The sequence below is a fragment of the Macaca fascicularis genome, chromosome 3 (genome assembly GCF_037993035.2).
Source record: "Macaca fascicularis isolate 582-1 chromosome 3, T2T-MFA8v1.1".
NCBI classification, from domain to species: domain Eukaryota; kingdom Metazoa; phylum Chordata; class Mammalia; order Primates; family Cercopithecidae; genus Macaca; species Macaca fascicularis.
The window spans coordinates 169896026-169967477 of NC_088377.1; the positions used below are offsets into that span (position 1 = coordinate 169896026).

The window sequence follows — 71452 nt, forward strand, 5'->3', positions numbered from 1 at the left end:
GTAACTGTGTTTGGAGATAGGATCCTTAAGGAGGTGATTAAGGTTAAATGAGGTGGGACACTAATCCAATCTGACTGATGTCCTTATAAAAGAGGAAATGTGGACACACAGAAACACACTGGGGATGAGCGTGCATAGAGAAAAGGCCACAGGAGGACACAGTGAGAAGGTTATGTCTGCAAACCAAAGAGAGAGGCCTCACCAGAAACTAAGTCTGTGGGCACCTTGATCTTGGATTCTCAGCCTCAAAACTGTGGGGATGTAAATTTCTGTTGTTTAAGCCAGCCTGTCTATGGTATTCTGTTATGGCTGTCCTAGCTGGCTAATACCATCTGCAATCCAGATTGCTTAGTTCTGTTCTTGTCTGTTGATTGATCAGTTTTACAGGGTAATTGACCTTCCTCCACAATTCTTCAGGCTCTCCTAACCCTGCCTGAGATTCTCAATGTGCCCAGTCACCCAACTGTGATGCCAAGGGGTGGGGTCATGGAGACTGAGTCAGAACTTGGCAGGTTACCTTAGGGGGTGACAGTCAGATTGAACATGTGTAGAACTTGGCTCTGCCAGCATTTAGCTGCAGAATCATGAGCAAGCCTTTGTCCCCTTTATGCCTCAGTGTCCTCATCTGTAGAATGGAGGCAAAAATACTCTCCCTCACAGCATTATGGTGACGATAAAACAAGATCATGGAAGAATAAGCACATAGCACAGTGCTCAGTGAGCGCTCTCTTCTGAAGCGAAGCAGGCCTGGGGACAGCCTCACTTAGAGATGGCTCTGCTTGCCCTAGCACTGGGTGGGTGGAGGAGGCATGGGGGGATGGGGAGGGTGCCTGAGAGGGCAGGGTCTTTCCTCTCCAGGTGACCTGTAGTGTGGGGAACATGTCACCTCACTAGGACAGTTCCTCCTGGGACCAAGACCTTCCCCCTGTTGAATTTTTCTCCCTTTGGTTGTTCCCTCACAGAACATGCTCTTCTTGGAGAATATTGTGTGTCTTAAAAAATAAGATAATCAAGTAAAAGTTTCACAGAGAGCCTGGCTTTCAGCAGGCACTCAATACATGGTAATGATTTCTACATCTGCAGTTCCTAAAGCAGGTTTCACGCCACCCCCCAGGGCAGCTGTGACCACAGAATTGAGGCATAATTTGGACACTGTTGGTAGAAACAGCATTGGGTAACTTTATTAACCATTTTGGTTCAGCCTTACTAAGGAGGAGAGCTCCATTCGTGCCAAAGGCTTCTCCAAACCCTTCCCAAATAACCAGGATTCAATAGCCTGAACTCCCCCAAGAATGACTCCCTGCGAGAACACAGCACAACCCAGCAGCGTGACCCTTCCTGACTCTCCCATCCTCCTTACCACACGGGCTGATGGAGGACTTGGCTCTGTGGCTTTACGGAGCTCCAACTCTCTTCCCGCACTTGAGCAAGAGCACTTGGTGACCTAGTGAGACGGTGGGAGTGGACACCAGCCCTGACTCCTGGCAGGAGACTTCATACTTGCAGCATGTGCGTAAACTGTAGGAAACAGGGTGTGGCTCACAAGGGGTCTGAGCCCAGGAATGATGAACCCCATGATGCTGGGAGTTCGTCTCATCAAGTCAGCTCTGTGACATTTGGGCCATGAAGCTGTGGACCCAGGTCTCCAGGAACTTCTGCCTGCAATGATTGAAAGCTCCTTTGACACTTTTCTATTTTCCTATCCCCTGGGATCCTGCTGAGCAGGAGGCTCTGATAGAAGTCACTTTGTGTCTCTGTGTCACCTTCTGATTAAAAGTACTTTAAAAGTCATGTTCTGGGCCATGTACGGTGGCTCATGCCTGTAATCCCAGCACTTTGGGAGGTTGAGGCAGGTGGATCACCTGGGGTCAGGAGTTCGAGACCAGCCTGGCCAACATGACAAAACCCTGTCTCTACTAAAAATACCAAAAAAATTAGTCAGGCATGGTAGCGTGCATCTGTAATCCCAGCTACACAGGAGGTTGAAGCACGAGAATCACTTGAACTCTGGGGGTAGAGGCTGCAATGAGCCGAGATTGTGCCACTGCACTCCAGCCACGGTGACAGAGCAAGACTCTATCAAAAAAAAAAAAAAAAAAAAAGGAATCAAAAAGAAAAAAAAGTCATGTTCTGGAATGGCCTGCTTCATACGTACAAAAGAGCAGGGTTTGTAGAGTCAGGCAAAATAAAGGGTCAACTTGCAATCTAACCTTATCAGAGACCTGGTGGCTAAGGGACCTTTCTGCAGAGATTTGCAAGAACACACTCAGCAGAGAGCTGAGGCTCAGAAAGGAATTCAGGTAAGGAAAATCTTCTGCTGATTCAGAAAAAGGGCATTCACAAGTTTCTAACATTCTGGAAACATCACATGTTACTCTATTTACTCCCTACTTACTCCTTTCTATCTGCAGGGCACGCAGCAGGGTGGAGATAAAGATGCCCAGAAGAAAACAAAGCCTTCTTGGGGGAAGCTGTAAGAGGTCAGGAGGGAATTCTTTATTAGAAGGTGAAGATCGTGCAGGGCATGGAGGCTCATGCCTGTAATGCCAGCACTTTGGGAGGCCAAGGTGGGCAGATCAACTGAGGTAGGAGTTCGAGACCAGCCTGGCTAACATAGCAAAACCCCCTCTCTACTAAAAATAAAAAAATAGCTGGGCCTGGTGGTGTGCACCTGTAATCCCAGCTACTCAGGAAGCTGAGGCAGGAGAATCGCTTGAATCCGGAAGGTGGAGGTTGCAGTGAGCCGAGATGGCACCACTGCACTCCAGCCTAGGTGATAAGAGTGATACTCCATCTCAAAAAAAAGAAAGAAAGAAGTTGAATATCAAGGCTGGAGACCAGGACACTCTTGACAAATCTGACCAGATTTGATACACACCTAAGAAATGTAAGACTCAGAGTCTGTTAATTCTACATAAGCCTAAGGATTAAATCAAATAAAGAATGACAGCACAAGTAATGAGGATACTGGCTTATACCTAGGTGTTTGTATTTCTTTAGGTCTAACTCCAACTGTATATCCTATTTTAAATTAATATTTGTTATTCTTTGTTTTTTGTTATTTTAATAAAAAACTCTATTTAAATTTATTTAAAGAACAGTAGCCATATGTGGTGGCTCTTGCCTGTAATCCCAGCACTTTGGGAAGCTGAGGCAGGTGGATTGCTTGAACTCAGGAGTTTGAGGCCAGCCTGACTAACATGGTGGAACCGCATCTCTACAAAAATACAAAAATTAGCCAGGCGTGGTGGAACCCCCTGTAGTCTCAGCTACTTGGGAGGCTGAGGTGGGAAGACTCCTTGAGCCTGGGAGGTTGAGGCTACCATGAACCTTGATCACACCACTGCTCTTAAGCCAGGGCGACAGAGTGAGACACCATCTCAAAACAAAACAAAAAGAGAACACCAATGCCTTAGAAAACAATGCTTTCATTACTAATGCCATTGGGCAGCCAAGCAATTCAAACCTGCCTGACCCCACATGGCAGCTTATTTCAAGTACAGGCAAGGAGACTCAAAGGAAATAAACTGTGGGTTCTAGCGATGCCAACCTATAAGGTTCTTATAACTGTCGTAACGCTTGATCAATACTTATTAACAAACCACATTCTAGGAGGAACAAGTTTTAAAAGCCTGAAAATTGGACAGCCAATGTCCTAAAGCAGAATAAGTAGCAGTGAGAGAGAGACCAGACACAATGTGTCCCTGGGGTGATACTGAAAATGTCAGTAAATAGTTTAGCCTTCACATACAAAAAAGCACACCAAATTCTACAGTGAAAGGTGGAGGCATTATGTGCAGAGTCAAGTTAGACTCCTTGGAGGTTCCAAGAGCTCAGAGAAGACCCCTGGATTTCGGGGCAACTTGTTTGGTTAAAAAAAATGTAGAAAAGGAAACACTGAGGTCCCACAAAGAGATGAAAAACTACTCTTTTGGGGCAACTTTTATTTCTCATCAAATATCCATGTACCCACCCACTTTTCTGACCCTCTTCCATTAGTTAGGGGCCATGTGGCTGATAGAAGAGTGACTGATGCTGCTTCTGGGCTGATGTGTATAGGAGCTGGCACCTAACATGCCCACTCAGGGGCCACATGCCAAGGTGTCAGGGCAGGATGTGGAATAGAACTCCTCCTCCAAGCTGACTTGGGAGCATTGTGAAAGCATGCAAGAAGCCTGGGAGGTACAAGGCTTCTGAGATTTCAGAGGTAGTTTGCTCCTGCAGTTTGGCCTCACCAGATCTGGTGTGTACATACCTCATTCCTATGCCAATCTCAGTAGCCGGGCCAGGAGGCAAGAGAACCTCCGCCATTAACTCTTGTGTGACCTTGAGGAAGTCACTCTTCTCTGGGTGTCATTTTCCTCATGTGGAAATTCAGAGTTGGGACAGTTCTGCTCTGTCAGTCTCCAATTTTGTATTTTTGAAAATTTCCATCTAATAGTGTCTGAAAAGTTGCCAGTACTAATGTCTGTATATCCCTATTTCCTACCTAGACACCTCTCCATCCACCCATCTGTCTATGTTCATCCATCCATCCTCCCATCATCCATCCTTCCATCCATCCATCCTTCCATCCATCCATCCTTCCATCCATCCATCCTCCCATCATCCATCCTTCCATCCATCCATCCTCACCTCCATCCATCCTTCCATCCATCCTCCCATCCATCCATCCTCCCATTCATTCATCCTCCCGTCCATCCATCCTCCCATCTATCTATCCTTCCATCTATTCATCCATCCTCCCATTATCCATCCTTCCATCCATCCATCCTCCCATTCATCCATTCACCAATCCAACCATCCTTCCATCCATCCTCCCATCTATCCATCCTCCCATCCATCCATCCTTCCATCCATTCTTTCATCCTCCCATTATCCATCCTTCCATCTATCCATCCTTCCATTCATCCCTCCTTTCATCCATCCATCCTCCCACCCATTCATCCTTTCATTCATTCATCATCCTATTCATCCATCCTCCAACCCATCTCCATCCTCCCATCCATCCATCCTCCCATTCATTCATCCTCCCATCCATCTCCATCCTCCCATCCATCCATCCTCCCATCCATCTCCATCCTCCCATCCATCCATTCTCTCATCCATCCTTCCATCCATCCATCCTCCTATTATCCATCCTTCCAGCCATCCATCATCACATTCATCCATCCTTCCTTCCATCCATCCATCCTCCCATCCATCCATTCTTTCATCCATCCATCCTCCCATCCATCCATCCTTTCATCCATCCATCCTCCCACTTGTTCATCCTCCCATTCATCCATCCTCCTATTCATCCATCTTCCCATCCGTCTCCATCCTTGCATCCATCCACCCGTCCTTCCATCCATCTCCATCCTCCCATCCATCCATCCTTCTATCCATCCATCCTCCCATCCATCCATCTTTCTATCCATCCATCCTTCCATCCATCCACCCATTCCCCCATCCATCCATCCATCCATTCATCCTCTCATCCACCCATCCTCCTATCCATCCATCCTCCAATCCATGTATCTGCCCATCCACCTCCATCCTCCCATCCATCCATTGCTCCATTTTACTCCTGTTTCATTATGAAGGGAGCTGGGACAGCTGAAATAGTGTTTGGGACTCAGCAATTTGCCTCCCCTTCCCTACATCCCTTCCTGTGATTGTTAATTTTATATTAAACTGTCTGGGCCACAGTACCAGATAGTTGGTCAAACACTATCCTGGGTGTTTCTGTGAGGGTGTCTTGGATGAGATTAACATTTAAACCGGTGGGCTTTAAGTAAAAAAGATTACCCTCCACCATGTGGGGTGGGCTCCATCCAATTAGCTGAAGGCCTGATGACAACTGGCAACAGCAAAACATCCTCAGAGATACACACATGAGCAGAAATGCAGGAGCCTGCTCTGAATTCCCTAACATAAACATAAAAGGGCACATACCTCACATGCTTACAAACAGAAAAAATTCAAGGTGTTGCTCAGAATGTGCCAACACAAAGCAAATGCTGTCACAGCACCTGTACCTCAGCACTATCCCTCCCGCCCACACTCCCGATCTGCCCAGGGTCATCCAGTGCCTCTTGGCCAGTCAGCATCCCCTGCACCAACCCTGCCACCCTCATGGCCCCTTCCTGATGGTGCTTCTCTGATTGGTTGCAACATGGACACTCAGAGTTTGGGAAGAGGAAGCAGTGATTGTGTTGTGCTTTGCAACCCTTCCCCCTGCCCCCACTCCCCAATTCTTTTTTTCAGAGAACTTAGCAGTAAAGGCTAATTTATGAAGTCCCTAAAGATTTGAACTTTCTGCAGAACTGGCTGCAGTTTCCAGTGGGTTAGAGTCTACTTGGAGTAGAGCAGAAGCCATGAGCTGTGCTGCCGAGAGGAGGGAAGGAAGAAGCCACAGCCCAGGACCCACACCAGACCAGCATCCCCAACAGCCTTCCTTCCCTACAGAGAGCTCAAAGATGACACCGAGTGTTAGGTATGGGATGAAAGGGATGCAGGGTGTGGGATGAGATCTGGAAGAGCAGGAAGGGGGAGGGGTCAGGAGCTCTGTGGTTGGAGGGACCACCTCCGTTACTAACATCCCAGTCAAATTCAGAAACTACCCAAGCCGTGGAGGCTCCTAAAGGTGCTTGCTCCATGCTTGTACCATCCCAGTTCCCTCCCAGGGTTGCAAGATCAAATCCAGTTTAAGGCTACTCCTTGGATTTTCTCATGTTATGGGCTGACGCCCACTGCTGGGACCAAACATTCAATCCCCTCTCCATAAAGGCCAAAACTAAGTTCGGCAAGGATAAATTCACATTAAAAATAAGAGGTTTACAGCCAGGTGTGGTAGCTTACGCCTATAATCCCAGCACTTTGGATGACCAAAACAGGAGGATCTCTTGAGCTCAGGAGTTTGAGACCAGCCTAGTCAACACAGTGAGACTCCATCTCTACAAAAAATTTAAAAATTAGCTGATCATGGTGGCACGTGCCTGTGGTCCCAGCTACTTGGGAGGCTGAAGTAGGAGGATCACTTGAGCCCAGGAGGTCGAGGCTACAGTGAGCCAAGATCGTACCACTGCACTTCAGCCTGGGCAACAGAGCAAGACACTGTCTCTAAAACAAAGAAAGTAGAGGCTTTTTTTAAAAAATTATTTTTTAATTTTTTATTTTACTTTTTCCTTTGGAGATGGAGTCTCGCTCTATCGCCCAGGCTGCAGTGCAGTAGTATGATCTCGGTTCACTGCAACCTCTGCCTCCTGAGTTCAAGTGATTCTCCCCAGGCTCCCGAGTAGCTGGGACTACAGGCATGCACCACCACACCCGGCTAATTTTTGTATTTTTTAGTAGAGATGGAGTTTCACTATATTGACCAGGCTGGTCTTGAACTCCTGACCTCAAGTGATCCACCCTTTTCAGCCTCCCAAATGTTGGGATTACAGGCGTGAGCCACTGCACCCAGCCGCCAAAGTAGAGGTTTAATTTTCACTGTTGAAAATAACAGAAGAGCCGGGCACGGTGGCTCATGCTTGTAATCCCAGCACTTTGGGAGGTCAAGGTGGGTGGATTGCCTGAGGTCAGGAGTTCGAGACCAGTCTGGCCAACATGGTGAAACCCTGTCTCTACTGAAAATACAAAAACAATTAGCCAGGCATGGTGGCGTGCATCTGTAATTCCAGCTACTCAGAGGCTGAGGCAGGGGAATTGCTTGAACCAGGGAGGTGGAGGTTGCAGTGAGCCGAGATAGGGCCATTGCACTCCAGCCCGGGTGGCACAGCGAGACTCTGTCTCAAAAAAAAAAAAAAAAGAAAAAAGAAAAATAAAAAAAAGAAAAAAGAAAAAGAAAGAAGGAAAAGAAAATAACAGAAGAGACTGTCCCAGCCCATCTCACTTCCTTTTCCTAGAGCACTTACTTTTGGAAACCTGTTATTAGTAGTTCTTTCTCTGTCTCTTTTAAATGTATGTAAATCTTTTTAAAAGCTAAATAAGCCTCTTGCCAACTTTAGGACCCAGGTATGTCTTTCTCCAAGGACCTGGGAATCATCCCTTTGAAAGGTAATCACCAAGGAACATAGCTCCCCATCTTCTAGTCTCTGGAGAAGCATAGGAGCCTAACTTCAGCTCCAACTTGCAAAACTACCTCTTGCCATAAAGAAATAAGAAGTTTGTGCTGGGCGCGGTGGCTCAAGCCTGTAATCCTAGCACTTTGGGAGGCCGAGGCGGGCGGATCACAAGGTCAGGAGATCGAGACCACGGTGAAACACCGTCTCTACTAAAAATACAAAAAATTAGCCGGGCGCGGTGGTGGGCGCCTGTAGTCCCAGCTACTCAGGAGGCTGAGGCAGGAGAATGGCGTGAATCCGGGAGGCGGAGCTTGCAGTGAGCCGAGATCGCGCCACTGCACTCCAGCCTGGGGGACACAGCAAGACTCCGTCTCAAAAAAAAAAAAAAAAAGAAGTTTGTTTTTCCTCTGGATAAAGGCAAATTAATAACCAGGTGACTTTAGGATGAACTAAGTGTGACAAATAGAACTAGTCCCCTGAAAACTAGTTATTGTTTAACGTGAGAACACGTATGTAACAGATTAGAGCTGCTTGGCTAGACAAAAGATAAAACTCCTTTCTGTCTTTGCAATATCCTTGCAGATCGCCTGGCATGCGTGTCCCTTTCTGTTTGAATGCTTATGCAATAATACAACTGTTTTCTTTCTCTTCTACCTTTGTGAAGAGGTTTTCTGGGTTGAGAGAAGATTTTGTTTGTAATTTTCATTCCCCAGCAATTCTCGTGCTCTTCTAAAGAGAGGATACCCAGGCCTTTCAGGAGGAGGGAGGCTGAGGTGGCACCACCGACAGAGGAGGGAGGGAGGAGAAAGGAGGGGGCATGCAGGCCCTGCCAAGGTCAGACACTGCTGGTATAACGGAACCTGGGCATCATCCAGAAGAAACAGGTTCAATCCATCCTGGACAGTTACCCTGCTTCCCCAGCCCCCAGCCAGTCTTCCTGCCCGGGCTCTCCGCCCTGGTTTCGCCTGCCCTCCTTTATGCATCAACTGTTAAACTTCTTTTGTTTTTCCCTTCAGCAATTCTTGCCTGCTTTGCAGACAGAGGCTGTGTGTAATAGATGCACAGTAAGATTCCATCCTCTACCTGTCTGCCGAGTCCCCCTTGTTCCCACGGTGAACCTCATTCATCTGGACTCCATTCATGACATTTTTAAAAATCACTTTCCTAAACAAAGACTGAAGTGCATTTTGCTTTTTCTGCAAAGGAAGATGATGTCAAGTAAATTTATCAACAAACTTGCTGGGAGCCACTCAACTGACTTGAGATCAGGAATTGTTTTTGAGCATTCAATGACATCTTTGCATACTGGATTGTCAAGTATTGATTATTTTTCTCCTCCACCCTCACTCCCCACAGCTTAAATGGGACCCCAGGCTCTGCCCTAGTCAGGCGGGGGGCAAGTTGGTACCTAAGGGGAAGGCCTGAAGAAGCAATTTGGTGTAAGCCTTTGAACTCTAATTCTCAACACTGGCTGCATTTCAGAATCACCAGAGGAGCTTAAAAGTATATATGTGAATGTGCAAATCCCACCCCCAGCGTTTCTGTCTTAATTGAGGCGCGATGGTGCCCAGGGCAGCATCTGCCTTAACAGCTCCCGGGTGGGAGTTTCTATCACATCTGTCAGTCAGCGCTCCCTGTGAGTTCAGAAGCCTAGAGGTAAAGGCCTCTCAACCCTAGATGCTCATTATAGCACCGAGAGAGCTTTTTAAAAATATGAATGCTGGCCCAGCATGGTGGCTCATGCCTATAATCCCAGCACTTTGGGAGGCTGAAGTGAATGGATCCTTTGAGCCCAGGAGTTCAAGACTAGCCTGGGCAACATAGTAAAACTCCATCTCTACAAAAAATACAAAAAATTAGCTGAGGGTGGTGGCACGGGAGGCTGGGGTGGGAGGATCACCTGAGCCCAGGAGGTCGGGGCTGCAGTGAGCCATGATCAAGCCACTATAATTCAGCCTGGGCAACAGAACAAGACACTGTCTCAAAAAAAAAAAAAAAAAAAAAAATTGAATGCCTGTCACAACGCCCAGCAATTCTAGTTTATTTTATTGGGCTGAGCTGAGACCTGGGCACCAGGAGCCTCTAATGGGTAGCCAGAGTGAGACTCACTGGGACAGGGGAAAGAACCCTGACTTCTCAGTAAGACTGACTAAGCCTAGAGTCTGGGCTCTGCTGGGTGACTGTAAGCAGGTTGATTCACCTCTCTGAGCCTCAATTTTCTCATTTCCAACATTGGAGTGCTGCAACCCACCATGCAGGGTTGACTGCAGCTGGCGTCCTCCACCAGAATGGCCTCCATTAGCTCTCTCAGTAGTTTTCCTTATCAGAAAATGGACCTTTACCGTCAATAATTAACTACATTACCAATAAGAATTCAGTTCTTATCAATAGAAAGGTGCTGTTTTGGGTGATGTGAAAAAGAAGATGCCAGGGCCCGCCTGTCCTCCCAGTTTTTGACAAGTGTCAGGACAATGGCTCTTTTCCATCTCTCATAAAATCCTGTTTCAGGAGGCTGGCTCTTTTGAATCAAATTGTACTTAATTAAATCCTCCCTGAAACTCAGGGGAGTTTCACAGGAACTCTGCATATATTTACAGCCTTTGGCTAGGCATGGAGGTTTGTGCCTATAATCTCAGCACTTTAAGAGGCCAGGGTGAGAGCATTGCTTGAGCCCAGGAGTTCAAGACTAGCTGGGAAACATAGGGAGATCCCCCCGTCTCTATCAAAAATAAATAAACAAATAAATAAATAAACAAATAAATAAATAAATAGCTAAGCGTGGTGACATACACATATGGTCCCAGCTATTTGGGAGGCTGAGGTGGGAAGAGGGACAGAGCCTGGGAAGTCGAAGAGGCAGTGAGCTGTGATCTTGCCACTGCACTCCAGCCTGGGCGACAGAGACAGACCTCTTCTAAGAGAAAAACTGGCTGGGCGTGATGGCTTATGCCTGTAATCCCAACATTTTGGGAGGCCAAGGTGGGTGGATCACCTGAGGTTGGGAGTTCGAGACCAGCCTGGCCAGCATGGTGAAACCTTGTCTCTACTAAAAATACAAAAATTAGCCAGGCGTGGTGGCGGATGCCTGTAATTCCAGCTACCCGGGAGGCTGAGGGAGCAGAATCGCTTGAACCCAGGAGGTGGAGGTTGCAGTGAACCAATATCGTGCCATTGCACTCCAGCCTGGGTGACAAGAGCGAAACTCTACCTCAAAAAATAAATAAATAAATAAACCCCCAAAACCAAAGTTCTGCATGCTACATCTTATTGTAAATAATGCATTTTTTTAAAGAAATAATAACATTTATATTACAAAATAAATAGGCAAGTTAGCTCAGGTACTGAGCCTGGAACTTACTGTCAGATCATGTGGATTCCAGAGCATCTGTGTGTGTTTGGCTAACACCCCTCCCCCTTCCAGCCTCCATTTGCTCCACTAAATTTTAGACTGTGATTCTGAAAAGTGGGGTTGAAAATCCTGTTGCTGCTATGAAGACTGTGCATTTCTATAGCTCATTCCTAATGTCATCGTCAGCAGGCAGAAGATGCAGTTTCACAGCCCTTCAGGGTGTGACTGAGAGGCTTTCTCCAAGTGTGCCCTTTCATTAAACTTTCTGAACTGCTATTGGTTCTGCACTCAGCAAGGTGCAGAAAGGGATAAAGACAAAACAGACATGGATTCTGCCTGCCTGCCCTCAAGTAGATTGAGGTTTGGAAGTTCAGACAGGTCATGCATGTAACCAACTCTAACACACAGTAGAGAAGAGGTCTGGCTGGGAGTCGGGGCAGGCTTGCTAGAGGAGGGAGTATTTTAACTGTGCGTCGAGGAGGATCAGAGTGTGGGTAATGGGGCAGGTGATGCCCTTCTCCTAATGTCAAAGATGCCAAGGCCCAGGATGTAAGGAGGCAGGAGGCAGTTCCCGGAGATCTTGGATTATTTTTAGGAGAGGTGAAATAGCTGGTCAACAGGTATGCATGTTTTAAGGTCTTTGCTGCACATTGCCTAAGTGTCCTCCAGAAAGGATGCTCCAATGTACACTTAGCCAGGCATTAAGATGCCTGGAGCCTTGGTCTGAAAATGCAGAAAGAAGAGATGCAGGGGCTGTGAGATGGAGTGGAGTTGTCCTGTTAGCTCAACAAGTATTTTTCATCCCCTGTCTTTCATCATGCTGTCTGCGTGGTGTACAGAGATGAAGAATGGACACATTCCTGCCCTCAGGGAGCTCAGCCTACTGGCAGAGATAGACCACAGCCCAAAAGTGTGGGCAAATCTAGGGCTCCCTTGAAAGTTTTAGGAAGGCGTTGTTTGTTTTGAGAAAGGGTCTCCCTCTGTCGCCCAGGCTAGAGTGCAATGGCAAGATCACAGCTCACTGCAGCCTCAAAGTCCCAGGGTCAAGCAATCCTCCCACTTCAGCCTCCCAAGTAGCTAGAACCATAAGCTCATGCCACCATACCCAGCTATTTTTTTTTTAAAGACCAGGTCTCACTGTGTTGTCCAAGCTGGTCTCAAACTCCTGGGCTCAATCAATCCTCCCACCTCAGCCTCGCAAAGTCCTGGGATTGCAGGTGTGAGTCATCGAGCCTGGCTGACAAGCAGGTTTTTGAGCTGAAAGGAGTTTGTCCTTTCTGGAGTCTCCCTCTTTGAGGCACCTCATTCACCTCAGTGGAATTATTCACAGGGTTTCACCAGTAATCCTTGGGTTCCCTGACTCCCCAAAAGGCATCTAAGCTTCCTGGCTTTGCATTGGCTGACTGTACTCCCTCCCACATTCTTTGTCCCAGCTATTTAACTTCAGCACTGGAGGAATCGCCAAGGTGCTTGAAGAGTTCTGCCCAGCCTCCTGGAAGGCTGTGCCTTCTCAGGTCATCGAGCAAGGAAGCCATCCCTGAGAGTCTCATCCGAGAGCCCTTGCAGTGGGCATCCAAGGCCGTAAAAATTTGCATGCCTGTGAACCCAGCTTTCAGAAACGATCTTAAGGAAATAAGCATGAGTATTTGCAGAGATTTATCTACAAGATTGTGTGTGAGAACCTTATTTATAAAAGGGAAAAAATCATTGAAGATTATCTAAATTTTCAATCATAGAGTTTGGCTAAATAATTTATGGCATATTCACACAATGCAGGAATTGTAAATTACATCATGAAAGAATATTTAATGACATGAAAAGAAACTTAAAGCATTTGCAAAATAGTGTGTACTACATGATCCTATTTCTGATAGAAAAAATATATATACAAATGTAGAGACATAAGGGAGAGAGAAAAGTCATATATCAAAAATATAAAATATTTATGATTTCAGGGTAGTGGATTAATAAGAAATTTTAATTCTCTTCTCTGGATGTTTTCTGTGATGTTCATTATTTGTTTAATCAGAATTAAAAAAATACTCTATTTTTTGAAAATGACATCTCCTGGCACAGGACAAGGATTCCCATCTGAGGCACATGCGGGTAGGAGGTGGGTGCTGGGTGCCGGGGAGCTGCACTGCTTAGGCCAGGAGAGTTGCCCTGAGCTCCCGGCTGCTGGGACACACTTCTCAGCCATGCCCTCCTCTGCAAAGTGCCATACAGCTGCCTCGACCCTGGGCAAACAAATCCTCTGACTCCTCAGCTCCATTACAGGCCATAATGGGACAAACCAGGCCTCAGGACCGATGGTTGCATAAAAGCATGATGGATAGATTTTTCTGGTCACTGCGTTCCACCCAGCTGAGCAGGCACATTCAAACTCCTTCCCCTCTGGACTGCATAGCTCATGCAAAGCAGGCGCCTTCTTCAGACAGCCTTCTGGACTAACTCCACTGTGCCGTGTGCTTCAGAAGCCCCTGCTCTAATTCATAACGAACACTTGCAGAGTACTTTACTTGTAACAACCCAAATGATCCTCACGACAACACTATGAGGGGGTACTGTGATGCTTTTGTGACAAACGAAGCAGCGGAGGCAGAGAGAGCACAAGCGATCACCCAAAGTCCCACACAGAGCCAGCATTCAGACCCAGGCAGTGCGGCCCCAGGCTCAGCCCGGGAGACACCATGCCATACAGCCCCCTGGCAGACAGTTGCTATCACAGTCACATTTCCATGGTGATTCTGAGTTGTTTCCAAATTTCTGCTGGAAGACTATGGATTCCTCGCAGGCGTGAACTGTGACTTTCACTTCCATGGGACCATCCAGGGCCCAGCAGAGCACTGAGTGCACAGCGCCTTCCCAGGGGCTTGTGTTCTCAGCTCCGAAGCCCCCCTTCTTTTGTACTCCACCTGCAGGTGCAAGTGGTGAATCCTACTGAGCCATAATCTTGCTGCTAGAGGCTTATCTACAGGTGCTTATGCAAGCAGTCTGGCAAAACACCTCTTTAGGGACAAATGTAGGGCTGGAGACTTGGGATGCCTCGGGATGTGTCAGATCACAGCTTTCTGCAGGGCTCAAGGCTTCTTGCTGCTTCTCCAGAACATCTCTCCAAATGCCTGCACAGCCCTGGGTACCTGGGTAGGGTCCAGCTCTACAAAGGATCATGGCTCGAGTCCTTCTGCTCCAATGGGAAAGATCAACCAACTGAGAGAAAGAGCATGCCGCCCAGAGTGGGAGCTGGTTGCCATCGACCTCTTGGCTGTCATTTGTTTCTTCAGGGTTTCCAGGCTGGCTTCCAACCGAGGATGTAAGAGGCTGTTACCAAGTCTGGGCAGATCAGCACAAACATATTAACAGGGGTTATCTCAGCGTGGTATGATGAGGGATGACTTTTTCTCATGGCTTTGCTTCTCTGCCTTTTCTAATTTTCTGCAATGCACATGATTATTTGGGCAATTAAATAATTACAGGGAGGGGAAAGTCACTGTTCTTGCTCTGTCCCTTGCAGGACTCTTTTACCACATTTATATGGGCTGCTAAGCTCCAATGTGCCCTCTATTGCATGTGGCTTCCACCGAGCTCTTTCTGATCTTCACTCCAGCAAATTCCCATCTCTACTCTGTCCTTTCCACACCCTTCACTATGTACTGATCTGCTCAAAACCTTGCAGATTACAAAATGTTTCACTGGCCCGAGCCTGCCTGATTTCATAAGAAGTCATCTTTTGTGTCCTTGCAGAGCGTGCCTGGATCGTGTCTCTATCCTTGGTCCCTTACCTGGACTGTAGCCCCAGTTAACTGCTGAATACCAGCAGCCAGGTGTCCTCGGCAACCATGTTCACATGAAGCATCTTAGTCCCACCCACTCCTTCTATGTCTCTGCCAGCAGCATTGAGCTGTAGATGGGAAAGTGTATGGAAATATGACTGCCTTTTCCCTAGGGCAAAGAGGATTGGTGTTCTTTTCTTCAAAATTTCTTTTGAATCTGTCTTTTCTGTCTCCCCACTATGCCTCACTCATGCTCCTGAACCACCACTGAGGTCCAGGGCTGTACCTTTCTCATTTTGGAATCTCTAGGATCTAGCATAGTACCCAGTGCACAGTATGCCCTCAATGTATGCCTCTTGGTTCAATGAATGAATGCATGAACAAATGGGCAAATAAGCAAGTTTTAATAATTTGTCACCTTTTTATTTCTTGCAATCCTTCCTGTATTTCTTGCAATCCTTGTTTTATTCCTTGCAATCCTTCCTATATGTCTCTGCCAGTTGAATCTTCCAAAATGGTGACTCGATCACGTGAATCTCTTCTGGTGCCTTTAATGGCTCCCACTGTCTGCAAAGGCCTTTCAAAACCCAGCCTCTTGTTACCTTTCTTTGCAAGGATTTTATCTCCCACTCCCCGAAGCTCCGTTCCGGCTGACCTGGCCCCTCTGTATCCTTTCTTGCCCTTGTTGAGTTGCCTTTTTCTCTGTGTAGCCACTTAGCTGCCTGTGCTGATGCTTGCTGCTGGCTAAGCTTGTCATAAGTTCAGTGTGGCACCCTTTCCTGCGATGGGCTGATTACAATAAGGTCCCAATCTGGTGGTGCCTCCCTCTATTGCTGGGTTGGGTAATCTCCCAGTTACTCTGGGTTTGACCTTGTGACTTGCTTTGGTCAACAAGAAACAGGATGTTAGCAGAGACTTGAAAAGTGCTTGCTCATTCTGGCTTGCCATCTTTTGATGCTCTTGGGAATCCAGCAGCTGTCACCATTAAACAAGCCCAGGCTAGACCAGTTACCCTCATCATCTTAGCTGATAGCCAGCCAGCCACCATAGGCATGAGTCAGGCCATAGTGCTGGACCCACAGAATTATGAGCTAAATAAGTAGTGTTGGGTTAAGTCACTAAGTTTTAGGCATAGTGTGTTATGTAGCTCACAAACATATAAGACTGTGTGTTTTTTGACTGGAGGAAGAGATGCCATAAAGACCACCTTTTGAAACTTCTCAAATACTGCCATTGATGTGCTGATGGAGGTATGAAAACATCCACTAAAATTTGTGGTTTATTTATTTTTCATTATTTTGTTTAAGGAGGTCTATAGTGGAAGAGGGAGATATTTGGGGAAATTTGGTATAGACTAGCTTTCATGATGTAAGGGAGTTATTTTTGTGTGATAATGGCCCTACAGTTACACAGAAATTCTTCCTTATTTTTTTGGGAAGCACAAAAGTAGGGATAAAATGTCATGATGTGTACAATATGCTTTAAAATATTTTTGCCAAAATAATTAATGAAGCAAATACGGAAAATAATAACTGTTAAATCTAGGTGTTGGGTATATTGCAGTTCATTATGTTATTGCACACTTTTCTGTGTGTTTAAAATTTTCATTTAAAAATATGTTTTAAAAATGAAAAACTTTGAGCTAGATACCAGGTTATGAGCTAGGAGCATAGCAATGACCAAATAGACCCCTACCGACTCAAAGAATGTACATTCTTTGGGAAACATGTTTCCATCAGAAAATCTCAAATGCAATGTGACTGGGGTCTCCAGGACCTGTGTGAGCCTGGCTTTTCCTGTTCCCTCCACATCATCACTGCAGGTGTATTTTCCCGTTTTAAACATTTACTCTCCCAGTAGCCTTGCATCTCGAGGAATCGCTGTATAGTGGTACATGAATATAACACATAACAAAAATCATCTGTACGGTGTGTGTTGTTCCTGGGGTTCAATTCAGCAAATTTTTCCTGGGCACCCCTGTGTTCTTGGCACTGGAAAAGTACCAGGACTTAAATAGTAGATGGCCCAATCCCTGTCCTCTTAAAACCTAATGGAGGAGATGGAATGGGTCACCCAACCCGGACTGAGAGACAGGAATTAGCTGCAAGGGTAACCAGGACAAGCTTCTCTAATGATGGAGAGACCCTAGTGGAATGGGGAGATTCTTCTGGGAGAAGCGATGGATTCGTAGTTGGGCATCCCCACAGAGGGACTGGAAAGAAAAAAGACCTGGAGGAACCAATGTGCAATGTATGTGTGTTTCCTGGTTCAAGGGCTGGCAAACTTTCTCTAAAGGGCCAGATAGAAAACATTTTAGGCTTTGTAAGCCAAGGCAAAATCGAGGAGATTACATGGGTACTTATACAACAAGAATAAACAATTTCCACAATTTTTATTCACAGAATTCAAAACTTTATAGACACAGAAATGTAAATTTCCTGTAATTTTCACATAAGAACTATTCTTCTTTTGTTTTGTTTTGAGACAGGGCTGTGCTGATCCTCCCGCCTCAGACTCCCTAAGTGCTGAGATGTTGCAGGAAGTCAGGGACCCCAAACAGAGGGACTGGCTGGAGCTGTGGCAGAGGAACATGAATTGTGACAATTTCTTTTTAATATGGACATTTGTCAGTTCCCAAATAATACTTTTATAATTTTATATGCCTGTCTTTACTTTAATCTCTTAATCCTGTTATCTTCATAAGCTGAGAATGTACATCACCTCAGGACCACTGTGATAATTGTGTTTTCTGTACAAATTGATTGTAAAACATGTGTTTGAACAATATGAAATCAGTGCACCTTGAAACAGAACAGAATAACAGCAATTTTTAGGGAACAGAGAAGACAACCATAAGGTCTGACTGCCTGCGGGGTCAGGCAAAAAGAGTCATATTTTTCTTCTTGCAGAGAGCCTATAAGTGGACGTGCAAGTCGGAGAGATATCACCAAATTCTTTTCCTAGCAAGGAATATTAATATTAATACCCCGGGAAAGGAATGGATTCCTGGGGAGAGGGCTATAAACGGCCGCTCTGGGAATGTCTGTCTTATGCGGTTGAGATAAGGACTGAGATATGCTCTGGTCTCCTGCAGTACCCTCAGGCTTATTAGGGTGGGGAAAAACTCTGCCCTGGTAAATTTGTGGTCAGACTGGTTCTCTGCTCTCCAACACTGTTTTCTGTTGTTTAAGATGTTTATCAAGACAATACACGCTGAACATAGACCCTTATCAGCAATTCTCCTTTTTGCCCTTTGAAGTATGTGATCTACTCCCTGTTCTTAGACTCCTTCCCCTTTTGAAATCCTTAATAAAAAACTTGCTGGTTTGAGGCTCAGGTGGGCATCACAGTCATCACAGGCATCACAGTCCTGGAGTGATACTTGATGTCACCCCAAGCAGCCCAGCTGTAAATTCCTCTTTGTACTCTTTCTCTTTATTTCTCAGCTGGCCAACACTTATGGAAAATAGAAAGAACCTACATTGAAATATTGGGGGTGGGTTCCCCCAATATCTGGAGCCCAACGTGGAATACTGAGATTACAAGCATGAGCCACTGCATCCGGCCTCTTCTTTTGATATTTTTTTTTTTCAAACTTTTACAAATGTAAAAACCATTCTCAGCTTCTGGGCAGTAGCAAACCCGGCAGTGGCAGGTTTGGTTCCCCGACATCATTTGCACTTCCCTACTTTACATGATGGGTTGGTTCTTTTGTTTTTGTTTTTGTTTTGTTTTGTTTTGTTTTTTGTTTGTTTGTTTTTTTGAAATGGAGTTTCACTCTTGTTGCTCAGGCTGTAGTGCAATGGTCTGATCTCGGCTCACTGCAACCTCCACCTCCCAGGTTCAAGCCATTCTCCTGCCTCAGCCTCCCAAGTAGCTGGGACTACAGGCACTTGCCACCACACCTGGCTAATTTTGTATTTTTACTAGAGATGAGGTTTCACCATGTTGGCCAGGCTGGTCTGGAACTCCCGACCTCAGGTGATCCACCCACCTCGGCCTCCCAAAGTGCTGGGATTACCTGCGTGAGCTACCACGCCCGGCTGGGTTGGTTCTTAATGGAGAGGTTTGTTTTTGGAGCTGCTCTGCGCAGTGGGGACCAGAATAGGCCTGGGTTCCCAGCCCATCGCTATTCCTTACCAGCTGCAGATTCTAAGGGAAGTCATTTAACCTCCCTGGAGCTTAGTTTCCTTATCCCTGAAGCCCAAGGATAAAACAAAACAAAACAAACCCATCATGTAAAATGGGGAACTGCAAACGATGCAGGTGAACCAAGCCTGCCACCCCATTCACAGGCTATGATAAGGAAAACCTGGCTACATCTGGGACCACCCCCGCAACCCCCACTTTGTACATAGGAAATACGGGGTTGAGGATGGAGACCCACAGTGAGTCCAGAGCGTCCCCAAAGGCCGCAGTGCCCGCCTGGAGTCCTCCAGAGAGCACGCACTCCCTTGGGTGCCAACCAGAGACAACTCGCCCTGAGGCTTGGAACTCGATTCTCCGCGTGCCAGAGAAGGGGTGGGACTGCAGAACCCCCCAACCCCCCATTCTGGGTAGGGGCACCTGGCTCAGGCCGGCCGCTCCCTCTAACACTGGGCTTCCCGGGCTTACAGGGCCGTCGGGGCCGAGTCCTGGTTCGCTCCCGCCCGGAGGCCGCGCCCGGGCCAGCGAGGGCGCCACCGGATGCCCCAGCCCGCTCCACGGAGCCCCTCACAGTCACCCCCGCCGCGGCCGCGCCCCGCACCTTCCCGAGGGGCCGATCCTTGCGCCATAGTCGCGCCAGAGCCTCTGGCGGGACATCGAGGACTTCTCGCTCCTGCCAGCCAACCCCAAATTTTTGGGAGGTACCCGAGGGTGCGCGCGTGGCTCCTGGTGAGCCGAGGCCCTCCCTCGAGGCCCCGCGAGGCGCACACTGCGGGCCCGGGGCTCGCAGCCGCCCCGCACGTCGCTACCCTGAGGGGCGGGGCGGAAGCTGGCGTTTGGAGTGCCCCGGGGCCTGCAGGGCAGTTGCGCAAGTTGTGAAGGGCCGCTATAAGAGGGGCGGGCAGGCATGGAGCCCCGGAGGAATCGCGGAGCCAGCGACTGCAAGGTAAGGCCCCGGCGCGCTCCTTCCTCCTTCTCTGCTGGTCTTTCTTGGCAGGCCACAGCGCCCCACCCCACTCTGGATCCCGGGGAAACTGAGTCAGGAGGGATGGCTTAGTTCTGGACTATGATAGCTTTGTACCGAGTTCTAGCCAGAGAGAAGGCTACTGGGATTGGAGGAGCGTTGGATTCGCTGCTGGGCTGTGCCGGTGCCCAAAAGGCAGGACTCTGACCTTGCAGAACTAGCCAGGTCCCTGGGAGACTGTCAGACCCACCAACCTCGTGGCATTCGCAGAGCTAAGATGCACTGGAAATTGCCTTGGGCACATCCGCAAAGATCAGGGTGTCCCACTCCGGTCTGGAGGAGACAAACTTGGGGGTAGGAGGGATGCAGATGCAAGTGATCAGTCTCAGACCTAGACATTGCCTTGCTCTGCAAGTAGGAATTCAGGCTTCATTTTCCAGGGAGTTCCTGACTTCTGAATGGGAGGGGCTGTATAAGGCCAATGCCCAGGAGGAAGGCAATGATGAGTAGAGGTGGGGGAAACAAGTGTCAGGAAGACTCAAAAATCTTCCAGAGAAATTGTGCAGGGTCTCACCAGATCTGTCCTCAAAGCCATGCAAATTGCCTTCTTTGCAATGCATACAATGAGGTGTCGTTGGGGTTTAGAACTGGTTATTAGCGAACCTCTAGCCAGGACTGCTAAATACGCGCTGTTGGCCCACCAGCCTCACATATAGTCTTCCTTCAGTCTGTGCTTGGTTTGGATTTCACTGTGGGTACCTTCGCCTTTACACTCCTGTTTCTATAGTTTAAAGATGGTGGTGTTTTGGGAAAGTGACTCCTTAAATACAATTAGGTCCAAGTGAGACAAGTAGCCTGGCTGTCATTTCAGAATAGCAACTTGGAAGAGGTGATTAATTTCTGTTGGAAGGGTGATCTTTGGGGAGGTGGGCGAAGAGCAGAGACTCGGTGGTACCGTTCCAGGAGCACAAGCTCTCTTCCTTTGCAGTGCAGAATGACCTCTGGCAGCCGGGGTTGTGTTTGTTCTGTAGGATTCTGAGCTGGGCCATGGGAAGCTGGAACCGGGGAGTGTTCCCAATCTCTTTCCTATTAGGATTGTCTGCAGAACCAAATATGGAGCCTTCTAGCAACGTGAGTGCTCCTGTTCTAATGCCCTTAGAAACAAGGCCACACTGATCATCTCTCTCACTTAGGCAGGGAGACAAAGCAAGAGACAAACAGTGGATGCTTTCAGGTTCCCTTCCCAAGCAGTTGTGGACATTGGGCTGAGGGGAACTTTTCCATGTTGGCTAAAGGAGCATCCTCCTCATATTTTGTACATTTTATACCCAAAATAACTCTTCTTGGTATTTGGGGAAATATTTTCCTCCCCCTCCATTCCAGGAAATGGCTCCAAGTGCCAAGGACAGAGCCAGGGAAGTTGCAATGAATTCCTGCCCGTCAGCCCCAGGCAGATGCCTCACACGTCTGAGTGGCCCATGCAGAGCGCAGAGGTGGCCACCACGGAACCTGGGTCAATGTCCCACCCCCACTTAGAACCCCCAGGGGCGTGGGAGCCAAGGAGAAAAGAGGGGCTCCAGGAAGGTAGAGTCCTTGTGTCTTGTGCATCTGTGAACAGCACTGGTGTGATTTAAAGGAAAATTGAGCCAAATTCTCTGGCAGTCAGTTACCCCATCCCCACCGGGGTAGGAGTCTGGCAGCCGCAGCTCCATTCTGGCCGGTTGGCAGAAAGTCTTGAAATTCTTCGTCCACACATTTGTCTCAGAGAAACAGAGAGGTTGTTTCTGCTTAAAAACAACACACTTGGTGTCTGGGCTCACAGACTCCTTTGCACTTATTCCACATGTGACAGCTGATGTGCCTTGTTGCTTAGCAGACAGCATGCTACCGTCTTTCCTGCTCAGTTTGTTAGCTCTCTGGAATGGAATCTATAATCAATGCCCATACCAACATTTCACTAATACCATAGGAGATTTAGTCTCCATCTGGGTGTACATTACATTTGCTCTGGGGTGCTCCAGGCTGGGGGGGTTGCCAAGGAAGAGAAGAGAAACCGCAGAGAAGATGGGAGGGCAGAGCAGGGGTCTCTGAGAAGGGCAGGGGTCCCAGAGTGCAGGAGCAGGAGCCAGGCTCACGAATGGGTCCATGGGAGGGAGTACCTAGGGATGACAGTCAAGATGGAGCAGAGCTTAGGAAGCTGAAGGGAATCCTGGCCCACCTGGGTGCTAGAGGGCACATAGGAAGTGCAGGAAGCAGACCAAGGTCCCCAAGAAAGGGAGACTTGGACACTGAAGCATTTTCTGTCTTTATTAAGACAACTTCATAAGAATTCCTGCCGGGCCAAAGTGAATTCTAGGATGTGACTTTAAGATGGGAGCAAGTGAACCATTGAGGAGTTAGGTTACCCTGGTTAGCCAATGCAGATCGAGAATGGGAAATCTTTCATTTATTCATGCAACAAATATTTAATGAAGCCCTGCTGTGTTCCAGGCTTGTGGTAGATGCTGGAACAGGTACACGTGTCATTAACTGATCAGGGCAGCCTCTCCTTCTGAGTCTCGTTGGAGACTTCAGATGCCCCTCACACAGAGCTCGAGGGAGCCTCAAAAACTGATCAGAGGCCAGGCACCATGACTCATGCCTATAATCCCAGCACTTTGGGAGGCCAAGGCAGGTAGATCACTGGGGCCCAGGAGTTCCAGACCAGCCGGGGCAACATGGCAAAATCCCATCTCTATAAAAAAAAAAAAAAAAAAAAATTAACTTGATGTGGTGGTGCACACCTGTAGTCCCAGCTACTCGGGAAGCTGAGAGGTGGGAGAATTGCTTGAGCCCTGGAAGTCGGGGCTCCAGTGAGCCTTGATCACACCACTGCACTCCAGCCTGACAGAGCAAGACCCTGACACACACACACACACACACACACACACACACACACACACACACACACACAAGATTAGAGCTGACACAGGATAGAAACCTATCTGTATCTCTGATGAGATCAGATCTTTCTGATGAACAGAAAGAATGTAACCCCTGTACTCACACCCTGTCTGAGGGTTACATATGTTAACACGATTTCTCAAATGAGGCTTTTGGTTGCAAACAAGAGAAAATCGCTCATGCTGGCCCTGTGTTTTTCAAATTGTATATTGTAATCAACATTTGAAAAAAGAGCCAAGACTCTCAAGAGTGCATTACCCATGGTAAGGGTGAATTTTATTTCTTGACACTTATTTCTCTTACATGTATCTATTTTGTCTCAAATGAAAAATAGATCTATAAAGTTGAAAGCTATCCAAGTGAGTATAAGAAAAGAGTATCTCACCCTGAAGGCTAAGGACGGGGAGAGCCACCAGGCCTCACGAGGACCCAGGAACCACAAAGAAGGCTAGGAAGGAGCACAGGTGGTGACCGTACTCCGGTTCTCAGTGGCTATGTGGGCTCTGGTCTCTCTCAGCTGTCCCATGCACATGAGGCCAAATGTGGCTACCCTAGAGCTTCTGAGCCCTCAAGAGAGATGAACTGGACTTTCTGCAGCCCCACTGTAAGTTCCTAAGAGAGCAGTTGATTGACCCAATCAGGGTCAGGAGAAGGAATGTAGGAGGAAAGGGAGGAGAGAAGAGCCTCTTCGTCTCTTGCCTACCACTGGCAGTTGTAGCCAAGGGGGCTGGAGTGTAAATGCAGACATAGCCACCAAGGGTTGTGTATGTGTGTGTGTGTGTGTGTGTGTCTGTGTATGTGTGCCTTGGGTAGGTTAGATCTCCCAGCAGGTCCCTACTAAACAGACTTAAGTCCCCCAAATTTTAGCTCTCCAGCCTCACACACTCCACCCCTCTACCATAGTGAATTCTCCCAAACCAACCATGGTTTTCTCCAACTCCGGAGCTTGGCCTGGAATGCCCTGCTTCACCTCTTTTCCCTGGGGAATGCCTGTCTTTCAGGCCTCAATTCACATACTGCCTCCCTTTCAAAGCTCTCCTCCCGTCCCTAGAGTCCCTCTTCCCCTTTGTTCTTTGGGTTCTATGCTTCTTCCCTCATAAGCTCCACCAGGTTGTGTTAAAATGAGTTGTTCAAGCTTCTGTCTGTTCCAGTAGATTCTGAGCAACTTGGAGAACCAAGATCCAAACTTCACTGTCTTTATTTCCTCCTTTGTTCTTTCCTCATCCCCAGGTCCCTTCCAACTTGGAGTTGGAAGAAAGGAAGTTATGAAGAAAGGAAGGAAGGAAGGGTGGGAGGGAAAAACAGGAGGGGGTCCCATGGGAGAATGTGTATAGGGAGAGGACTCAGACTAGCTAAAGGTTTTCCCTTATAATTAATAGTAAATACCATGTTACCTGAATTTAATTCACAGTAGCATACCAAAGACTCTCTTTGCTCTCCCCACTGCTATTATCAGAAGGCTGTGGGCAGGCGTGATTTTGGCTCAGGAGGCCCTCCAGCCTGGATCTAGAGAGCAGCAGACACCTCTGCCCATCTCAACTACCACTTCGACACTGAGGTCCCCAGGATGGAGGGTCTGCCTCTATCTGCCTTGTCCCCTGCAATGGCGGGAAGGTGATGGAGCTCAGGTCTAGAGGCTACCAGCTTCTTAGGGAGGTAGGAGGTGGAGGGTGGGGTAGGGGTCCTGCACACAACCACCAAGTGGGGATGGGGTTGAGGGCCCACCTGAGGATGAGTAATAGTGAGGCTGGCGCAGAGGACCCAGGTGGAGGCAGACAGCAGAATTTGTGGTGGGGTGGATGGCACATTATATAAGCCTCTCTTGCTGCCCTGTTTACTGAGATTGTTTCATTATCTCTTTTGGTTTTTGTTTTTAAGAGATGGGGTCTCGCTCTGTCACACTGACTGGAGTGCAGTGTGTGATCATAGTTATGATCACTGCAGCCTCGACATCCTGGGCTCAAGCAAACTTCCCACCTTGGCCTCCCCAGTAGCTAGGACCACAAGCATTTGCCACCACACCCAGCTAATTTTTAATTTTTTTTTTTTTTTTTTTTTTTTTTTTTTTAGAGATGGGGTCTTGCTGTGTTGCCTAGGCTGGTCTTGAACTCCTGGGCTCAAGCGATCCTCCTGCCTTGGCCTCCCAAAGTCCTGGATTATAGGCTGAGCCACCGCACCCAGCCACGTTTCATCCGTGCAGCCCCAGGGGCTCCACGTTCTACTTTTTCTCATTTCTTCTCCAGGGCACCCATGGCTAGGGATGAGGGTAGAAGATGGGGCAGCAGGGCCTTGATTAAAGGAGAAGGAAGGCAGCCTGTGGAGAAGGTGGCCCAGGGAATGCAGAGAGGAGCAGGCTGTGAGGGAGATAGCAGAGTGCAGGCTGCGTCCCAAATGAGCACACCGCCCACTGTGAGCCCACCACCTGCCTAGAGACCCCTCTCCTCTCCAGCATCTGCTCCAGTAGCTCTCAGAGGAAAGAATGATGCTGTATCAACATTTCATCAGCTCATCTTTTCACTCTAAGAAAATGGCAGCTCCTAAATGTTCAAAACTGCTTTGGAAACTTCTGGAGAGAGGTTTTACAGCTCAAGCAGACAGCTGACCGCGGCCTTTCTTTCACCCCAACCCATGCTCTCCCCGTGCTTTCCTGCCACAGTTGCAGTGGGCCCTTGGGTCCTACATTTGCAGCCATTTGTCTCTGAGCTCAGACTTCCAATTCCAAGCGGCAGCTGGACAGGCTCACCAACATGTCCAGCCAGTACTAGGACATCAGCAGGAGCCCAACCACCTCTTTCCAAAACCTCTCCTCATGTGTCTCCTAGTTTCCATCTCCATCCTTCTAGTCAGCCAGGCTGAAAACACTTGCTCCTCAGGGTGCAGAAGGAAAAGCTTTGTCTCCATACCTGGTGCTCACTGCCCCTGCGATCCCAGCCCAAGTCCTCCCCCACTCCTCATCCTGGTGTCAGCTGGAAGCCGCCATCTCCTAAACCCACCTGTGTTCTTCTGCCTCTGCCAGGGCTGCCCTCTCCTCCACCTTCACAAACTCAATTCCTACGCATTCTCAGGTCCCTTATCAAATGCCACCTCCTCCGTGATGCCTCCCTGATTCCTCTGCTGGAAATAATGGTGATGACAGCTAAGGCGTTGGGGTTGGCTATGTGCCAGGCAAGAAGTTAGCACTTTACCTGCTTTATCTCATTTCAGCCACATAACAGCGACAGGTGGCATTATGATTCATATCATCCCCATCTGATAGCCAGGAAAACTGAGTCCCAGAGAGGTTAGCCACTTTCCTAGGGCCCTGTGCTCTGACTCAAGCACAGCTCTGAGGAACTCTAGCATTCCTCAGTTTAAGCATCATGACTTTCTTTGCTGAGTCACCCAAGGTATTTCTTCTGTTTGAATGTTCTTCCTTGGCCGGGCGCATTGGCTCAGGCCCGATGCGGTGGCTCACGCCTGTAATCTCAACACTTTGGGAGGCCGAGGTGGGCAGATCATCTGAGATCAGGAGTTCAAGACCAGCCTGGCCAACATGGTGAAACCTGCCTCTATTAAAAATACAAAAAAATGAGGCCGGGCGTGGTGGCTCACACCTGTAATCCCAGCACTTTGGGAGGCCGAGGCAGGTGGATCACCTGAGGTCAGGAGTTTGAGACCAGCCTGGCCAACATGGTGAAACCCCATCTCTACTAAAAATACAAAAAATTAGCTGGACATGGTTGCAGGCGCCTATAATCCCAGCTACTTGGGAGGCTGAGGCAGGAGAATGGCTTGAACCTGGGAGGCAGAGGTTGCCGTGAGCCGAGATTGCACCATTGCACTCCAGCCTGGGCAACAAGAGGGAAACATAGTATTAAAAAAAAAAAAAAAAAAAAATTATCCGGGCCTGGTGGTGCATGCCTGTAATTATAGCTACTCAGGAGGATGAAGCAAGAGAATTGCTTGAACCCAGGAGGCAGAGATTACAGTGAGCTGAGATCACACCACTGCACTCCAGCCTAGGTAAAAAACAAGACTCCATCTCAAAAATAAATAAATAAAAATAAATGTTCTTCCTTGCACTGAAGTTACATATGTAAATTCCCAAACCAGTTGCTTAAGGGCACAGTTTTGTTCTTTACTTATATTTTTAACAAATATCTTATGTAAGTAGTTGACAAAATCAAATACTGTGTACGCTACCTAGGCTTCCCTGGGAAAGCCATCAGCCTCTGCCCCATCCCTTCCCACTCCTGATTGCACTTTTCTGTGGTTCCATATCTTTTTCATGTCTGTTTCTGGCCCACAGTGGGCGATCAATACATATTAGCAGCCAACCATCAACCCTATATTGAGTAATTATGGGGTGTCAGGCACTATGCTTAATGAAATTGTATTAGGTTTGTACAAAAGTAATTGTGGTTTTTTTTTTTTTTTGAGACGGAGTCTTGCTCTGTTGCCCAGGCTGGACTGCAGTGGCCGGATCTCAGCTCACTGCAAGCTCCGCCTCCCGGGTTTACGCCATTCTCCTGCCTCAGCCTCCCGAGCAGCTGGGACTACAGGCGCCCGCCACCTCGCCCGGCTAGATTTTTGTATTTTTTAGTAGAGACGGGGTTTCACCGTGTTAGCCAGGATGGTCTCGATCTCCTGACCTCGTGATCCGCCCGTCTCGGCCTCCCAAAGTGCAGTAATTGTGGTTTTTAAGAGTAATGGCAAAAACAGCAGTTACTTTTGCACCAACTATTTGCTGCCTTGAATTATCCCTCCTCTCCTTGTCCCTAAACCCTGCTCCTCCTCCTCCCAGTCATTCTTCTTTCCCTTGTTGGGCCATGGCCAGGCCCCACCCAGGTACTAAGACTTAGGTGAACCAAGGAAGACTTAATGCCCACTCTTTTCAGATGCCCATGTTGGCATGCGTTAAGTTGGTTAGCATTAAGTTTGGCTGCATTTAGCAGAGACCCAAAAGAACAGTGGCTTTTAAAAGGCAGAGGTTATGTCTCTCACACACACCCAGCACAAGTCCAGAGATAGGTAGTCCAAGACCAGCATGGCATCTCAGCTCCATGAACCTCAGGAACCGAGCTCCTGCAGCTCCCTGCCCTGCTGTTGATAAGGTGAGGCCTTCATCCCCCTGGTTCAAGATGGTGCTAGAACGTTGGCTACCATATCTACAGTCCAGGCATCAGAATGGAGCAAGGGATGAAAAAGGAAGAGAAGAAGGCACACGGCAGTTCCTGAGAGCTGGCACAGGACACTTCTGCTTATATTTCACTGGCCAGAATTTAGTCACATGGCCACACCTAGTTGGGAGACTCTGAAACGTAAAGTAGTTATTCTAGATGGCCATATCCCTACCTAAGACTTGGAGTTTTCTATGACTGGGGAAGAACGGAAGACAAGATACTGGGAAAGACTAGCAGCCTCTACTAAAGGGGTGATCTGTGTTGATGTGTGTATGTGACGTGTGTATGAGTATTTGTGTTATGTGTTGTGTGTTGGTGGGGCAGATTCTTGCGAGCACTTTGCTCTCAGATGGACCTGCTACCAGTTCTCTCTGCAGACCCTCATGGGTTTCCCCTAAACCTGGCCTCTCCTATTAGGCAGCCTTACTCAGCGGCAGCTTCTCATCTCCATGTTTTCAAGGAACCACAATTTATTTCCAGCATCCACTGAAGCATATTATCCATGGTGATAGAGGTGGCTTATAAAACTGTTTTTCCACTTAGGTATTAGAGGATGGCCATTATATGAGAGTGACTATGACCACAGTTAATCTGGTAATAAATTCTCTTGAGTAGGAGGGTGTCATCAACACGTGAATCTTAGAAAAGGAGGCAAGCTGATCTTGTGTGGCGTGGGGAAGACCCAGAGACACCAGCGCCCTGTTGAGATAGCCTGTGGGAGGCAGTGGGCCAAATACTTGATTCACAGTTGGCTACAGGTAGTGTTGCCCTGCATTTCAAGCCCTGCCTGGTAATTATAATAATTTACTCCCCTCACCCTGCTCTGGACATGCACATGATGGCCAGGGGCTTCACAGGTTCATCTCATTTACCCTTTTGAGCCAGGTGGTGGTGTTAGCTCCATTTTGCTGAAAGGAAAGGATGCTTTAAGGAAGCAATTTTCCCAGAGACACAAAGCTAACAAGAGTGGAGCCTGAGCTGGAGCCTCGGAGCCTAATCACTACACCCGCCCATCTCTGCTAGGGTTTCATGAAATCGTATTGGGGATTAGCACTATTTAACTCTGTTACACAGACATTTGGTGTATTACTCAGGTAACAAGTAGTTAATAGAGGAAGTTTTACTTTTTTAAGACATAAATTTGCCTTTTCCCAAATTACTTGGTACATAGTACTTTTCATGTTTGAAGTTGAGATGGGGGTACAATACCATAGCTTCATTCCAGAGCAGGGTATTCATTCCAAATGCCATGTTCCCAGCAGATGCCCTTGACTGGAAATTGGGGTGTGATTTGGGCTTTTCCTTAAATCTTTGAGGGGCTGGAGGGGTGGGTGGCTTGCACTCCTGCTCTCTGGATCTGAATCCTGACTCTGACATGGACCTGTTTGACTTTGAGCAAGTTGACTCCTCTTCCTGAGCCCCATATTTTTCTCTTCTGTAAAATTCAGATTAAAAAAACATGGCTTTGATCAAACATTATAAATAATATATAGACAGACTGCTTGTTTTTATTGTATTGCCAGAAATGAAACCTACTAATATTGCCATCTATGGACAGAAAATGTATTACCTGTTTTCATCAAGACCCAGACGACGAAGAACATGAAAAGCGGAGATTAACTTTACTACCCTCTCCAGAACCTTCATCCTAATATTTACTTACATTTTATTATTATTTCAGGCTCATGCACATATACTTAGCATGGATCATTGGCCACAGACTTGCATACATTTAACTTTATTACCTTTTGCCTCATGTATCTCATTAAAACTTTGCTGCTTAATCAAGGATCTGCATATTATTTTAATTTTAGAATTCACAGTTCCAAGACTTTGGAAGTTTCAAGCGTTCTGGGTGAATGTGTTATGCTCTCTCCCGCCGCCATGTCTTTATGCCCCCTGATTTCTCAGCTACTATGGCAACCACTTTCTACTCTTAGTAGCCCATATTCAGTCCAATCCCCAGCTCAGGAGACACTTCTTCCAGGGAGCCCCCTGTGCGCTCTGGTGGTATCTCGTACCTGCCCTTTTTGCAAAGCTCTTTCCTCCTGGCTTAGAATGGCCCATTGACCTGTTTGCTTCTCCTATTAAACTGTAAGCCACTCGAGGGTAGAGAGCATCTGTTGTTCAGTATTGCATCCTCGGTGCCGAGCACTGTGTCTGACATATTATTTAGAAGGTCAGTAAGTGCTAGTGGGATTCAGGCTCCCAGTGGGTGGGAGAGAAAGGAAGTAAGGAAGCAAGTGGTAAAGGACATCACAGAGTATCAGCTTCTGTGAGAGAGAAATGCAGAGGACAGGTGAGTAGCATAATCGCTAACGATAGGGTAATGATAGAGCACATTTCACAACACTTTCAAGCCGTTTCACATGCATTATCTAATTTGATCCTCATAAAAGCCTAGAGACAGGTGTATTACAGGGATGAAGGTGGAGTATTTTGTAAATTAAAATTATTCAGTGAGTAAATGACTGGGTTCAAACCAGGCCTTAAAAATCTGTTCTTTTTCCCTTGAAGCACGCAATGAAGTCTACATCATCCCTACCATGTCCATTTGATCACACCCTGGCCTCACAGCTCTGTGGTCTACAGGATACCTCATGGTGGTTTTATTGACCAGACAATAATCCTCTTCCTAAGAGGATGTATTTCATTAATACATAGGTAGATAATGAAATGTCTTTGACTTTGAGGGGATGGTAGCCAGGGCAAAAAGCAAAGCTGATTTTCATTTCCATCCAGTAATGTGGTTGGTAATGGGTCAGATGGATGTATTCTGAGATACCAGCTCCTTGCAATGTGTGGTTCCTTCTGTTTTCAGGCCCAAGAAGCACATCCTGGGAAGGAAAATGTATTGGAGAACCCTGTGGGGATTCTTGTGGCTTTGGCCCTATCTGTTCTACATCCAAGCTGTGCCCATCCAAAAAGTCCAAAGTGACACCAAAACCCTCATCAAGACAATTGTCACCAGGATCAATGACATTTCACACACGGTAAGGAGAGTCTGCGGGGACAAAGTGGAACTGCAGCCAGCCTAGCACTGGTTCCTGGTGGGCCTGGACCCAGATAGTCCAAGAAACATTTATTGAATGCCTCCTGAATGCCAGGCACCTACTGGAAGCTGAGAAGGATTTGAAAGCACAGGGCTCCACTCTTTCTGGTTGTTTCTTTTGGCCCCTCTACCTGCTGGGATTCCATGGGTGAGTGGTTCTAATTCTAAACCACCCCAAGAACATTTGACTTTGCTACATGTTTCCATTTAAAAAATCATAGGATTTGGGCTGGGTGTGGTGGCTTGTACCTGTCATCCCAGCACTTTGGGAGGCCAAAGCAGGAGGATCACTTGAGTCCAGGAGTTCAAGACTAGCCTGGGCAGCATAGGGAGATCCCATCTCTACAAAAATAATAAAAAATATTAGCTGGGCATGGTGGTGTGTACCTGTGGTCCCAGCTAGGGGAGGCTGAGATGGGAGGATCACCTGAGCCTGGGAGGTTGAGGCTGCAGTGGGCCATGATTGTGCCACCACGTTCCAGCCTGGGCAACAGAGCAAGACCCTATCTCAAAATAAATAAATAAATAAAAATCGTAGGATTTGATTAGGCATGATGGGTCACATCTGTAAGCTTTAGGAGGCCAAGGCAGGAGGATCAGTTGAGGCCAGGGGTTCAAGACCATCCTGGGCAACATGGCAAGACTTCTATCTCTAATTTTTTTAAAAAAAATTAAAAATAAGAAAAAATCATAGGATTATCTGATATCATGAGGCCTTGGGTGCTTATTTTCACTCTACTAAGGGGAAACCCAGGCCTCAGAGATTAGCTGAGCCACATGCAGGCACAGCCATTGTCTCTTTCCTTCCTCTCCCCTCTGTCCCTGCCTTCTACGCTCGCCTTCCTCCCTGACTTCACTTCCTTGAATCTTAGTGCCTACGACTAGAGGGAGCCATGAAGTTCCTTGCAGCCCATTGGCTGTGCAAAACCCCCAGCAGCATCTCCTCGGGGCCTCTATCCCATCTCTAGATGTGCTTGTCATTAGGGTTCTTGTAGTTCCAGTTGATCTCTGGCCCCACCTCTAGAAGATACCCAAAAGAGTGAGTCTACCCTTTTTCACATTCAGCCCTCTACTGATTTGCAAATAGGAGTCAGTGCCCACCCTGGTCTTTTCTCTGGAGTCCAGTAGGCCTAGACCTTCTGCCATTTTCCTGATGAGGTCTATATTTGAAATTAGGAAGATTAAGTTTGAATCTTCACATTTCTGATGTCTAGGAGATCTTCAGCAAGTTCCTTAATGTCTTTAAGCCTTGGTTTCATCATCTGGATAATAGGGATATCACACACTATTCAGAAGGTTGTTATGAGACCTAAATTAGCTAAAGCAGGTGAATCCTCCTTACTCCCTGCATGCAGCTCTCCGGAGACCTCTCCTGGTCATTGTGGGTGTCTCATGGTGGTCTTGGGCAGTTAAGGAGAAGTTAGGTGTCCAGAAGCAAAGATGGCTCAGAACTAGATAGAGTCTTGGGCATTTTGTAGAGAAAAACTCTTGTCTCCTTTCAAAAATAATTAAAAAAAATTAGCTGGGCATATTAGCCACTCAGCAAGGCTGCACGTGATAGCTCCTGAGTGCCCCAACTTTGGGTGGTGTCAATACACGATATCACGGGAGCCCAGGGTAGTCACCACGGAGGTGTCAGCCTCAGTGCTGTGGGCAGATGGATGGGGAGAGCCCTCCCGGAACTGGAGTCACTGGAGCAGGGTTGGGGACCTCACTGAGGGTACGACCTTGATCTCTAAGGAGGAGGGACTGCCTGGAAAAGCTGACTGGGAGAGAGGACTCGGCTGGGGGTGAAAGGGACTAGAGAAAGCAGGGGGGGGGCGGTGCTTATGCAGGACCTCAGATTCCTGGGGAACAGACTCCACTAAATAAGACACAGGAAACCACGGCTGATTCTTCAGCAGAGGCCATGCAGAGACAGGAATGACCTGAGAAAGTCGGGAAGTGGAGGGAAGGATGGTGTGGGAAGAGCAGGAATCTTGGAGACCATCTTAGAGGCTTGGCAGTCACCTGGGCACAAGATACAAGGGCCTGAGCCAAAGTGGTGAGGGAGGGTGGAAGGAGGCAGCCAAGAGAATGACCCTCCATGCCCACCGGAAGGTGGAAGGCTCTGAGAGTGATTCCTCCCACGTGCTGAGCACTTGTTCTCCCTCTTCCTCCCGCATAGCAGTCGGTCTCCTCCAAACAGAGGGTCACTGGTTTGGACTTCATTCCTGGGCTCCACCCCGTCCTGACCTTATCCCAGATGGACCAGACACTGGCAATCTACCAACAGATCCTCATCAATCTGCCTTCCAGAAACGTGATCCAAATATCCAACGACTTGGAGAATCTCCGGGACCTTCTTCACCTGCTGGCCTTCTCTAAGAGCTGCCATTTGCCCTTGGCCAGTGGCCTGGAGACCTTGGAGAGCCTGGGGGATGTCCTGGAAGCTTCACTCTACTCCACGGAGGTGGTGGCCCTGAGCAGGCTGCAGGGGTCTCTGCAGGACATGCTGTGGCAGCTGGACCTCAGCCCTGGGTGCTGAGGCCTTGAAGGTCACTCTTCCTGCAAGGACTACATTGAGGGAAGGAACTCTGGCTTCTAGGTGTCTCCAGGAGACCATGAGAGCTGGGTGCGGTGGCTCACAAATGTAATCTGAGCACTTTGGGAGGGCAAGGTGGGTGAATCACCTGATGTCAGGAGTTCAAGACCAGCCTGGCCAAATGGCAAAACCCCGTCTCTAATAAAAATATAAAAATCAACCAAGAGTGGTGGCGCATACTTGTAATCCCAACTACTTGGGAGGCTGAGGTGGGAGAATCACTTGAACCCAGGAGGCAGAGGTTATAGTGAGCCAACATCTCGCCACTGCACTCCAACCTGGGTGACACAGGGAGACTCCATCTCAAAAAAAAAAAAAAAAAAAAAAAATCACAGTCATTGTTTCCCTGTTCCTCACCCCATCCACTCTTCTTCATTTTCATATATTTTACTTGTACATTTGCTTAATTAATATCTACCCCAATAAGAATGTAGGCTCTGCTGGGCACAGTGGCTCACTCCTGTAATCCCAGCACTTTGGGAGGCCGAGGCAGGTGGATCATCTGAGGTCAGGAGTTTGGAACCAGCCTGACTAACATGGTGAAACCCCGTCTCTACTAAAAATACAAAAAAATTAGCCAGGGGTGCTGGCGGGAGCCTGTAATCCAGCTGCTCAGGAGGATGAGGCAGGAGAATCGCTTGAACCTGGGAGGCAGAAGTTGTAGTGAGCCGAGATTGTGCCATTGCACTCCAGCCTGGGCAACAAGAGCGAAACTCCATCTCAAAAAAAAAGAATGTAGGCTCCCAGCGAGCAGGGATTGTCTTTTGGTCTGTTTTGTTTCCCGCTAGATCCCCAGCACCTAGGCTAGATCCTGGCACCAAGTAAGTACAACCTGTTGGCTGAATGGGTCTCTAACCTCAAGAGCTGATGCCCCATGTCCCCTTTGCATTTGGGTACAAAGAAGATGTATGAGGGGAGGTGGAATGCTGGGCAGTCTGTCAACTTAGAGGATTCCAAGCCAGACATGGTTGCCAAAGTTTTGTCACGTGGACAAGACTGGAGGGAGCTAGGGGATCAGCAGGTGGAACGTGGCGGAAGGCAAGCTTTGACTTAGTCTCCCCATCAGAACTACTGTCCGATAGAAGGGCCAACTGGGGGAGGCTGTGGGCAGATTGCTGTGGCAATGGCGCCCAGGTGTGACTCCTGCCTTCTGGTGTCCACCCCCAAGGTAGGCTCCCTGTAACACTGACACTGGACTTGGCCACGTGACCTGCTTGCCACAGTGGGACAACAGCAAACAAGACATAAGCAAAGGTTGGAAAAGTGCTTGCCTGTGGGGGCTTGTCCTCTCTCGCTGCAGGGAAGTCTTCAGCCACCATGCGAAGGAGCCCAGACTGGCCTCCAAGAGGATAAGCAACCCTGTGGAGAGAGACCCCAGCCTTCCCAGCTGTATTAGTTGGTCTTTTTTGTTTTTCCTTTATTTTCTGATGCTGTGACAACTTGGGACCTCACTGATACCTCAGGGACCAATTCTCCCAGGGTTAGCTAATTCCCAGAGATAGCAAACAGCTCAAGGGGTGCATACCTTTCAAATGCAGACCAACCAATCTAGAGCCCACACCCCAACCACCTCCTCTATTGGGCTGCCATTCTCAGGGCCACTATCCCCTGCCCTAATCTTCCCAGGGCCAGGTACCAGACAACTAGAGCCAGCCCCTATGCTCCAGAGCCCACTGAAATTACTCAAACTAGCCAATCCTAAACCTGCTTACCCTCACTTGCCTTGCTTTTCCTATGCAGTTGAACTAGTGTTCAAACCATGTCAACAGGAATAATTCTCTATCTCAGCTTTGCTTCCTTTGACATTGGCTTTATTCTTAGACAGTGGCAAAGGCAACCATCAAAAACTCCAGGCCTATACCTTCCAGGTTGGCAGCTCCCCAGGAAAAAGAGCGCTCCTTCCTAATTTTTACAGTAAAAGTCCCAGAGCTGACTTTCATTGATCTGGCTTGAATCACATGTCTATTGCTGAAGCAATCACTAGGCCAGGAAAATGCAGTACTCTGATTGGTTAGATTTGAGTCAAAGCAAGGAAGGGGTCAATTGCACTTGGAATGAGAATGGGGATAGGGTAGTTTCCCAAAGGAAAAGAGGGTCTGTTACCAAAAAGGAGGATAAATGGGTCTTGGGAAGGGGGAAACAACAGATTCCCTCCAGGAATGCTCTGAGCCTTTCTTTCCTGGCCTGTCTGATTCCTGACAGCTTTCTGGAACCTCGTCCCAGTCTGGATTTCTTTCTGAGAGAAGGAAGAGACTCACTCCCTTTGACCCTTTACTTTTGTACTGAGAACCAAAACCAACTCTGACTGGCTCTTAACTTCAACCACACGGCATCAAATAAAAAATAATGTTTGACCCTGGACTTAGAAAAGGGTGGAGTGATTGTCCTTGGCTCTGACAACTGCTTCTGATAAGAATGAAGAACATTTTTGTTATTGGTTATAGTGGATTGGGACTTGATATTAAGTTATCCAAATTGTTATTCCTCTCATTGGGGTTATTTTACTGGTCTTTCTGCTTTGTCTGGGTCACTCTTTTCCACTGGGAAATTTGTTCTTTTTTTCTTCCCTCATGATGGAGGTCATGTTGCTGACACCTTATGTTGTAGGGATGGCTGTTCTGATTGCTTTACAATAAGCATAATGATCAGAAGGATTCCTTACAGCAGAACAGCACCTTGCCATCTATAAAGCACTTTCATACACGTTATTATATTGGATCTCTACAATAAGCAGCATTGAGGAGAACAAATAGTATTATATCCACTTTCTATAGATATAGAAATAGGCCCAGAGAGGTTAAGTGACTGGTTAAAGGTACAGAGCTATGTTGCCTTAGGTAGCAGGAGAATACTGGCAAGGAATAAGCAGGCATTTATTCAAAGCTTGATTTATTTAACAAGACAAGGCTTTATTGTTACAAAGCTCATCAGGGCTAACTCCCCAGCTCCCTTCTTATCTTGGTACACAAACTACATAGCTCCAAAGGGACACACACACACACATACCCTGGGCCACCAATAGCCAAGGCTAGAGCCCAGTCAAGCATGTCAGCATGCAGGCTCACTCACAGGCATGTCTGGGAGTTGCAGGCCTGGACCACGGGCGGGTGCCCAGGAGCCCACACCTTGGTTCAGTCCTCCCACGGAGCTCCTCACCCTACCCATCACCTTCTCTCCTCAAAGGGGCTGGTGGCTGGGGCTACAGGTAGGGCTGGGGCTTTGTCATTAGGGAGGAGGCAAGTTTGGTAGGGCCTGGGGGGCTGGGGAAATTTCCTGAATGGAAACTCCAGGCTGATATACTGCGGGCATTCCTTCCAGGGACTCTCCTCTCCTTCCACATCCTTGCCTTTTCTCTCCGTGCCTGAACCCTGCACAGAAAATCCTGATTAAAGAGATGGTTGGCGATCTTCCTTGGTTTCCACGTGACCCATAAGGTCGACTCATTACTGGAGAAAAGCAGAGAGCAAGGTCACCAGTGTAGGTGCTATCTCCACTGTCCCTCCTGTCATGGAAGGGCCTCTGAGAAGCCAAGAATCCCCCCCTCCAACACCCCTTGCTGTGATCCTAGGAGCCTCCAGGCATTCCTCTCTATTCTAACACTCTGCCTGTGTCCTAACAAACCGGGTAAATGGAAACCCCTGCAGAAGTGGATCCTGACTCCGACCCTGTCATCCCGCCTCTGGGACTCGTTGCGGAAGTCCTGGGCATTCAGCATGACAGACTGGCCAGCAGGGAAGTGACCCAGCCCCAGAGCTCTCTGGGAAACCTCTGCATTGGCCCCTGACCCCACCCTGGGGTTTTCACAGGTCCAGGCACCTTCCCAGCATCCAGGTGAAAGGCCCAGTGCTTATTAAACCCTGCCTGACCCGGCCTGGATGCTTCCTGGATGTGCACTGCTGGGAGACTTCTATTCTGGAAGATCCTGCAGCAAAGAAGAATAGGAGATGCCAGAAACTCATCTATCTGATAGGATTTGTTTTTCCCCCATAGGAGAAAAACCCAATCACACCATCTCCCACTTGGAATAGCTGCAATTACCCACTCCCCATAAGTGGAAGAACACCAGGGCTAATCAAATGACACCACTCTGGGAAGCCAGTGTGTCCCAGTACCAATCTTTTTGAAAAGCCCATATGGAAAGCTACAAATTCTATTTGTCTTGTCTGGGGGGAAAATGAGTTTTAAATATGTTGCATCAAAAATGATATATACCAGACATTGGTGATCCAGAACAAATGCCTTGGGAGAAAAACTACTCTGACAATGTTCAGTATTCAGGTTGCCAAAGAACTGGGAATTTAGGTGGAAATACAAGCACAGAACATTCACACTGGACACCCACATGGCCCTTACCGGGCCCCGGTGGAAGTGGTCCTCAGACAGAGCCCCGGTTCCTGAGCACTGGCCTCAGCAGCTTCCCCCAGGGACACTCCCTGCTCGCCTCCTGGTGAGCTTCAATGTCTTCCTGCTGGGCCAGGCTGCCGAGGCCTGAAGAACTCAGGTGTGCCCTATGGAGCTAGCCTGACCGGGTTAAGGAAAGGCTGGGGAGGTAAAGAAGAAGTCTGCTTTCCACCAGATCCCAAGCCCAGCAGACACTGATGCCATTAAAAAGTCAGTTTACAAACCATAGAGGGCACTGATTGCTCTCTTCCAAGACAAACTGGTGAGGTAGGAAGCTCCTGAGAGTAGACACTGGGAGACCTGGGTTCTAACCCCAGCTCCACTAGTAACTGCTAGTGCCAAAGGTCTTGGACAAATCCCTTCTCCTCTCTAGTCCTTAGTTGATAAAATAAGAAACTGGATTTAAATGCTCTCTTTCGATTCTACAACCAACATATTTTTTTTCTTTTCACTCTTTCAAGAGTCTGTAGAAAAGCGTAGAAAAAGATCCCTCTTTTTTTCAAGAGGATATAGAATGGTGAGTAAGAGCAGTCTTTCAAATTAGCCTGCGCAGGTTTGAATCCCAGCCTGGCTGCTTTCAAACTGTGTGACCCTGAGCAAGTAACTTAACCTCTCTGTGCTTCCATTTTCTCTTCTGTACCATGAAGATAGTAGTATCTGTCTCACAGCCTTGTGAAAGGACATGATGAATTAACATTCAAAGGCCTTTCAATAGCTCCTAGCACATAGCTATTATTTCTTCAGCAACTACTGTATACCACGCTGTGTCCCAGGCACTGCAGATACAGAAGTGATCGAAAGCCATGGTCCTTGCCCTCCAGGATCGTACTGTCTCCTAGGAAAATGCTGCCCTGGCAGCCTCTTTCTGATGGTCACATGTTTGCATCCCTGAGGGTGGGATGGTTCCTGGCCTTCTGCCCAGGCACGGGGTTGGGCATGAAGTAAGTCCCCCCACAGGTCTCTGAAGCACATACCAGCTGCCCGACTCTTGATTTTTTCTTTCCCTGCTTCTTTACTGCTTTTCCCCTCCTGATTCCGCTTGATGTCTAACTTCAAAGAGAATAGAAATAAATAAAAGCTCCTGCAAAAGAGGCTGTCGTCCTCCTCCCTCTGCATTCCCTCTCTAATCATGTCCCCAGTCTCTGCCTGTTTGTATTGCGTCACTCCTACTCACAGCCTCGCTCCGTTTGCCCCATTTAGGGAGCTGCGAGATCCCTCGGTGCCTCCTGCCCTCCTAAGAACACACTCTGGCCTTGCTCTTCCTAGAACCTGACACGGTCATAATCTTCTTGGTTGGTGAGGACATTGGCTGCAGGAACATTCAGCTGTGTTTTCCCAGGGGATGGGGGCGGGGGCCAGAGAAATTCTTCAACTCCTGCTCAGTCAGCAGGGAAGGTAATCGGGATTAATCTGAGCACTGCCAAATGCAGATGAGTCCCCAGCCTAGGAGGGAAGGCAGGCAGCTGCTGTCTCAGGGCCCAGCTGCTGCTGCCAGGGGGTCCAGGGATGAGGAATGAGGCGCTGGCACAGAACAGAGAGCCCCAGGGGATTCAGACACCCCAGGTCTGGGGCTGCCCAGCCCAGTCTGGCCAGGAGGGCTGCTTGGTGGATGCCTTTCATGACATGCTGGGGAGCTGGCAGGCTAACTGTGTATGCACAAATGCACACTGGCTGTTTAAGGAATTCCCAAATCCCTTGCTGGATAGATTATGAAAAACAGGATTCTAGAGGAATCTTGTGGCCTCCCCTGCCACCGTGCTCATTCTTGTGCTGCCAGGGTTGGGGGTGCTGGGGGGGAGGAGTGCAAATGGCAGCCCTTTGGCCAATTCTGGCAGGTCCTGGGTCAGGCAGATTAAATGATGGTAATCGAGGAGATGGGCAAATATTTCTGAGTGCTTACTATGTGCCCAATGCTGTGCCAGGCTCCAGAGAAACAAAACTGAACAAATAGAAGAGCTCATAGCTTAGTGGGCAGACAGTGGCACAGCGGGACACAGAAGCTCCCTGAGCTGTGGGAAACACGTGGAGGTGATCTTGGGGGTCCTGGTGCCCCTGCCACTCCCTCCTCCATGCTCCTCATCCCCGCAAGTGCCATAATCCTTTTACAGTATTAGTGGCTGATGGAGAGTTACTTTGAGGATGATTTGTTTAAAGAGGAAATTCTTGAAGCCCTCAAACCCTCCAGTGGTAACAGGGCAGGGGATCTAACAACGTTTTAGGCCTCGTGCTAGATCTGGGCAAGGGGAGGAAGTAATCACCCACTGACCTGAGGTCAGTATGTCGGGAGCCTGGTCCATGCCCTGTCACTCTAGGCTGGGTAAGCTGGGGCAAGTCACTAAGCTCTCAAAGCCTCCCTCCCAGGTTTCTGTGCAGCTTAGAGGAGATGCTGTGATTGGCAGGGAAGGGGCAGACCCTGGCATGATGCACTGCTGGAGCCTCCCTGTCTTCATCTTGCAGCAGCCCTGTAGCCCTTTCATATCCCTGGATGCACTCTTGCTGCTGAGTTTCCTATGGGTCGTGTTCACATTCATTTATATGTAAATAGTTGTTGAAAAGAATACAATATTTTGTGAGGCTAAACAGAAGACAAGGGGCCCTAATAAAAGCAGATGCATAAACCACTGGAACAGAATAGAGAACCCAGGAACAAATCCACACATCTACAGCAAACTGATTTTCGACAAAGTTTCCAAGAACGTACTTTGAGGAAATGTATTTAATAAATAGTGCTGAGAAAACTAGATATCCATACACAGATGAATGAAACTAGACCCCTATCTCTCACCATATACAAAAATCAAATCAAAATGAATTAAAGACTAAAATGTAAGACCTCACACTGTGAAACTATTACAAGAAAACATTGGAGAAACTCTCCAGGACACTGAAATGGGCAAAGCCTTCTTGAGCAATGCCCCATAGGCACAGACAACCAAAGCAAAAATGGACAAATGAGATTACATCACGTCGAAAAGCTTCTGCACAGCAAAGGAAACCATCAACAAAGTGAAGACAAAACCCGCAGAATGGGAGAAATATTTGCAACCCATCTGACAAGGGATTAACAACCAGGATATATAAAGAGCTCAAATAACTCTATGGGAAAAAAATCTAATAACCCCATTTTTAAAGTTGGCAAAAGATCTGAATATACATTTCTCAAAAGAAGACATACAAATGGCAAACAGGTATATGATCCAAAAGACAGGCAATAACAAATGCTGGCGAGGATGTGGAGAAAAGGGAATCCTCATACACTGTTGGTGGAAACGTAAATTAGTACAACCACTATGGAGAACAGTTTGGAGGTTTTTCAAAAAACTAAAAATAGAGCTACCATATGAGATCTGCACTCCCATGTTTACTGTAGCACTGCTCACAATAGCCAAGATTTGGAAGCAACATAAGTGTCCATCAATAGATAAATGGGGCCGGGTATGGTGGCTCACACCCATAATCCTAGCACTTTGGGAGGCCAAGGCAGGTGGATGGCTTGAACCCAGGAGTTTGAGATCATCCTGGGCAACATGGTGAAACCCTGTCTCTACAAAGAAATACAAAAATTAGCCAGATGTCATGGCATGCACCTATAGTCTCAGCTCCTTGGGAGGCTGAGGTAGGAGGATCAATTGAGCCTAGGAGGTTGAGGCTGCAGAGAACCATGACTGCTCCACTGAACTCCAGCCTAAGCAACAGAGTGAGACTCTGTCTCAAAAAAAAAAAAAAAAAAAAAAAAAAGATGAATGGATAAAGAAAATGTGGTACACAACACAATGGAGTACTATTCAGTCTTAAAAAAGATGAGATCCTATAATTTGCAACAACGTGGATGGAACTGGAGATCATTATGTTAAGTGAAATAAGCCAGGCACAGAAAGACAAACTTCATATGTTCGCACTTATCTGCGGGCACTAAAAATTAAAACAGTTGAACTCATAGAGATAGAGAGTAGGATGGTTACCAGAGGCTGGGAAGGGTAGTGGGAGTGAGGGGAGGGGTGATGGTTAATAGTTACAAAAAAAATTGAAAGAATAAATAAGATCTAGTATTTGCTAGCATAAAAGGGAGATTATAGTAAAAACTAATTTAATCGTACATTTTAAAATAACTAATGCTTGAAGGAATTAATACCTTATTTACCTTGATGTGATTAGTATACATTTGCATGCCTGTATCAAAATATCTCATGTAACCCATAAATATGTACATCTGTGTACCCACAAAAATTAAAAATTAAAAAAAAATTTAAGGCCAGGCACGGTGGCTCACACCTGTAATCCCAGCACTTTGGGAGGCCGAGGTGGGTGGATCACTTGAGGTCAGGAGTTCCAGACCAGCCTGGCCAACATGGTGAAACCCTGTCTCTACCAAAAATATAAAAAAATAACTGGGTGTGGTGGCATGCGCCTGTAATCCCAGCTACTCGGGAAGCTGAGGCAGGAGAATCGCTTGAACCCAGCAGGCAGAAGTTGCAGTGAGCCGAGATCATGCCACTACACTCCAGCCTGAACGACAGAGACTCCGTCTCAAAAAAAAGAAAAAAAAAGAAAAAAAGAAAAAAGAAGACAAGGGACCCTTGTGAGGTGTGGGGAGGGAGTCTCTGTGACCCACACATTCTGTGGCCAAGGGGGCCAAGTATCTGAAAAGGCAGCCTCAGGACCATTTAAAATAGGCTTGATGGAACCAGGCCCCCCGGGACCTGGGCAGGGGAGGCCGTGGGTCTCCAATGCGCGCTTGCCAGTCCTTTAAGCTGATTGAACCACAGTTTGTGCCCAGCGCCCGGTGGCTACTCAATAAACGTCGGCCCGTGCTCCTCTCGCCAAACTCAGCCACCACACGGGTCCGGGCCGCGGCGCCTCAAGCCCTTCGTCGGCTTCCACCGCCAGGCGGCGCTCGGCCAAGAGGCCCAGCCTAGTTCTCCCAGCCTGGATGTGGAAAGCGCCCTCCACCTTCTCCGCCGACCCCTCTGCCTCGCCGGGAAACCGCTGCGGGTGCTGGGCAGAGGCAGTGTGTTCCCACTCTGCCCCCTGGCTCTTCACGCGGCCGAAAGGGACGGGGGTTGCAAAAAACAAGGTCCGGGGCAGGGATGCCGTCTTGGTCAAGGCTTTCCACGCCGGGCTGGCGCGAAGAGCGCAGCCACGTGGGAGAGTTAACAAGGGCCCCCCACTGGGATGCCAGCCACCAGAAGTCTAATCCTCATGCTGTGTGGCCTGGGCACGCATTTTGCCCTTTCTGGGCCTGTTTCCTCAGCTTAAAAATCTCATCCTAGACCCATTTGCTTAGGTCGATTCTGCATATACAATTCCACGATTCCTTAGGTAGGTGTATCCAGTAGGATGACACCCAGTCAGACAGAGCCCCCAGCAGCCACAGTCTTTTGCCTCTGAGTCAACATAACACGTTTGGAACACACATTCTATCTGCGGTGACAGCCGAGCTCTGAGGCCACAGCTGGGTCCAGCGGGAGACAGGAGAGCACAGGGTTAACAGCTGGGCCGGGAGGCCGGGAGGCCGAGGCCTGGGTTCTAGTGCCAGCGCCCTGTGACCGTGGGCCCCGCGAGGCTGGTGGTGGGAGTGGAATGAAACGATACGCACCAGGTCCGCGCGCGGGCGCGGCGGAGTCCACGATCCCCACGCAAGAGGACTGCCTGGGCGGGCGTGGGAGGGCTGGGAACACCAGGATCATCCCGGCTGTCCGCCCAGTGTCTCCCAGAAAAGGGAGTCGGAATCTCTCTCACAAGGAGTCGAGTCAAAAGAGACTCGAGTGCTCTGGAAACCGCTGAGATGCTCGGGTGCCTTTTCTTTTTGTCCTGTAAGGAATCTATCAGTACAGGAAATGGCTTCACGATCCCCGCCCCCGACTCTTCACAGAGCCCACCCTGTGCCCCTTTCTGACCCGGTCCGGGAGGTCTGGGGCCTCTCCCCAGGTGCCATCTCCCCCTAGATTCCCGCCCAGGGCCGCTGGAGGCGTGGGCGCGGGGGAGTTGAGCGCGCACCTCCAGCCGGGGAGACACGAGCGCCCGCGGTCGGTGTCCGCAGGCGCAGAGCTGCGCCCTGACTCGCCCGGCTGGGGCGGGACGATTCCAACCGCCCAACAAATTTCCCTTTATTATTGTTGGTTTTGTCTGTTGGCTTTTACCCCCTTTCCTTTTCCTTCTTCCCCCGAGTCAGCAATGCTGAGCCCAGTGAAGCACAAGGCGCGAAGGGGAGAGACGCACGGAGCGCCCCGGAGTCCCCCAGCCTCAGCGGCCACCGAAACCCCCAGCCAGCCTCGAGCTGCGCTTCTGGGCGTCTTTTCTGCCAAGACCACTAAATGTCCATCCCCGAGGGCCCAGTCGAAGGGGATTGGAGGGGGTCGGGGTGGGAGGCGGGGCCCTGGACAGCGGCGCCAGTGGTCCCGTGAGCGCTCCCGCTGCCCGCAGGTCTCAGCTAACTGTACCTGGATGACTTCTGCCCAGTTAACAAGCACTTTACATTTAACTCATTGCGTCATCACAATTCTGTGAGTGGGTCCTGTTATTATCCCACACTGTTATCGTCAGCCACCAAGTCAAGCAATAACAATAACATAACAATCAAAGCCCAGCAAACCAGTAATTTTTCATCTGAGCATTAAGATTTGAAGAGAATATTTGGAAGGTTCCTGCCCACAAAAATATCACCCTACACTCAGCTCTAAAAATCTACCAGTGGTGATTTCTTCATTTGAATTAATAGCTGTTCTTTGTCAGACTTGGGAAGACAAGTCTAACTGTCTGGACTTTACATGCGTGTGCCTAAAAGTATGTGCCATGCAATATTTATGCTAAAAATGCATCTGTTGTTTATCAGGGGCATATTTACACTGAAAAACGATCTGTGGATAATCTGAAGTTCAGATTTAACTGGGTATCCTGTCTTTTTATTTGTTAAATATGGCCATCTTAGCCCTGTTGGCCCTGCACTAGGTCTCATTCAACTTGGATCTAGATTGACCTAAGCAATGAAGTTGGATTCCCAGGGCCTCACCTCCCTAGAAATTCCCTCTCCAGAACAACTACAGAGCAGCTAGCTGTGGAGGAGCCCCAGGGGGCCCTCGTTTCTACCCCATTCTGCAGTGAAAAGGACTTGAGTCTAGAGACCTTTATTCTGCCCGGAGCTGAATACGCTCCAGGGATCTCAGGCAATGCCAGACATGTGGAGCCTCCATTTCCTCATCTGTAACATAGGGATCATCACACCCAGCTCACGCTGTTATAGTGAGAGACTAGAGAAGGCAAATGCCTCAAGAGTGAATTAGGGACAAAACTGCAGATCCTCAACATTTCTGCTCCCTCACCTGCACTGTCTGCTTCAGGCTCCAGTAGGGCAGCATTTGCACCTTAGTAGAAACACACCCCAGTGAGCATTTGATAGAGTCTTGAATGACAATGGTCAAGATCCAAACAGGCCACAGACTGAGCCTTCTGGAAATAAAGCCCCCAGCTTTCCTTTCTGACCCACTGCTGACTCAGAGAGCAGATGCCTCCCCCTCTACGGGAGGTATTGGCGTTGACTGCATCCTGCAAACCTCCCCTGAGTCTTCTGCTTCGTGGGACTCAGGAAGTCCTCAGCCCAGACTCTAGGATTCCATACTCTCCTCCTTGGGCCCTTGCATGTGTCTCCCTTGGAGCACACTTCCTGCTGGGACACCGCCACGAGGCCCCAGCAGTGCCAGCATGGGTGGGAAAGACCGAAACTCTGCACTGTAAGGCCAGGCACGGTGGCTTACACCTGTAATTCCAGCACTTTGGGAGGCCGAGGTGGATGGATCACTTGAGGTCAGGAGTTCGAGACTGGCCTGGCCAACATGGTGAAACCCCATCTCTACAAAAATACAAAAATTAGCTGGATGTGGTGGCATACACCTGTAATCCCTGCCACATGGGAGGCTGAAGCATGAAAATCGCTTGAACCCAGGAAGTGGAGGTTGCAGTGAGCTGAGATCACACCACTGTACTCCAGCCTGGGCGATATAGAGACTGTGTCAAAAAAGAAAGGAAGGCCGGGCGCGGTGGCTCACGCCTGTAATCCCAGCACTTTGGGAGGCCGAGGCGGGCGGATCACAAGGTCAGGAGATCGAGACCACGGTGAAACCCCGTCTCTACTAAAAATACAAAAAATTAGCCGGGCGCGGTTGTGGGCGCCTGTAGTCCCAGCTACTCGGGAGGCTGAGGCAGGAGAATGGCGTGAACCCGGGAGGCGGAGCTTGCAGTGAGCCGAGATGGCGCCACTGCACTCCAGCCTGGGCGACAGAGCGAGACTCCGTCTCAAAAAAAAAAAAAGAAAGGAAGGAAGGAGGGAAGGGAAGGGAAGGGAAGGGAAGGGAAGGGAAGGGAAAGGAAGGGAAAGGAAGGGAAGGGAAGGGAAGGGAAACTCTGCACTATAGTGAATTTCCCTGGTACTGCAGAAGCACAGGTGGAGTCAGGGTGCTCTTACTGAAAACCCCAAAGCTACAGCCTGTCTCCACTGACTCTTTTCTGAGACGCATATTGGACACTTCCTTCTCCTCCAGCACTGGGGATGGGAAGACAAGAACAAAAGCAGCCTGGGTGACCTTCAGGAGCTCCGAAGGCCTTTCAAGGGCTTCAGGTCTCTCAAGCTTTGCCTCTCCTAAACAGAAATGCCATAGGGCTATGGACTGGCAGCTTCCCACTCCCCACTGCCCCCCACTATCCCAGAGTCTCTGAGACACAGGGTCTTGTCCAAAGCCCTTCCCTGCATTCCCCTATAACCCCATCCCGATGTCAGAGAGGAAAAAGACAGAGGAAGCATGAGAGGCTACACAGTGAGGCTTCGAGGTGCCTGTGCTGGATTCCCAGTGGACTCTGCCCAAGCTCCAGCAGATCTTGGTTTACTTTTTTATGCAGCACATTTGTTAGCCTTTCATGTGCCAGGCCTGGGTGAGGCCCTAGGGTTCAGGAGTGAACAGAACATAGGGAGTTTACAGTCCAGCAGAACAGCTTAGATCAATAGCAACCCACCTGGCCCTGGGAGAGCTGTTTCAACAAATGTTGGAGCAACTGGACCTCATAAAAATTTAAAAACTTTGCTCTGTGAAAAATCTAGTTGAGAAGATGAGAAAACGCTGGCCGGGCGCGGTGGCTCAAGCCTGTAATCCCAGCACTTTGGGAGGCCGAGGCGGGCGGATCACGAGGTCAGGAGATCGAGACCATCCTGGCTAACACAATGAAACCCCGTCTCCACTAAAAAAATACAAAAAAACTAGCCGGGCGAGGTGGCGGCGCCTGTAGTCCCAGCTACTCGGGAGGCTGAGGCAGGAGAATGGCGGGAACCTGGGAGGCGGAGCTTGCAGTGAGCCGAGATCGCGCCACTGCACTCCAGCCTGGGCGACAGAGCGAGACTCCGCCTCAAAAAAAAAAAAAAAAAAGAGAAGATGAGAAAACAAGCTACAGACTGGGAGAAAACATATGCAAACTACATATCTGACAAAGGACAGTATCTAGACTATATAAAGAACTCTCTAAACGCAACAGTGAAGAAACAATACAATTTTAAAAATAAGCAAAAGACATGAACAGACTTTTCACTGAAGAGGATATGCAGATGGCAAATAGCACGCACATGAAAAGATGTTCAACATTGTTAGACATTAGGGAAATTCACAGCGAGATATCACTGCACACCTACCAGAATGACTAAAATAAAAAATAATGATAACACCAAATGCTGTCAAGGATGTGGAAAACTGAGGCTGAGCATGGTGGCTCACTTCTGTAATTCCAGCACTTTGGGAGGCCGAGGTGGGTGGATCATTTGAGGTCAGTTGTTCAAGACCAGCCTGGCCAGCATGGCAAAACCCCGTCTCTACCAAAAATGGCCAGGCATGGTGGCTCACTCCTGTAATCCCAGCACTTTGGGTGGCAGAGGCAGGCAGATCACCTGAGGTGAGGAGTTTGAGACCAGCCTGGCCAACATGTGAAACCCCGTCTCTACTAAAAATACAAAAATTAGCCAAGCATGGTGGCAGGCACCTGTAATCCCAGCTAACTGGGAGGCTGAGGTGGGAGAATCACTTGAACTGGGGAGGCGGAGGTTGCAGTGAGCTGAGATGACACCACTGCACTCAGTGAGCTGAGATGACACCACTGCACAAGAAGAGTGAGAGGCTGTTTCAAAAAAAAGGATGTGGAAAACTGGATCACTCATGTATTGCTGCTGAGGATGCAAAATGGAACAACCATTCTGGAAAAGAGTATGGCTATTTCTTTTTTTTTTTTTTTTTTTTTTTTTTTTTTTTTTTGAGATGGAGTCTCGCTCTGTCGCCCAGGCTGGAGTGCAGTGGCGCAATCTCGGCTCACTGCAAGCTCCGCCTCCCGGGTTCACGCCATTCTCCGGCCTCAGCCTCCCGAGTAGCTGGGACTACAGGCGCCCGGCACTGCGCCCGGCTAATTTTTTTCTATTTTTAGTAGAGACGGGGTTTCACCATGGTCTCAATCTCCTGACCTTGTGATCCGCCCGCCTCGGCCTTCCAAAGTGCTGGGATTACAGGCGTGAGCCACCGCGCCCGGCCGAGTATGGCTATTTCTTACAAAGTTAAACATGTGCGAACCATATGACCCAGCAACTGTACAACTAGACATTTATCTGAGAGAATGAAAACATAATGTTCACATGAAACCTTGCTTATGAATATTCACAACAGTTTTATTTGTCATAGCCAAAAACTGGAAACAACCCCAATGTCTTTCAATGGGTGAATGGTTAAACCAACTGTGGTACATCCATACCACGGAATATTAATCAACAAGAAAAGGAAATGAACTATTGATACATGCAACAGCTTGGATGAATCTCCAGGACATGCTGCTGAGTGAAAAAAGCCAGTTCCTCAAATATTACATACTGTTTGATTTCACTTATATAACATTCTTGAGAAGACACAATTATAGAGGTGGAGGACATATCAGTGGTTGCCAGGTGTTAGGAATGGAAGGAGGGAAGAAGGCAGGTACAGCTTTGAAAGGGTGACAGGAGGGATCCCTGTGGTGATGGCAATGTTCCGCATCTTGGCTGTATCAACATCAATATCCTAGTTGCAACATTGTATTAGAGTTGCATAAAATGTTACCATTGGGAGAAACTGGGTAGAGGTACAAGGGATCTATTATTTCTTACAACTCCATATAAATCTATAATTATCCCAGAATTAAAAGTTTAATTAAAAATACATTCAAAAGAGGTTTCATACTGTATGTTTCCATTGACACAGCATACTTGAAATGACAAAATTATAGAGATGAACAGATTAGTTTCCCAGGGGTTAGATAGTGGGTAGAGGAAAGTGACTGTAGCTATAAAAATGTAGTGGGGCCTCCTTGTGATGGAGCTCTTCTGTATCTTGACTGTGGTGGTCACCATGAATCCCCACATGTAATAAGGCTTCAAAGAATTAAATACACAGAGACATACACAAATGAATACATGTCACACTGTCACACTGATGAAATCTGAGTAAGGCTAATGGATTGCATCAATGTCAGTTTCCGGGTTGTGATATGGCACCACAAGATGTTATCACTGGACAAAAGGCATAAGAGATCTCTGCGTCATTTCTTACAATGGCATGTACACATACAATTATCACAAAAATTAGATAAAATTACAATAAATAAATTGTATTCTAAAGTAAGGTTAAAATATATTAAACATATATATTAAAATAAATTTAAAATATTGAAGGATGTCTGGGTTGTTTCCAATTTTTGGCTATTACAAATAAAACTGCTATGAACATTCATATGTAGGCTTTGAATGAACATTAAGTTTTCATTCTCTGGACTGAATGTCTGAGAGTGCAATTGCTGGGTCATTTGGTAAGCAAACTAAAAACTCATCACTTCCTAATTATTTCACTACATTTCCCTCCTGTCTGTGTCCTCGAGATTATTTACATCTATTGTATCTATCTGGTTGCTGACTGATGTTACGTTGGTATTTTGTTGTTGTTGTCATTGGTTCTGTTTTTGTGATGGATTACACTTATTGATCTGCATATGTTGAACCAGCCTTGCATCCCAGGGATAAAGGCAACTTCATTGTGGTGGATAAGCTTTTTGATGTGCTGCTGGATTCAGTTTGCCAGTATTTTATTGAGGATTTTCACATTGATGTTCTTCGGGAATATTGGCCTGAAGTTTTCTTTTTTTGTTGTGTCTCTGCCAGGTTTTGGCATCAGGATGATGCTGGCCTCATAAAATGAGTTAGGGAGGTGTCCCTCCTTTTCAATTGTTTGGAGTAGTTTCAGAAGTATCGGGGGAACCCACTCCCAATATTTCAATGTAGGTTCTTTCTATTTTCCATAAGTGTTGGCTGGTCTGAGAAATAAAGAGAAAGAGTACAAAGAGAGGAATTTTACAGCTGGGCTGCTGGGGGTGACATCACATAGCGGTAGGACCATGATGCCCATCTGAGCTGCAAAACCAGCAAGTTTTTATTAGGGATTTCTAAAGGGGAGGGGGTGTACAAACAGGGAGTAGGTCACATGCTTTAAGGGGCAAAAAGCAGAGCAAAGATCACATGCTCCTGAGGAAACAGGGCAAGGACAAAATCAGAACTTCTGATAAGGGTCTATGTTCAGCGGTGCATGGATTGTCTTGATAAACATCTTAACAGAAAACAGGGTTGACAGCAGAGAGCCAGTTTGACCTCAAATTTACCAGGGCTGGGGTTTCCCAATCCTAGCTTACTACTGCAGGAGACCAGGGTGTATTTCAATCCTTACCTTAACCGCCTAAGACAGACACTCCCAGAGTGGCCATTTATAGACAGCCCCCCAAATGCAATTCTTTTCCTAGGGTCTTAATATTAATATTCCTTGGTAGGAAAAGAATTTAGTGATATCTCTCCTACTTGCATGTCCAATCACAGGCTCTCTGCAAGAAGAAAAATATGGCTTTTTTTGCCCGACCCCACATGTAGTCAGACCTTATGGTTGTCTTCCCTTGTTCCCTAAAATCGCTGTTATTCTGTTCTTTTTCAAGGTGCACCGATTTCATATTATTCAAACACACATGTTTTACAATCAATTTAACGCAATCATCACAGTGATCCTGAGGTGACGTACATTCTCAGTTTATGAAGATAACAGGATTAAGAGATTAAAATAAAGATAGGCATAAGAAATTATCAAAGTATTATTTGGGAACTGATAAATGTCCATGAAATCTTCACAATTTATGTTCCTCTGCTGCAGCTCCAGCCGGGCCCTCTGTTCTGGGTCGCTGACTTCCCGCAACACAGAATAAATCGTTTCAGCTCCTTTTTGTACCTCTGGTAGAATTTGGCTGTGAATCATCTGGTCCTGGGCTTTCTTTGGTTGATAGGCTATTAATTACTTTTTTTTTTTTTTAAGACAGGTTCTCACTCTGTCACCCAGGCTGGGGTGTAGTGGCATGATCTCAGCTCACTGAAACCTCCGCCTCCCAGGTTCAAGTGATCCTCCCATCTCAGCCTCCCGAGTAGCTGGGATTACAGGCATATGCCATCACAGCCAGCTACTTTTTGTATTTTTAGTAGAGACGGAGTTTTGCCATGTTAGCCAGGCTAATCTTGAACTCCTGGCCTCAAGTGATCCATTCACCTTGGCCTCCCAAAATGCAGGGATTACAGATGTGAGCCACTGAGTCTGGCCTCATATTCATATTCTTGTGGGAATACTTATACCACAAGAATGGGCAAACACTACAAATCAGGGCTTTCCCCACCTCCTCTAGAGCCTGTTGTTAAGCATCTGCCAGCACACCATGGGGATGGCCTGCTTGTCAGAGTCTGAGGATGTGGAGTGTGGTCTTTAAGGAAGACGGAAGCAAGAGCTGAACTAGGAGCAGCAGGGTTGCCGGATGCTGCTGCAGGCTGAGCTGAGGGAGGAGACCACAGATGGACAGGGCCAGGCCTGCTGGCATTAGCAAACGCCATTGGCTGCATTTGTTGAGGACTGGAGTTTTGTCAGGCGCCTGTAAGGGAAGAACAATGGGGAGAGGGAGTTTAGAATGGAAAGAGTTAGTGCTTGGCACTGGAACATGGATTTGAGATGGAAAGGGAGAAATATGGAGAAACAGGGATTGAGGGATGGTGACAGCATGGAGGTGTCCAGGGGCTGAAAGTCCCAAAGAGCCAGAGGCACAGTGTGTCACAGGTAACAGAGCTGATCTGCTAGAGTGGAGGCTGCAGTCAGGTGCACGGCTGAATGTGTTGTTTCCTGGCAGGCAGGTGGCCCCTCCAGGTGTACAGCATGGTCGCCGCTGGTATGGGCTGAGGCAGAAGGAGGAGAGGGCCCTGAGGATGAGGAATGAAGGAGATGAGTAGTCAGGAGCTGGATGGGATGTGTCAAGGGAAACTAATGTGTAAGGCTTGAGGCTGTTTGGGGGCATCATTTAGTGATACTAAATGTCTCTATTTTAATCAATAAGGCTAAAGAACTTGATTGAGAATCTCAACCACCCCAGGGACCAGGCTAAATGTCTCCATTTGCAAATCTTAAATTGTCATAAGAGTCTGAAATGATCAGACTCTTCAGAGGTGTCCCAGATCACAGGACAAAGGGCACCCAAGAAAATGAAGAGTGGCTGGGACAGTTCACAGGGCCCAACCCAGCTGGCAGCCGCACACAGCTCCTGGCCTGAGTGGCTGCTCACGGGGCTAATCTGAGAGAAGAGGCTTCAGAGGAAAGGGGTTGTCGACCAGAAGGCAGGGAGTGGGACCAGATCTCAACTAGAAAAGTCTGATCCCTCCAAGGACCCAAATGGGGACCCAAGAAATTCTCTCAGTCGGCCCAGAGAGTGAAAGAATGATGAAGGTTCTTTCACATGTTTTCCTTACTCAAATGTGAATTTGCTATATACCCAGCCCAGTGTCTCATATAGAGCAGGTCCTCAATGAATATTTGTATAATTAAGCAAAATTGATTTTAAAGAAATAGGGAGAGTGTGTGTGTTTCAACCTATCAGTTGGGGACATGATATGTTCCCCTTCCAGACAGATTTTAAATTTAAGGGGCATATGTTCTCAGGATCTCCTGGGGCTGTGTCACAGAAAAAAAAAAAACTTAAAAGAAAAAAAAACTTAAAATGGAGAAGGAAGAAGGTATCAGTACAGTTAACTCTCTAATAGAGGACTCCCAGCTCTCAGTTGATGGTTTTCTTCTTCTTCTTTTTGTTTGTTTTGTTTTGTTTTGTTTTTTGTTTAAGGGGTGGGTGTTGAGACAGAGAGCCATGACTTTTGAGCGGTCATGATCACAGCTCACTGCAGCCTCCACCTCCCAGGCTCGCACAAGCCTCCCATCTCAGCCTCCTGAGTAGCTGGGTCTACATACGAGCGCCACCATACTAGCTAATTTTTAATTTTTTTTGTAGAGATGGGGTCTTACTATGTTGCCCAGGGTGGTCTCAAACTCCTGGCTCAAATGATCCTCCTGCTTTGGCCTCCCAAAGTACCGGGATTACAGGTGTGAGCCACCGCATCTGGCCCAGTGGATAGCATTCTGTTATCTTCATGGAGAATAGGTGGGAAGAGCCTTCCTTTGCTTCTTAAATGATCCCTGACCCTGCTGTGCAGCAAGTGCAGCTGGCCACACATGTAGCCCTCACTCAACTACTGCAACAGCTCTGAGTGCTGGGCACCGTGCTGAGCACTTTCCAAGTAGCTGGACTTGCTTCAGCCTCACACAGCACTCAGAGAGAAGGTTATTACCATGTCATATGTAAATCAGCACCTTCAGGTCAGAGAGGCTGCAGGGTGACACCACTGGCCAGGGTGGGCCTGAGCCACCAACCTTCTTTCTATCCTGAGAGCCTGGGCCCACCACCCACCTTTGCCGGCCACAAATGATGGACTATAGTCACAGCAGTCGCCCTCTTCTCATCTGCTTGGAGCTGGTGCCCACCGATCCCTTTGGACAAACACCTGCCCCTCTGGTCACAAAGTCAAATCACTCTTTTGTCCTGTAGGGAGAGGCAGGGCATGGAAAAACCCACAAATTCCACTTTAAAAAGAACTTCATTTTGCAGCAAAGGGAGGGGTGGAGGGAGGAGAGAAGTATAGAAAATGATTCAGAAACAGCTGAACTTTGAAAAACAGAAGAGAAATCTCTCAGGCGCTGGCGGAGAAGTGCAGTTTTAAATGAAGCCATGCCAAGGGACTGAAAAATTGCTTATGAGCGGAGGACATCGGCTCAGGGAGCTGCTGAACTGACAGGGCAGAACTGCTGGGATGACAGTTTGTTCAGCAGCAGCAAAGGAAGCTCGAGCACACTCTTTCTTAGTCACTGGATTTCAGGAGGCCACTGAATTCTACAACCACTAAATAACATGACCACGAAATATGATCAATTCCAAATATGATAGCCATTGAGTCCTATGGTGCTGATACCTGAAACTAAATACTAGAATAACTAAATACTACAGACATGAAATACTACGCATCCTAAATACTACAGTCACTTAATTCTACATCCACGAATACTGTAGCAACTGAACGTACATCTCAGACATAAAATACTAGTTGTTATAACTCCAGTACACTCGGCTGAAGGAAAAAGAGTAACAGTCTTGACTGGATGTGGTGGCTCATGCCTGTAAAGGAGCCTGGGAGGCCTAGGAAGGCAGATCACCTGAGGTTGGGAGTTTGAGACCAGTTTGGCCAACATGGTAAAACCCCGTCTCTACTAAAAATACAAAAATTAGCCCAGCGTGGTGGTGCATGCCTGTAATCCCAGCTACTTGGGAGGCTGAGGCAAGAGAATCACTTGAACCCGGGAGATGGAGGTTGCCGTGAGCTGAGAATGCACCACTGCACTCCAGCCTGGGTGACAGAGCCAGACTCCATCTCAAAAAATAAATAAATAAATAAATAAATAAATAAATAAATAACAGCTTTGGTCCCTGAATTCACCTGTTGGCCCTGCAGTCAGTTGGGGCTGGAGGAAGGAGGAAAGGAGAAATGTACGATGAATTCAATTCAATTCCATGCAAGGCCAGGAGCCTCCCTCTCCTTCCTAGAGCCTCCACTGCATGACAGCCTTTGTCTGGGCCTGGCAGTCGTCTCACAGTCCCCCAGTCCCTGCCCCAGTCTAGCTTGGGAAGGGGTGTAAAACTGCTTTCCAATGTGGCTGTTTCTTTGACACATAAATCTGATGGCAATGAACTCCCAGAAAGGGCCCCGCAGTCCAGCAAGAGTGGTAGATGCTGGGGGAGGAAAGGAGAAAGGTTTCCGGAAAGAGTGATTGCTGAGCTGAGAATCAGCTGGAAGGAGGAGAGAAAAGATGCCATTCTGGAGAGAAGCACAGAAAGGAGAAATCGCATATGAGTGGCAAAACCTAGCAGAGTTCTATGTTGCTGAAGCCTGAAGTTTTAAGTTAGAAGAACAGGGAAATTTGGTCAAGCAAGCATGGACCCAATGGGCAGAGCTCTTAGTGCATCAGGCTAAAGTTGAGCCTTTGTTCCGCAGTTGATGGCCAGCCACCGTGAGGCTTTAGGTTAGGGAGAGGGCGACATGCCTGTTAGGGAGGCGACCCTGGCCAAGGCTGGAGTTTGAGATGGCTGGTGTGGAAACCAGGGTACCCGTCCAGGGCAAGGAGATTGAGAATCTGGACAAATGTGCTGGCAACAGGCAGGTAGAGGTGGGGCGGTCTCAGGAATTATTTAGGAGTAACATTTTACACCCTCCCCAAGAATCGGCAGAGCTTGGCCAGCGACATGGCATAGAGGTGAGAGTGGAGAAGCCTCCGACAACCTGAAGCATCTACTGTGGATGACTGTGGATCATGGTGCTACAAACCGGAACAGATGATGTAGGAAAAAACTCCAGTGAGCTGGAAAGTGTTTCATTTCCCTGTATTCCTGCATCAAAAACCTCCCTAAAATGTGGCCTTAAATAATAGTTTATTATTTCTTATGATTGTGTGGGCCAAGAAATGGGCAGGGCTCAGCAGGGCAGTTTTGCTCCACACAACTTTACCTGGGGCCATTCGCCTGGCTGTGCCCAGCCGATGGCTGGGCTGGAAGGTCCATGTGTCCCTCACATGCCCAGCACCTTGGTGCTCCTCCACATGGCCCCTCTCTTTCCAAGTGGCTAGCTTGGGCTTCCTCACAGCATGGTGGTCTTAGGATAGCTGAACTTCTTCAATGGGGTGGCCTCCCAGAGGGTGTATCCTAAGAGTCAAAAGCAGATGCTCTATATCTTCCAAGTCCTAATCTCAGAAATGACACAAGGTGACTCTGCCACATTCTATTGGGTACAAGAAGTCATTGATCCAGCCCATATTTAAGAAAAGGAAAAACAGCCTCCATCTCTGAGTGGAAGGAGTAGCAAAGAACGTGTGGTCATTTTAACCCACCACAGTGGGTGCTGTGAACGCTGTGAGGCGCCACCCAGGTGCCCCTTCAGAATGGAGGCATTTGGTTCCCTGAGGGCATATTGGCTGCTCTTACCTGGGTCCCTCTCCAGGAACTGTCCTCCCCTAAAGTCACACCCCCTCTCCAAGGAGAACCACCATCCAGTGACTGGTGGGTGCGAGTGTACCAGAGCCCAGCTCCCAGAGTCTCTTTGGGACAATTCTGAAGGATCATCTCAGCTCTAGGGCTATGGGACTGGCTGATGGCTCTGTGTGTCAAAGTACAAGTTCTCCCTCTGCCTGGTCTGCTTTCCTCACTCCCTTCGGATGCTGCTCCCGAGTCCTCCCCAGTCATCTCCTGCACTTAAATGCACCTCCCAGCATTTGCCAAGAACCTGCCCAAGGCTAAGGAACCTGACCTCCACCAAAGGGCTGAGCTCTGACTGGGTGTGTAGCGGTTGGACAGCCTCTGGAACAGTCAGAGCCTCTGCAGTGGGCAGGGTTTGGGAGGCTGGAGGCTGGAGTCTGAGGGAGACATCTGGGCCTGTGATGGAGTCAGTAGAGTAAGGGGATCGGGAGGCTGAGGTGAAAACCACGCGAACATTTACTCAAACAATCTGCTAAAGTTATTGTTTGTTTGTTTTTTTGTGTGTTTGTTTTTTGAGACAGAGCCTCACTTTGTTGCCCAGGCTGGAGTGCCATGGCATAATCTCAGCTCATTGCAACCTCAGCCACCTGGGTTCAAGCGATTCTCCTGCCTCAGCCTCCTGAGTAGCTGGGGTTACAGGCGCCCGCCACCACACCCAGCTAATTTTTGTATTTTTAGTAGAGATGGGGTTTCACTATGTTGGCCAGGCTGGTCTCAAACTCCTGACCTCAAGTGACCCTCCCACTTCGGCCTCCCAAAGTGCTGGGAATACAGGTGTGAGCCATGCGCCCAGCCGAAATCCGCTAATGTTGATTATCTGGTTGTTTCCAATTTTCATTATTATAAATATAATACATGGCCTGATACCTAAATTCTTTCATTCACAGCTCTGATCACTTTTTTTTCTCATATTTTTAGAGACAAGGTCTCACTAGGTCTTGCTAGGCTGGTCTTGAGCTCCTAGACTCAAGCAATCCTCCTGCCTCAGCCTCCTGAGTAGCTGGAATTACAGGTATGCACCACTGCACCTGACTCTGATTCTTTTTTTAGTGAAATATTTTGAGTGAAATGATTCATCGCTTGAGTGAAATGATGAATTAAAGAATATGAGCATTCTTGAGGCTACCAGGATTTTCCAAGGCCCCTTTGCACACCGCATTTACACGGCATTCTCCTGCAGCCAAATTCCCTAAATTCACAAGAGGCCTGATTTAGGGAAGGTCACTGATTCAGCCAGAGAGTTAATTATTCATTTGAATTGGTTTGTGCAAAAAGCTCCAGAGAGCCCACAAGAATAAATTGAAAAGCTATTAGAACTAACAGGCAAATTTAATAAAGTGGCTGGATGCAAAATTCAATAGCTTCCTCATCAACTAGCAATAACCAATTAGAAGATATAATGGTGGTGGGTGGACGGGGGAGCAGAGATAGCAAGAACAATAACAAAAACACCTCAGATCCACTGCACCAGTGTTAGAAATGGAAACTACCTCTTATAACTTTGTAGACTTTTTGAAAACCCATGAAACAATTAATTAGATGGGAAATCATGCCATGTTCCCAAAGGAAAGGCTGCATGTACTATAGAGTTGACCTGCAGGTTGAACAAAATCCAATTAAAAGTCCAAGGAGATTTGCTGCTTTGTTGTTGTTAAGCATGCCACAGTTATTCTAAAGTTTACTCAGAAGAAATGCATAGGCAAGAACAGCTGAAAAAAGAAATGTAAAGATGAATGAGGAGGAATTTTGCCTTATCAGATATTAAATATACAATAAAGCTAAAATAATGAAAATAGTGTAGCCGTGATGCAAGAATTAGCAGACACATCAGTGAGGTCATATCTACAAGCAGGAGTTCGTGTACAAGAGGCTAGTGTCTAATGAAGATGGAATCACGCTGCTGTGAGGCGAGGTGGCATTATTTGGTAAGTGGTACAGAGAAAATTGGTTAACGATTTGGGGGGAAATACTCTCACATCTCACATTCAAATAAGTACATTCCACGTGGATGAAAGAGTTAAACGCTGTTATGGGTTGAACTGTGTCCATAAAAAAAAAGATATGTTGAAGTCCTAACCCCCGGCACCTCAGAATGTGACCTTATTTGGAAATGGTTTCATTCCAGATGCAATTAATTATGCTAAGTTGCGGTCATAGGAGAGTAGGGTAGGCCCCTAATCCAATATGACTTACATGCTTATAAGATGGCATGTGGAGACAGAGGCAGGGACTGGAGCTCCATTCTGCTACCAGCCAAGGAAGTCTGGGGCTACCAGAAGCTGGAAGTGGCAAGGAAGGATCTTTCCTCTATGAGTTTCAGAGGGAGAGGCCCTGCTGACCCTTGATCTCAGACTTCCAGCCTCCGGAGCTGTGAGACCAACATTTCTGTTGTTCCAAGCCACCCAATTTGTGGCACTTTGCTACAGCAGCCCTAGGACACTAATACAAATGCCTAATTATAGAACCATGTTAAAAATTCAGAGGAAATATAGGTTTAAAAAAGTATATACTGTACTTGCAAAAGCAGTAAGAAACTTTGGGAATGATAGCAAGAAGAGTCTAAAAAATTTAAAAAATAAAACATTTTTTAAAAGTAGTAAGAACTTTATAAGCATAAAAGCAATGGAAAAAAATCCAAAAGGAAAATCAAACTTTACATGAAAAATAGGTTTACCAAAACTAAAAGGTAAACAGCAAACTTGCAAAATGACAACATTGCCACTATTCTTTTTTTTTTTTTTTCTTTGAGACAGAGTCTCGCTCTGTCACCCAGGTTGGAGTGCAGTGGTGTGATCTCAGCTCACTGCAAGCTCCACCTCCTGGGTTCACACCATTCTCCTGCCTCAGCCTCCCAAGTAGCTGGGACTACAGGCACCCGCCACCACGCCTGGCTAATTTTTTGTATTTTTAGTAGAGACGGGGTTTCACCGTGTTAGCCAGGATGGTCTTGATCTCCTGACCTCATGATCCACCCACCTCGGCCTCCCAAAGTGCTGGAATTACAGGCGTGAGCCACCGCACCTGGCCTTGACAATATGGCCACTATTCTTAATGAGTAAGGAGAACCTTAAAACCCCACTAGAAAATTGGGTGAAGAAGACTAGGCAAGGTGGCTCATGCCTGTAATCCCAGCACTCTGGGAGTCCGAGGTGGGCGGATCATCTGAGGTCGGGAATTTGAGACCAGCCTGACCAACATGATTGCATGACTGCACTCCAGCCTGGGTGACAGAGCAAGACTCTATCTCAAAAAACAACAACAAAAAGATGTTCATCCTTGCATTATTTATAGTAATGAAAAATTAGAAACTGCCTCAGTGTCTAAAGGGAATCATGGCACATCCATGTGATGTTAAATTATGCAACCATTAAAGGTGGTGATTTCATTGTATTTAATGACACGGAAAATACAATTAAATGACATGGAACATTACACATATTTAATATTACATGGAACATCGATGTAATGTTAAATTATGCAACCATTAAAGGTGGTGATTTCATTGTATTTAATGACATGGAAAATACAATTAAAATGTAAAATTAGGCCGGGCGCGGTGGCTCAAGCCTATAATCCCAGCACTTTGGGAGGCCGAGATGGGCGGATCACGAGGTCAGGAGATCGAGACCATCCTGGCTAACACGGTGAAACCCCGTCTCTACTAAGAAATACAAAAAATAGCCGGGCGAGGTGGCAGTGCCTGTAGTCCCAGCTACACGGGAGGCTGAGGCAGGAGAATGGCGTGAACCCGGGAGGCGGAGCTTGCAGTGAGCTGAGATCCCGCCACTGCACTCCAGCCTGGGCTACAGAGCGAGACTCCGTCTAAAAAAAAAAAAAAAAAAAAAAAAATGTAAAATTAAAGAGCTCAGTATTATATGCACAGTATTATTAGCCAAATTTTATAAAACACATATCTACAGGGGAATAAAAAGGGTTAAAATCAGCCAAAATACTTATTGTTTCCTCTGGATACCATGATTTATAGATGGTTTCAATTGTTTTCATTCCAGTAAAATATATATAACAAAATTTACCACTTTAACCATTTTTTAATATATAATTCAGTGGCATTAAGTACATTCACAATATTAGGTAACCCATCACTACTATAATTTTCCAGAATTTTTTCTTTCATCTTCCAGGACTTTTTCATCTTCCCACGCTGAAACTCTGTACCCATTAAACAATACCTCCCTCCCCACTGCCCCTTACCCTCAGCCTCTGGTAACCTCTATGGTACTTTCTGTCTCTCACAAATCGGCCTAGTCTAGGTACTTCATACAAGTGGAATCATATTATATTTTACCTTTGTCTGGCTTATTTCACTTAGCACAGTGTTTTTAAGGTTCATCCATGTTGCAGCATGTGTCAGAATTTCATTCCTTTCTATGGCTAAATAATGTTCCATTGTACATAACTTAAATACCCCATTTTGTTCATCCATTCATCTGTTGATGGACATTTGGGCTGTTTCCACTTTTTAACTACTGTGAATAATGCCAGGAACAGTAATGTACAAGTTTATGTTCACATCCCTGCTTCCAGTTCTTTTGGGTATATACTTAGAAGAGTGAAATTCCTGGATCATATGATATTTCTATTTTTAATTTTTTGAGGAATAGTTGGTTTTAAGTTTTTTAAATTTTCTTCTGTGTTGCAGGAAGTCAGGGACCCCGAACGGAGGGACCCAGCTGGAGCCATGGCAGAGGAATATGAATTATGAAAATTTCATGGACATTTATCAGTTCCCAAATAATACTTCTATAATTTCTTATGCCTGTCTTTACTTTAATCTCTTAATCCTGTTATCTTCATAAGCTGAGAATGTACATCACCTCAGGACCACTGTGATAATTGTGTTTTCTGTATAAATTGATTGTAAAACATGTGTTTGAACAATATGAAATCAGTGCACCTTGAAACAGAACAGAATAACAGCAATTTTTAGGGAACAGAGAAGACAACCATAAGGTCTGACTGCCTGCGGGGTCAGGCAAAAAGAGTCATATTTTTCTTCTTGCAGAGAGCCTATAAGTGGACGTGCAAGTCGGAGAGATATCACCAAATTCTTTTCCTAGCAAGGAATATTAATATTAATACCCCGGGAAAGGAATGGATTCCTGGGGAGAGGGCTATAGACGGCCACTCTGGGAATGTCTGTCTTATGCGGTTGAGATAAGGACTGAGATATGCCCTGGTCTCCTGCAGTACCCTCAGGCTTATTAGGGTGGGGAAAAACTCTGCCCTGGTAAATCTGTGGTCAGACTGGTTCTCTGCTCTCGAACCCTATTTTCTGTTGTTTAAGATGTTTATCAAGACAATACATGCACAGCTGAACATAGACCCTTATCAGAAGTTCTGTTTTGCCTTTTGTCCTGTTCCCTCAGAAGCATGTGATCTTTGTTCTGCTTTTTGCCCTTTGAAGCATGTGATCTTTGTACCTACTCCCTGTTTTACACCCTCTCCCCTTTTGAAACCCTGAAAAAAAACTTGCTGGTTTGAGCCTCAAGTGGGCATCATGGTCCTACTGATATGTGATGTCACCCCCAGCGCCCAGTTGTAAAATTCCTCTTTTTACTCCTTCTCTTTATTTCTCAGCTGGCCAACACTTATGGAAAATAGAAAGAATCTATGTTGAAATATTGGGGGCAGGTTCCCCCAATATTTCTGTGTTTTTCAGATTCTCTTTACTGAGCATGTATTATTTTTATAATCAGAAAAAAATGAACATATTTATTTTCAAATGCCTCCCATTGCTTTTCTTTAAATATATAGAATATATTCTTTACATATAAAGCACAGCTCCTTCAGAGCCAAGCAAAGGATCACTCATTTTCCCCTTAACTGAGAGCAAGGGCTGCGCATGAACAAAATGCCTGCTTTAAAATGAACCCATGGCTGGGCACTGTGGCTCACACTTGTAATCCCAGCACTTTGGGAGGCCAAGGTGGGTGGATCACTGGAGCTCAGGAGTTCGAGACCAGCCTGGGCAACATAGCGAAACTCTGTCTCTATAACAAATACACCAAAAATTAGCTGGGCATGGTGGTGTGTGTCTGTAGTCTCAGCTATTTGGAAGGCTGACGTGGGAGGATCACCAGAGCCCAGGAGGTCGAGGCTGCAGTGAGCTGTGATCACACCACTGCACTCCAGCCTGGGAGACAGAGTGAGACCCTGTCTCAAAAAAAAAAAAAAAATTTACCCAGATTTGTTTTCATCAGGTATGGTAAGATGACAGACACAGAGAAAACTCTCTTTGCAAGAAGAGTTTGTTACACGGTTCCCAGGAGGAGAGGTATGTCATGCCTTGCAGGGCCACACAGGAGAACTCGGGTCAGCCAGGAAGCAGAGGGGGTGAGGGAAAAGCATGGCCCAGCGCCTTTAATGTAGTTTCCAGCAGAAAGGCAAGGCAAGGCAGGGAAGCAGGTTTAGCATTGGCTGGTCTGTATAACTTTGGCAGGCCCTGGCTATAGGGATGGTCCCTAGTTGTCCCATGCCTGGCCCTGGAGTGATTTAGGGCAAGGGGAATATAGGGTTGGTGTGTCAGAGTTTGATAAAGGAGGTGATTGGGGGTATGGGTTCTGGATTGACTAGTTTGTATACGAAAGGCACGTTCAGTCAAGTTGTTTACTATCTCCCCAAAGTAGCTAGCCCTGGGAGGGGCAGTCCCTCCAGGATAATGCATCGTAAAAACAGCAACAGCACCTGATTAGTATAATGACATATGTTTCTCTTCACAGCAGTTTGTAATAGCAAAGGTTGGAAACCTTTGAATGGGATTTCCATTACATAAAGAACTGGTTACGTAAATTATGGTACACTGATAAAATCCAATGAGGCTCCCTTCAGAGGGAGGCACCCTCATGGCCTAATCACTTCTTTAAGGCCCCCATCTCAACACTATCACATTGGCAATAACTTGAATTTTGGAAGGGACACATTCAAACCATAGCAGAGATGTAATCAAATTAAGATGAAGTCATGGGGCTGGGCCTAAGCCAATATGACTGGTGTATTTATAAGAAGAGGGAAATTTGGACATAGACCTATAGACACAGGGAGAAGATGGCCATGTGACAACGAGGCAGAGACTGGAGTGATGCATCTATATGCCAGGCAACACCAAGAATTTCTTCAGAAGGAACCAACCTTGCCAACACTTTGATTTGGACTTCTAGCCTCCAGAACCGTAAGGGAATAAATTTCTGTTGTTTAAGCCACCCAGCCTGTGGTACTCACAGTAGCGCTAGCTGACTAATATAGGCCCTTTCTCGACTTGCCCTAGAAGCCCAGGTTTCCTTGCTACAACCCTGGCAGAGGCTTCGGCACATTTCACCCCCGCTCTGTGATTGGTTTTCACAAAGAAGCTCAAAGTGGAGGAATGATCTCTGGACATGAAGCCTGAGGACCATGCAAGCTCCTTCCTGCCAGAGGCTCTGTTCCGGGTTCTACCTGGCCTGGACTCTGAGGGCTCTGAGCAGGGGAGGTTTAGAACCCAGCATGGATCAAATACTTGCGACAAGTCAGCACTGATAGCTGGAATGTGAGCTCCCAAGTGGCAGAAGCTCAGTCTGCTCAGGACCATCTGCAGCTCCTGGGGGAGCACTGGCACAGAGGAATGCACAGTTAATACTCAGTGAATACCAGTTGGCTGAATGAAGGGTAACCTATCTCGAGCCTGATTTTCTGATCCTTCAATGAGCATGCTAACATCATCCAACCCCTGACCTTGAGGATCAAAGATATTAATGCCCACTAAATGCTTTTTATGATGCCTGGAAGCAACTGTTATCAATACCGCGCCATGCTTTAGTAAAGAAGGCTGTTCCCTTAGAACAAAATTGGCAAGTGGGTCTCACCTCCCACGCTGAATCCAATTGTTGGGTGTGGTTGCATGGATTGATGTCAAAAGCCTCCCGAGGCCCGGTCTGGGCCAAATGCAGGGGCTGTCATGATCCCTTAGCAGTGTTTGCTCTGGAAAAGGAGGAACAGGGGCCCGGGTGCCATCTCCTCACAGTGCTCCACCCCTAGGGCCTGCTTAAATGACACAGCCAGCTCCTGAAGAGAGACAAGACACATTCTCTTTCTGCCTGCAGTTGTGAGGAAAGAAGGGGCACCAAGGAGGGTGGGTCACCCCGGGAGCAGAGCCTGGCTCATATCCTGGTATCCCTGCAGAGGCTGGAGGTGGGGCCAGCGCCACCTGAGGACATGCAGCCTTCCCAGGATTCTGGTATGTGTTCCCACCCCTAGCAGGAGAGATGTGGAAATTAGCCAATAACCCTGGAAGTGGGCAACCAGTCTTTCTCCCCTTTCCTGTGAATTCACTCAGGACACTGGGGACAAAAGGCATCACAGACCCTATCTCCCGTGCTCTTTTACAATGGCTATTTCATTTAGTACTAGGGGGCTTTTTGCCTCTATTTTATGAATGAGCAAAGAGGACTGGAGGGTCTGAGTGATTTGTCCAGGGTCATCCTCTGTCCTTTGGCTTTTACCTGTGTCACTGCAGCCTCCTGGGGAGATGGCTGTGAAAGTGGGCAAAGGGTGAGTTTCAGCTTCACGGGGCTGCAGCATCGGCAGCCTCTCTTGCCTGTCCGTCAGCACTGACAGGGGCAGCACCTGGCCTGGCACAAGGCTCTCTGCTTCTTGCCCTCAGGACTTGGAGTCTCTTGGGAGGAGACTCAGTCTTTCTCTCGGTTTCTGCTTTTGTCCCTCACCTTCCTAGAGTAGCTCAGATCAGTTCACACTCCTCTACCCCCGACTACCCAGGAAAGGACATGATCCCTCATTAAGTAAGACCCAGCTATTGCCTAAGGGTCACTGAGGGCCTCAAAACCCACAGGTTCTGTGGCAGGTACCTGGGATCCCACTTGGCAGGCCTTGCCCTGGCCCAGACATCACAGACCACTCTCACTGCACTGGCTATTAAGTGCCTGCTCGATACTAGGGATTCCTTGGGGGTGGCCAGGAAAAGGAAAGACACCCCCACAGGGAGGATGGACCCAAAAACAGACTTTCCATGGCTCTGATGAGGGGTCCTGAGAGGGGTCCTTGGCACTCTATCGAAGTGCAAGTCCCTGAATCTGTGTTCCAAGCTCTGAAAATGCAAGAGGTTTGGGGCAAACAGTGAGTGTCCTGTCACTGAAGGTCTGCAAGCAGAGGGGTAAGGGACTGCTCACCTCCCACAGATTTCCCTTCTGTCTTCTTCTGGGCCTCTGGGCCTGAGACAGGCATTTTACCTGATAAGATCATCCTCAGCACATGCCTGACACATAGTAGGTGCTTGGTAATTGTTAGCTGTTGTTATTAACCATTATGTGAGTTTAGAGTGCCCATCCTATTGCAGAGAGGGAGAGAGCAGAGACAAATGGTGATTCTAAGAACCTGTCCCCTTCCCTGGGACTCACTCCCGTGGCTGGTCGTCAGTTGCACCCACACGCGGCTGGCTGCGGGCAGGAGAGCTGGGCTCATTCGTGCTGGCAGCTGTCCCTGCAGATAAGGATCGAGGGTATGTGACTGCCTGAGCAGCCACTTCAATCCTAATGTCCCTTTAATAGCTCTCGTCAAATTGCCATGGCTCTCCCCAGAGATTTTCATGGTTATGGAAAATAAATAGCCATTATCTGACCTCCAGGGGAATGAGGATGTCTTCAGAATTCGGGGAAAAGCAGTTATAAAACTGAGCAGAGCCAGCCCACCCTTTCCCTATTAGGAACCTCTAAGGGAGTCCTAGCTACTGCCTAGGAAATCACAAAATAAATGTATTCACTCCTCAAACTCTCTTTTTTCACCTATTAGTATGTATATAAGTACATTTGGCTTGTGTAGACCAGGAGAGAGCAAAAACAACTACAAAAATATGTAATGATTAATTTGTCCTGGGGTAGTGGGAAAAGAAGCTGATCAAGTAAAGGGTTTAATCCTTTTATTATTATTATTTTAGACAGGGTATCACTCTGTTGCCCAGGTTGGAGTGCAGTGGTACAACCATAGCTCACTGCAGCCTCAAACTCATGGGCTCAAGCAATCCTCCTGCCCCAGCCTCCCGAGCAGCTAGGACTACAGTGTACACCACCATACAAGGCTAATTTTTAAATTTTTGGCAGTTTCACTATGTTGCCCAGGCTGGTCCTGAACTCCTGGCCTCAAGGGATCCTCCCATCTCAGCCTCCCATAGTGCTGGGGTTACAGGTATGAGCCATCAAGCCCAGCTGGAAGATTTAAAAACGTTTCAACATCCAAAGAATGTGAGAATGAAAATACCCTTCCTTTTCTTACCACCTAATTTGGAAAAGAGAAACTATTTTTTTAATCCCAAAAACATTTGGTATAGCTGGCAAAAAGTGCTCTGTTCTTATATATGAGACAGTTCCTGAAATAGGCCCTAGAGACAGTACTCAGGGCCGAGTGGGACCTTGCTCTGGTACTAGCTCAGGTGGCCAAGGGATTTCAGGAGAGGGTCTGGACTTCCCCACATCCTGCTTTCATCAGCTGTAAGACTAGGTGGTGACACCTGCTTCTCAATGACCTTCACCAGGCTTGCTGGGAAGGTCATCTAAGAGACGTGAAAGGGTGCTGAAGATGCAAAAGCCTAAGCCAGGTGGTCCTCCTTGGCCTGGCCTCATGGAAAGGGGCAACGCCCCAGTCCAGCACACAACCAGGGTCTCATGATGACAGTTCTGCAAAACTGGTCCTTGGCTGGTCCTCCCTTGCCAGGATAAGATTGTGCAAAGCCCCACCCACAGGCAGCTGCTCCAGGTGTGGTTTGAGGGCTCAAAATTCCTTCCAACTAAAAGTATCTTTCCATCCCTGTTGGTATAGTGGTTAGGGGAAAAAAATTAAAAGAAAATAAACAATGTATTTTCCACATCAAGATGCCTGAACTTCCCATAACAGCTGTCACTTTGAGAAGCCATAAGAGAAAGTGCCAGGTCTCCATAGGTCATTATTTTTACCAGGCAGGGTCAACTTCCTCTATTAACACCGATGCACATATCAGAAGCTACCCATGAAAGGCCAAGGGCCTACAGCAAAGCTCCCATGACTGGAAAGTATTTAAGCATAAGGAACAGAATAGTTTCAAGGGAAGGGTAAGAAAGAGAGTCTGGAAGGCTGGGCAGAACACTACTTGGACAACTGAAAAAGGAAGTGGGGACATCCCAAAGAGTGGGCTGGCCACTCCTAGAACCTGTATGAGCAGGAAACAAAAAGCATTTATGGCTGGTAAATGCTTAACAACTGGTTCTCCGGGATAAAAATGTATATATGTAGAGAAATTTATTATAAATTTCATTGATAAAAAGGATGCACAGCACAAATTTATAAATAATAAAATATACAATGCCATTTATTGTAATTCTAGAAAAGCTTTTTACAGAATGCTTCCGTTGATTTTTGCTGACTCTTGTATCCAACCTGTTTGCAATTCAACCATGATATGACACAATCAGACTACAAATAAATGTTTGTTACGATATGATTCAGCAAAGCAGTCACTCATTTCACGGAATGGATACGGGCTGTTAGTCAGTGGAAAGACACATGAGATGGTTCAGTGCTAACTCACCCTTCTGACAGAAAATGCCAGAAAGTTTACATCCCATTGACAGGCTTGGAGTCTTGAGTACCATCTGGGTGGGTGGAGCCGGCACCGGCATGATACCTCTCCACTGCTATCCTGACGGAGATGGGGCATGTGCTTCCCAGGGCCACTTGCCAACCCGGGGAGGTTCTCCATCTTGCTGGTTTGGTGAGGGAGGCTACTTTCAGATTTCAAGTGGACACTGCTGGCCTGGATGGGGCTGAGGGGCTCTGCCTCTGAGAGGTGTTCTTCACTTTGTGGCATTACCTTTCTGAAGTAGAGCAGGCCTGCTTTGCTCCACAGAATCCTGCTGCAGAGCTGAGGGCTGGACAACTTCATGTTCTCTGGCAACTGATGGCCACTGTAGTACTGGAGGAGGGATGTATGTCAGGGCACTTTCAAAAGTATGTTATTAGAAAGTTGTGCATCATGGCCGGGTGTGGGGGCTCACACCTGTAATCCCAGCACTTTGGGAGGCCGGGGTGGGTGGATCACCTGAAGTCAGGAGTTCGAGACCAGCCTGGCCAACACTGTTGAAATCCCGTCTCTACTAAAAATACAAAAATTAGCTGGGCGTGGTGGTGCACACCTGTAATCCCAGCTACTCCGGAGGCTGAGGAAGGAGAATAGCTTGAACCTGCTGGGTAGAGGTTGCAGTGAGCTGAGATGGTGCCACTGCACTCCAGCCCTGGGAAACAGAATGAAACTCTGTCTCAAAAAAAAAAAAAAAAAAAGAAAGAAAGGAAGTTGTGCATCAATCCTGTCGTCTCACTGTAAATAGCGTAAGAACAATATTCTGGCCCCTCCCTCCATTTGAGGTGCCAGGTTCTATGACAGGGTCTTCCCCACCATGGACCAGAATACAAGATAGCATTTTTTCTGCAGTAGTATCCAAAGCAAAAACTTCATCAGAAGGATGGCATTGGAGTCTAGTTGAAAAGTGTGTGCAGACAATTGAGTGTCAGATCCAGGGGAGAGAAAAAGGGGGAGGAGAACTGGGGAGACAAGTCGAGAGTAAGGAGATGAAGGGACATTTGAGAATCTGAATTTTTTCTTTTTTTTTTTTGTAGAGATGGGATCTTGCTATGTTGCCTAGACTAGTCCTGAACTCCTGGGCTCAAGTGATTCTTCCACTTTGACCTCTCAAAGTGCCAGGATTACAAGGATGAGCCACCATGCCAAGTCCAGGGAACCTGTTTCTCACAGCTGGGTTTCTTGCACATCCAGACTTCACAATCCCTTCCTGTGCATACAGACTGGCAGTCCCTTGGGTAGCAGGAGGACAGGAATGGGATTGGCTTTGGCCATGGGGCAGATTAAGCAACATCTGAGGGGAGTTGCTAGTGGACCAAGGCCCAGACCACAGTGCAGGGAAGAGGAAGAAAAGGGGTGGAAGAGTGACAGGAACTGACATTTTTTGAGCAGTTACTATGAGGAGTAAACTGGGCAAGAAAGAGAAAATACATAAAACAAGGACAGGTTGTTCAGCATCTCTTCAGGAGATGACTGTCTGGTACTTCCTTTGCCACCATTATTCTCAATCACCAATCACTAAGCACAGTCATGTACCAGGCCTGGGGACTGGGACTATGAGAGCTAGTTCTTATAAGGGGCTCATGATCTACCTGGGAAGACAAGACCTAAAGAAATGACAAGTAAGCCACAATGGCATATGCTTTGTCAAACCAGAGGACACCAATCAGTAAGTGTGCCAGGGACTTAGAGGAAGGGGTCACAAGCTGTGGGATCACTGAGGTCCCCAGGGAGATGTCAGGCCTTGAGCCAGAACTTGAGTGCTGGATGGCACTTGAGTGAAAAGGAGGGGCAGAGAGACTGTCCAGATTGGAATGGACAAGGCATAGCAGAAAGTACATAGATGGTATACTCAAGACACTGTGAACAGCAGTTTATTATTATTTTTTCCTTCATCCTGTCTTCTGGGGTCCTTAGGAAATGACTCTGTTGTCCTTCACAAGCCCAGCTAGGCCCTGGAACAAATGGCCTTCAGCGAGTTCAGCAGTATGAAACTCCTACTACGAGTAAATCAATGTTGGGTGTTGTGGGGTATGTGGAGAAGTGAAAAAAAAATAGTCTCTGCCTTCAAGGACAAGAAACGATTTTCCCTTTATCAAATGTCCAGGAAAGGAGACTGTGGGATGACACTGTGGCAGTGAAGTCTCACATCTGATAAAAGGCAGTGGGCTCTGAGCAGCGTGCACAAGTTTAAGAAACACTGGATTTGCCATCTATCAAGATGCTCCATTTGGGGGTGGTCCAAAAGGTCTTTCAGTGACTCAGCAGTTCTCTTCTCAGAAGTGGTTCCCAGTCTGTGCCTTCCAATCTTCCCAGTATATTCCTTTATCAGCACAAAAACTCATGTACAGCCAATGACCAGTCCAGAATCAGATGCCAAAGTAATCAGACTATACCAGTAGCCCACCCCATATCTGGTCACTGAGTAAGACATCACAAACTCTGCAAATAATCCTAGAAAGGAAGATGTACCAGGACAAGAACGAAAGAACCAAAACAAGGATGTAAATAACTTCTAAACTGGTCAGCCTTAGACAAAAGGAAATCTGGAAATCTCGACTTGGCCTGAGAGAAACCTCATCCTAGCCCTTAAAATGCCAATTAAGGCTGAGTTGAAAAGGAGTTAGGCATCACCAGAGACAAACTGCAAACAAACTTAGCTTAGGCACCCAAAGTGTGAGATGTGGTTATTTCCATGAAGGAGCAGTCTATGGAGAAGTGCAGGAACTTTCAAAGCTGCATGGGCAGAGCTGCTTCTTATATGACAGAATTGGTAGCTGCCTGTCACTTCACAGTGGGTCACACAAATATGAAGCAGAGAACTGGCTGTGTGAGTCAGCGGGAGAGCTTAAGATTGCAGATTCTGGGGAATCAGCACTCACTGTGACACTCAC

General features: G+C 47.4%; 2 protein-coding genes across 5 annotated transcripts in view; one reads left to right on the forward strand and one right to left on the reverse strand.

Annotated features, from left to right (window-relative positions):
- The first annotated feature begins 20236 nt into the window (after positions 1 to 20236).
- Positions 20237 to 34184, forward strand: LEP (leptin). Of its 2 annotated transcripts, none has more exons than XM_005550685.4 (3): positions 20237 to 20265; positions 31210 to 31381; positions 33608 to 34184. In XM_005550685.4, exons 2-3 carry the CDS (start codon positions 31238 to 31240, stop codon positions 33965 to 33967), a joined length of 504 nt encoding a protein of 167 aa, XP_005550742.2. In that variant the 5' UTR covers positions 20237 to 20265; positions 31210 to 31237; the 3' UTR covers positions 33968 to 34184. The 2 variants fall into 2 exon arrangements, with proteins under 2 accessions (XP_005550742.2, XP_005550743.2); XM_005550686.4 differs by having other exon boundaries at positions 33611 to 34184.
- Positions 34185 to 50875: 16691 nt separating this feature from the next.
- RBM28 (RNA binding motif protein 28) overlaps positions 50876 to 71452 on the reverse strand; it is a 56130-nt gene continuing 35553 nt past the window's right edge. For 2 of the 3 annotated variants that reach the window (XR_012432827.1, XM_005550687.5), the window contains exon 19: positions 70417 to 71452. This exon is cut by the window's right edge and continues 3622 nt beyond it. Coding sequence is in view for 1 of the 3 variants with exons in the window: in XM_045388440.3 (XP_045244375.2) it covers positions 52229 to 52420 (192 nt within the window). In the remaining 2 variants the exon portion in view is untranslated. Of the gene's footprint in view, positions 52421 to 70416 lie in introns of those variants that run through there. The other variant, XM_045388440.3, reaches the window with a different exon arrangement.

Excerpts from the sequence above, each read along its gene's own strand:
- LEP (XM_005550685.4), top strand. The coding sequence starts at position 31,238 with ATGTATTGGAGAACCCTGTGGGGATTCTTGTGGCTTTGGCCCTATCTG. Across the intron at positions 31,382-33,607 it reads TCAATGACATTTCACACACG|CAGTCGGTCTCCTCCAAACA; the intron begins GTAAGGAGAGTC and ends CCTCCCGCATAG.